The 72,089-nt window shown below is 46.9% G+C and overlaps 1 protein-coding gene across 1 annotated transcript; it reads left to right on the top strand.

Moving 5' to 3' along the window:
• Positions 1-14,413: 14,413 nt before the first annotated feature.
• Positions 14,414-67,169, top strand: ACADVL (acyl-CoA dehydrogenase very long chain). The gene is made up of 20 exons (XM_069215533.1): positions 14,414-14,600; positions 17,533-17,605; positions 25,044-25,118; positions 27,230-27,302; positions 28,889-28,953; positions 29,375-29,509; positions 33,985-34,129; positions 34,844-34,973; positions 37,208-37,333; positions 38,650-38,848; positions 43,211-43,315; positions 43,626-43,712; positions 45,081-45,143; positions 45,561-45,662; positions 51,523-51,620; positions 51,949-52,021; positions 53,437-53,509; positions 58,169-58,241; positions 58,487-58,562; positions 65,991-67,169. The coding sequence occupies exons 1-20, from the start codon at positions 14,536-14,538 to the stop codon at positions 66,126-66,128; spliced, it is 1,974 nt and encodes a 657-aa protein (XP_069071634.1). The 5' UTR covers positions 14,414-14,535; the 3' UTR covers positions 66,129-67,169.
• The last annotated feature ends 4,920 nt before the right edge of the window (positions 67,170-72,089 follow it).

Here is a 72,089-nt window from a genome sequence, read left to right as displayed (position 1 = left end):
TGGTTCTGGAGGGGCAACATGGATGCTGCCCAGGCCCCTGGAACTGACCACCAGCCACGTACGGATGACCACTGGAGATGGCAGCCATGTCTGTGGTGGTGCCACTGGTTCAGGTTGTCACGGGTCCGCTGGCGGGGCTGGCGGCGGTGTCATTAGCAGCGGTGCTTGCGGCGGTCATTGTGGCGGCGGTGCTGGTGGCGGCCTCACTGACTGCGGTGCTGGTGGATGGCTTACTGACCGCGGTGCTGTCGGCGGTGTCAGTAGCAGCGGTGCTGGTGGCGGGCTCACTGACCACGGTGCTGGCGGCGGTGTCAGTAGCGGCGGTGCTGGTGGCGGGCACACTGACTGCGGTGCTGCTGAAGGGCACAGTGTCTGCGGTGCTGGTGAAGGGCTCAGTATCTGGGCTGCTGGTCACGGTGTCTGTGGCGGTGGTGCATGTGGCGGTGCCGGTCTTGTCTGCCGTGCGGGTAGGCGGCAACGTTGACTTGCCTTTCTTCTTCAGGCCCTTCACCACCTTGGATGGTGGCGCAGCTGTCTTGCCACTCCCCACAATTATCTTGCCTGAGCCCTTGGTGGCCGGTGTTTTGACCTTCTCCCTCCAGGTTGTGGGCAACTTTTTCAGTTTTGGTAGTGGGGAATGTCCTTGGCCTCGCTCCTTGGGACACTGGCAGCCCTGTTGCTTGGCGCACTCCAAAATCCAGGTATTGCTGGCACCACTGTGCCCGGTGATGTGGTGGCTGAGGTGCTGGGTTGGGACCTGGAAAGGCGGGCCCTAGGGGATGGACGGGGGGGAGGTGTAGGGAAGAGGTCAGCATTTAAGAGGAAAAGGGCCAGATGTATGAAAAATGTTTGCACTCGCAAAATTAGTCCGTTTGCGAGTGCAAAAAAGTGGTCTGCGATGCATGAAAGGCATTCGCAGACCACAAATAAGAAATCGCTAAAATTGCGATTTCTTGCGTTGCGACCTGGTTTTGCGAGTCGCAATTTGCGATTCGCAAAATTCACATCGCAAGGCGATGCTGCAAAAAATCGCAAATTGCGATTTTTCGCAGAATGGCATTTTGCACATGCAAAATACTATGAAATTAATACAGGTGGTACCCTGGTGCAAATTTAAAAAATGCATTTAAAATGCATTTTTAAATTGAACATGTAAAGCACACATGCCCTTTTGGCATGTGTGCACCTTACATGTCCCCCAAAACATTTTTGGGGTGCAGGAGAGGGGGCCTTAGGCCCCCAGCACCCTGGGCTTTTGCATTTCCAAAATTGCGATTTCTGGTTCAGAAATCACAATTTTGGAAATGCAAAAAATTTGCAGCTATTGGCCAACAGGCCCATAGCTGCGAATGGGGCCGGTATCGCAATTTGCGATTCAGTAATAGCATTTACGTTTTTTAAGAAATCGCTATTACCAAATCGCAAATGTGATACATGGCACTTTGCGAGTCGGAAATAGCGATTTCTTAAAAATTGCAATTTCCGAATCGCAAAGGGCCGTGATGATACATCTGGCCCAAAGTTTTTTAGACACACTGGGACGGGTAGATGGAGGGGGTTTGGGAGCGGAGGAAGAGGTAGTGGTTGTAGGATGTGTTTGTTTGCTGACTTTGGGTGAAGGTGCATGGGCTGGAGGCTGTCTTGAGGTGGATGGCTGTTGGGTGGGTGTGTGACTGCATTTGTGTACTTTGGGAGGAGGGCTCACAGACACACTGGTAGAGGACACAGGGGATGTGTGAATGGTAGTAGGGGTGGTGAGTGTACGTGAGCGGTGTGTGGTGATGGGCGTATTGGTGATGGAGGTAGTGGCTGAAGATGTAGTGCATGCAGGTGTGAGTGGAGACGTGACAGGGAGGGAGGGGGGAGACGTGGAGGAGGGGGACACAGTGGAGGCAGTGGATGTTGGTATGTGTGCATAGGTATGATGCTTGTGTGAGTGCTTGTGGGATGTGTGGTGCTTATGTTTGCCAGAGCCACCCTGGTGTGTTGAGGTGTGTGCCTGCTGGTCTGATGGTGTGCTTGGGATAGGCTGAGGTACTGGGGATTGGGTCTGGGTGGAGGAAGTTGGAGGGGGGAGGCTGAACACAGGGGCAATGGCTGCCATCAGTGCAGAGGCCAGAGCCTGAAATGCTCGCTGGTGGGCTGCCTGGCCAGAATGAATGCCCTCCAGGTATGCATTTGTCTGTTGCAACTGCCTCTCTACGCCCTGGATGGCATTCAGAATGGTAGACTGCCCAACAGTGAGGGATCTCAGGAGGTCAACAGCCTCCTCACTGAGGACAGCAGGGCTGCCTGGGGCAGGGGCTGAGGTGCCTGGGACGAAGGAGATGCCCACCTTCCTGGGTGAGCGGCCACGGGACACACGCTGAGGGGCTGCTGGGAGGGCGGTGCTGGTAGTGGGGGGTGGCGGCTGTACCTGTAGATGCATTGGGCACAGAGGGGCCTGCCACCGCAAGGGAGCTCCCATCAGAGGAAGAGTCGGTGTCGCTGGTCTCAGCTCCTGTCCCCGCCGTGGAGCTCCCCTCGCCCTCCATCCCACTGGTGAATTCAGACTCCATTGTCTGGCCCTCCAGGGCCATGTGGGATGCAGCTCCCTTCTGCTCCGGTGGCACAGCTCCTCCGCCTGATGAGGCTAATGCACACAAGAACAGGGAGACCACAAAAAAGGGGGTGGAGGAAAAAAAGAAGAAAGACATGTTCAGTGCATACAATACTGCTACCATTGGCGGACACTACAGACACAGCGGCCCTCTGCACTACGCCATGCACTTAGAGTTCCCTAATTATTCACCGGGAAATGGGGTACATGGCCTATGCCCGATTGCTGCACACATGGAAGTCACAGGAGCCTGACTAGGTGGAGATGGCTCTTACCACTGGTGGGGATGGGGTGCCACTTAGCCTGCCTCACAAAGGGTCCTTGCCTACAAAGCTCGCCCTAGCCTAGGGGAACCCACTGCCCACCTCCCCCACCCAGACACCTCCAATGCGCGCAGAGTCAGCTGAAGGAGAGTGTACTCACCCCCTTGTGGCTGCTGTGATGCCCTCAAGCGCCCATCCAACTCCGGATACGCCACTGCCAGGATCCGGAACATCAGGGGGGTCATGGTGCGACGGGCACTCCTCCCACGTTGGGAGGCCATCCCCAGCTGGGCCTCCGCCGTCTTCTTGCTCCAGCGGTGAAGGTCCTCCCATCTTTTACGGCAGTGGATGCTCTGTCTGTGGTGGACCCCCAGGGTCCAGACGTCCTTGGCGATGGCACGCCAAATATCCTTCTTCTGGTGGGCGCTGACCTAGAGGAATAGTACAGGGGAAAATGTAAAACTTTTACCGTCCGGACCGTCACAGTCATTGTCCCACGTTCCCACCCTTGCCCTGACGCACATACACTCACTGTCCGATCATGCAGGCCTCAGCTCCCCCCTGTATCTTCCATCCACACTACTCCAAACAGACATTGCCCATACAGCATGCTTACAGTTTACTCACCTGTGTGTCTGGAGGACTGTAGAGTAGCGTGTACTGGGGGAGGACCCCATCCACTAGTTTATCCAACTCCTCCGATGTGAAGGCAGGGGCCCTTTCCTCAGACACATGAGCCATCGTCACTTCCAGACTGAGGTCACAGCAGCACTTGCAGTGTAGGTCCTCTCCTGTCGAAGATCAGGTATCAAGTGAGTGAACAGAGAGAAAATGGCGGTCACGTCAGCGGCGGTGCGCACCGTCACCGCCGGGGTATATCGTCATTGGCTCCTGGAACCCATAGGGCCCAATGTTAACCAATGCAGGATTGCGTTGCGTCTTCGACCGCCTACCGCGACGCTGTGCAACGCCAGCGCAGTTACCTCATATCCCCTTGTCCCACATTACAGATCAGGCAGCCGCCATTTTAGGGGGCCACATGGCATCCATTTTTAATGTGTCACACATATATAGGCCTTGCATATACACAGAGACAGGCACATAGCGTATTGACAAATGTGTGCAAAAGAAATATTGTTTTACTACCTCAGTGTTGGCTGACTCTGCGCTCGCTGCTTTCATCCATAGGGAACGTCCACTGGGGCAGGTGAGGAGATGGCCGCATCCTCCGGTGTACAGACCGCTGGTGGACCTGTCGACAATGGAAGAGAGACATGTAATAGTCACCTACAGACTTGATCGTGCCATAATCCATGAACTGTGTGCCCAGTTGGAGCCAGACCTGATGTCAGCTATCCGCCATCCCATAGGAATCCCCCCCTTTAGTGCAGGTCCTGTCAGTACTCCATTTCCTGGCAAGAGGGTCTTTTCAAACAACAGTGGCCATAGCATCAGTGTAGGAAAGTACCATCTTGCCTGGCATGCTACCCCCATATTTCACTGTATGTATGTTGTTTTAGTCCTTGTGTCACTGGGACCCTGCCAGGCAGGGCCCCAGTGCTCATAGTATGTGCCATGTATGTGTTCCCTGTGTGATGCCTAACTGTCTCACTGAGGCTCTGCTAACCAGAACCTCAGTGGTTATGCTCTCTCTGCTTTCCAAATTTGTCACTAACAGGCTAGTGACTAAATTTACAAATTCACAATGGCATACTGGTACACCCATATAATTCCCTTGTATATGGTACTGAGGTACCCAGGGTATTGGGGTTCCAGGAGATCCCTATGGACTGCAGCATTTCTTTTGCCACCCACAGGGAGCTCTGACAATTCTTACACAGGGCTGCCACTGCAGCCTGCGTGAAATAACGTCCACTAGCACTGCCTGGCACTAGCCAAGGTGCTCCCACATCGTTCAGGGCAAATTCTCTGGACTTTGTGAGTGCGGGGACACCATTACACGTGTGCACTATACATAGGTCACTACCTATGTATAGCATCACAATGGTAACTCTGAACATGGCCATGTAACATGTCTAAGATCATGGAATTGTCAACCCAATACCATTCTGGTATTGAGAGGACAATTCCATGATCCCGCGGGTCTCTAGCACAGAACCCGGGTACTGCCAAACTGCCTTTCTGGGGTTTCACTGCAGCTGCTGCTGCTGCCAACCCCTCAGACAGGTTTCTTCTCTCCTGGGGTCCAGGCAGCCCTGGCCCAGGAAGGCAGAACAAAGGATTTCCTCTGAGAGAGGGTGTTACACCCTCTCTTTGGAAATAGGTGTGAAGGGCTGGGGAGGAGTAGCCTCCCCCAGCCTCTGGAAATGCTTTGATGGGCACAGATGGTGCCCATCTCTGCATAAGCCAGTCTACACCGGTTCAGGGTCCCCCAGCCTTGCTCTGGTGCGAAACTGGACAAAAGGAAAGGGGAGTGACCACTCCCCTGACCAGTACCTCCCAGGGGAGGTGCCCAGAGCTCCTCCAGTGTGTCCCAGACCTCTGCCATCTTGGTAACAGAGGTGTTGGGGGCACACTGGACTGCTCTGAGTGGCCAGTGCCAGCAGGTGACGTCTGATCCTTCTGATAGGCTCTTACCTCTCTTGGTAGCCAATCCTCCTAACTTGGTAGCCAAACCTCCTTTTCTGGCTACTTAGGGTCTCTGCTTTGGGGAATTCTGCAGATAACGAATGCAAGAGCTCACCAGAGTTCCTCTGCATCTCCCTCTTCACCTTCTATCAAGGATCGACCGCTGACTGCTCCAGGACGCCTGCAAAACCACAACAAAGTAGAAAGACGACTACCAGCAACATTGTAGCACCTAATCCTGCCAGCTTTCTCAACTGTTTCCAGGTGGTGCATGCTCTGGGGGTAGCTTGCCTTCACCCTGCACAAGAAGCTTAGAAGAAATCTCCCGTGGGTCGACTGAATCTTCCCCCTGCTAACGCAGGCACCAAAAGACTGCATCACTGGTCCTCTGGGTCCCCTCTCATCCCTGGAACCCAGCAACTCAGTCCAAGTGACTCCCACAGTCCAGTGACTCTTCAGTCCAAGTTTGGTGGAGGTAAGTCCTTGCCTCCCCACGCTAGACTGCAAAGCGGTGTACCGTGTGATTTGCAGTTGCTCCGGCTCCTGTGCACTCTTCCAGGATTTCCTTTGTGCACCACCTAGCCTGGGTGCCCAGCACTCCGTCCTGCAGTGCACAACCTTCTGAGTTGTCCTCCGACGTCGTGGGACCCCCTTTTGTAACTTTGCATGGACTCTGGTTCACTCTTCTTCTAAGTGCCTTTTGGGGTACTTCTGCGGGTGCTGCCGGCTTCTATGAGGGCTCTCTGAGTTGCTGATCGCCCCCTCTGTCTTGTCCTTCAAAAGGCGACATCCTGGTCCTTCCTGGTCCTCAGAGCACCCAAAAACCTCTACCGTGACCCTTGCAGCTAGCAAGGCTTGTTTGTGGTATTTCTGCGTGGGAACACCTCTGCAAGCTTCATCGCGACGTGGGACATCTGTCTTCCAAAGGAGAAGTTCCTAGTCCTCTTCTTTCTTGCAGTACTCCAAGCTTCTTCCATCTGGAGGCAGCTTCCTTGCACCTTCATCCAGGGTTTCCTAGGCTCCTGCCCCCCCTGGACACTGTCGCGACTATTGGACTTGGTCCCCTTGCCTTGCAGGTCCTCAGGTCCGGAAATCCGTTGTCAGTGTACTGCTGGTGTTTGTTCTTCCTGCAGAATCCCCCTATCACGACTATTGTGCTCTTTTGGGGTAGTAGGTGCACTTTACTCCTACTTTTCACAGTCTTGGGGTGGGATATCTTGGACACCCTGACTGTTTTCTTACAGTGCCAGCGACCCTCTACAAGCTCCCATAGGTCTGGGGTCCAACCGTGATTCGCAATCCACTTTTGGAGTATATGGTTTGTGTTGCCCCTATACCTATGCTTGCCTATTGCAACCTATTGTAATTCTACACTGTTTGCATTAGTTTTCTTGCTCTTACTTACCTAATTTTGGTTTGTGTACATATAACTTGTGTATATTACTTACCTTCTTACTGAGGGTACTCACTGAGATACTTGTGGCATATTGTCATAAATATAAAGTACCTTTATTTTTAGTAACTCTGTGTATTGTGTTTTCTTATGATATTGTGCATATGATATAAGTGGTATAGTAGGAGCTTTGCATGTCTCCTAGTTCAGCCTAAGCTGCTTTACCATAGCTACCTTCTATCAGCCTAAGCTGCTAGAAACACCACTTCTACACTAATAAGGGATAACTGGACCTGGCACAAGGTGTAAGTACCTCTGGTACCCACTACAAGCCAGGCCAGCCTCCTACAATCAGGGATGTCCCAGCCTATGTTCTCTAACGTGCTGTCCAGAGTGTTGTCTGCCCTGCTGAAACACATGCGCAGCTACATTGTGTTCCCTCAGGTGGAGGATTTGTCTACAGTGAAAGGTGACTTCTATGCCCTGGGACATATCCCCAACATCATAGGTGCCACTGATGGGACACATGTGGCCTTGGTACCCTCCCGCAGGAGTGAACAGGTGTACAGAAACAGGAAGAGCTACCATTCAATGAATGTGCAGATGGTGTTTTTGGCCGACCAGTACATCTCCCATGTGAATGCCAAGTTTCCAGGCTCAGTGCAAGATGCTTACATTTTGAGGAATAGCAGCATCCCTTATGTGATGGGGCAACTCCAGAGGCACCGTGTGTGGCTAATATGTGAGGACAAGGACCCTATACCCTATGAATAGTTGTCTGGGTCTGGGGTTGTCCCTAAGGGTTAGTGTGTGTCTAACAGTTGTCCCTCGACATTTGCAGGTGACTCTGGGTACCCCAACTTGTCATGGCTACCGACCCCAGTGAGAAATCCCAGGACAAGGGCAGGGGAACGCTACAATGAGGCACATGGGCGAAGTAGGAGGATTATAGAAAGAACCTTCGGCCTCCTGAAGGCCAGGTTCCGGTGCCTCATTATGACAGGTGGTTATCTGTACTACTCACCAAAGAAGGTGTGCCAGATCATCGTGGCCTGCTGTATGCTGCACAACTTGGCTTTGCGACGACAGATGCATTTTCTGCAGGAGGATGGCCCAGAAGGAGGTCTTGTGGCAGCTATGGAGCCTGTGGACAGTGAAGAAGAGGCAGAAGAAGAGGACATAGACAACAGAAACAATGTGATCCAGCAATACTTCCAGTGAGACACAGGTAAGAAGACATCACTGCCTCCTACATCTGATAAAATCGTTAAACCTATCATCTGTCTGTCACTTTCACCCGGTGTATGGACCCTGAATTGTCACTTTGCCTTTCCATTTCACAGATGTGGCTCTCACTGTGTGACCTCTGCTATGTTACCTCATGGGCTAAATCTGTGTGACATAGGTATGTTGACAATAGAATGGCCATTGCTATTTTCCTGAGTTATTGCAAATACACATTTGTGATTCAAGGCTGTTTATTTAACTGCTAAATAGTGGAGGGGGTTGTAAAATGGTCAGGGGTGATGGTGGAGGAATGTCCATAGCAGTGTCCAGGTATTAGTCTCACAGGTGCATTGTCCAAAAGGGCATAGGAAGTGGAGCTAGGGCAGTTTAAGGATGGACAGGGTGGCAAAGTGGGACAGGAGGATGACATTCAGGGTGGTCTCATTTCTTGGCGGGGTCTTGGCATTGTTCTCTGTCGTTGTCCTGGATTTCAGGGACCCCTTGCGGGGTGGTTCTCCATCTGCAGGGGGTGGGGTGCTGGTGTCGTGGTCCTGTGGCGTTGCCTCCTGTCCACTAGCGCTGGCGGAGGTAGTGGGCAGTTCATCGTCCAGGCTAGTGTCAGGGGCCCCTTGTGCCACAGTGTCCCTCCTGGTGTTCACAAGGTCCTTCAGCACCCCTAAAATGGTGCCCAGGGTGGTATTGATGGACTTGAGTTCCTCCCTGAACCCCAAATCCTGTTCCTCCTGCAGCCGCTGGGTCTCCTGAAACTTGGCCAATACCGCTGCCATCGTCTCCTAGGAATGATGGTACGCTCCCATGATGTTGGAGAGGGCCTCCCAGTTCCCCAGTTTTCCTGGGCCTCTGTCCCCTGAACTGTGTGCCCATGCCACTGCCCCCAGGTCCCTGCTGTTCTTGGGTTTGCCTGGGTTCCCTGTAGTGGTGGACACACTGCTGCTTGACGTGTCCTGGGGACAGAGGTATGGGCCCGCTGGGTAGGTGCTGTGCTGGTGTTTCCTGAGGGGGGAGGCTCTGTGGTGTCCTGTGACTGTGTCAGGGGAACCAACTGTCCCGAGGTCCCAGATGGGCCGGGCTGGTCATCTAGATCCAGTTGGACAGAGCTGCTGTCATCACTGTGGGCCTCTTCTGTGTGTGTGTGGGGGGGGGGAGTTGAACATGTCTGGAACCTCCTGTCCGGTGACGTTGGGTAGGGGTCCTGCAGGGGGGTAAAGGCATGATTATTGCATCTGTGTGTGCCATGGTGTGCCATGGTGTGCAATGGGTGGGTGACCCTGTACCCCAGTGCTTACATTCTTATGTAGGACCTTGTGTGATAATTGTTTTGGGGTCTGTGTGGGTATGTGTAGTGGACATACTTTGGTGATGGGTGCCCATGCTTTGTTGTTGCATGCAGGGCTTGGTGTTGGGATGTGTGGTTTGTGATAATAGGACATATGTGAGGAGTTGGAGTGATGGGGGTGAGGGCGAGGGTGGGGGTATGTGTTGGCATGCAGGTAGGGTGGGGGATATGGTAGTTAAAGATTTGACTTACCAGAGTCCATTCCTCCAGCTACTCCAGCGAGGCCTTCAGGATGCAGTATAGCCAAGACCTGCTCCTCCCATGTTGTTAGTTGTGGGGGAGGAGGTGGGGGTCTGCTGCTGAGTCCTCTGAACTGCAATGTGGTGTCTTGAGACCACGGAACGCACCTTCCCCCATAGGTCGTTCCACCTCTTCCTGATGTCATCCTGTGTTCTTGGATGCAGTCCGACTACGTTGACCCTGTCCACGATTCTGCGCCATAGCTCTATCTTCCTAGCAATGGAGGTGTGCTGCACCTGTGATCCGAATAGCTGTGGCTCTGCCCGGATGATTTCCTCCACCATGACCCTGAGCTCCTCCTCAGAAAACCTGGGGTGTCTTCACTGTGCCATGGGGTGGTGTGGGTGATGTGTGAGGTGGTGTCTGTTGTGATGTGTGGGGTTATGTTTTGGGGTGTGTGGTGTTTTGTGTGTGGATGTGTATGAGTGATGGTGTTGTGTGCCTCTGTATGCTGGTGTGGTCTTTGCTTTTCTGTCTCTCTACTTCTTCCAAATTTTTCGTTGTAAGAGTTTGTGGGTAATGTGGGTGTGTGTTTTATATTGTATTGGGTGTGTGGCCGCTGAACACCTGCATTTTCAGATTCGCACCGACCCGAGGACCACCCTCAGAGGATCCCTCGTCTACCGTCCTCCCGGACCTCGCGCCCCTTTCAGCGACACCATCGCCGACTTCATCTCCCCGCACGCCCTCGCCTCACCGGACTACATCCTCCTAGGCGACCTCAACTTCCATCTGGAACAAAACAACGACCCCAACACCACCACCCTGCTCGACAACCTCGCCAACCTCGGCCTCAAACAACTGGTGAACACTGCCACCCACATCGCCGGACACACACTCGACCCTATCTTCTCCGCCAGCAAACACGTCTTCTTCAGCCACGCCTCCGCCCTTCATTGGACCGACCACAGCTGCGTCCACTTCACATTCCGACGCGAGACCCGCCACCTCCGCACTCAACCCATCCCTCGCCGACAGTGGAACAAGATCCCTGAAGAGCAACTGTTCGCCGCACTCGCCACCAACCAACCCACCCTCACCACCGACCCCAACGTCGCAGCCCTCAACCTCACAAACTGGATCTCCAACTGCGCTGACAACCTTGTTCCCCTCAAACGCTCGCAGCGACAGAACAACACCAAGAAACCCCTCTGGTTCTCTGACACCCTCAAAGAATCAAAGAAAACTTGTCGCGCACTTGAGAAAGCCTGGCGCAAGGACCGCACCGCTGACAACATGACCGCCCTCAAGAACGCTACCCGCAAACACCACCACCTGATCCGCACTGCCAAAAGGAATTTTTTCACCGACAGACTGGACAAAAACAGCCACAACAGCAGAGAACTCTTCAGCATCGTCAAGGAGTTCTCCAACCCCAGCGCCAACGCCAACGCCGTCACGCCCTCACAGGATCTATGCGAATCCCTCGCCACTTTCTTCCATCGCAAGATCAGCGACCTCCACGACAGCTTCGGACACCAGACCCAACCTAACACCACCGAACCCACATCCCCGACCATCACCCTCAACAACTGGACCCACATCAGCACGGAAGAAACCAAATCCATCATGAACTCTATCCACTCCGGCGCCCCTTCGGACCCCTGCCCGCACTTCATCTTTAACAAAGCCGACAACATCATCGCCCCGCACCTCCAGACCGTCATCAACTCTTCTTTTTCTTCTGCTACCTTCCCCGAATGCTGGAAACACGCCGAAGTCAACGCCCTACTAAAGAAACCTACGGCTGACCCGAGCGACCTGAAAAACTTCCGCCCCATCTCCCTTCTGCCTTTCCCAGCCAAAGTATTAGAGAAGACCGTCAACAAACAGCTGACCACCTTCCTGGAAGACAACAACCTGCTCGACCCCTCACAGACCGGATTCCGAACCAACCACAGCACTGAAACCGCCCTCATCTCAGTCACAGACGACATCAGAACCCTGATGGACAACGGTGAAACAGTCGCCCTCATTCTTCTTGACCTCTCGGCTGCCTTTGACACCGTCTGTCACCGTACCCTAATCACCCGCCTCCGCTCCACCGGGATCCAAGACCAGGCCCTGGACTGGATCGCCTCCTTCCTCGTAAACCGCTCCCAAAGAGTCTACCTCCCTCCGTTTCGCTCAGAACCCACTGAGATCATCTGCGGCGTACCTCAAGGCTCATCACTCAGCCCGACACTCTTCAATGTCTACATGAGCCCCCTCGCTAACATCGTACGCAAGCACGACATCATCATCACCTCCTACGCCGACGACACCCAACTTATACTCTCCCTCACCAAGGACCCCGCCAGCGCCAAGACCAACCTACAAGAGGGTATGAAGGACGTCGCAGATTGGATGAGGCTCAGCCGCCTAAAGCTGAACTCTGAAAAAACTGAAGTCCTCATCCTCGGCAACACCCCGTCCGCCTGGGACGACTCCTGGTGGCCCACGGCCCTCGGCACCGCACCGACCCCCGCAGACCACGCCCGCAACCTCGGCTTCATCTTGGACCCCCTTCTCACCATGACCAAGCAAGTCAACGCCGTGTCCTCCGCCTGCTTCCTCACCCTCCGCATGCTCCGCAAGATCTTCCGCTGGATCCCCGCCGACACCAGAAAAACCGTGACCCACGCCCTCGTCACGAGCCGCCTGGACTACGGCAACACCCTCTACGCTGGGACCACCGCCAAACTCCAAAATCGCCTGCAACGCATTCAAAACGCCTCAGCCCGCCTCATCCTCGACGTACCCCGCAACAGCCACATCTCCGCACACCTGAGACACCTGCATTGGCTCCCAGTCAGCAAAAGGATCACCTTCCGACTTCTCACCCACGCACACAAAGCCCTCCACGACAAGGGACCGGAATACCTCAACAGACGGCTCAACTTCTACGTCCCCACCCGCCCCCTCCGCTCCTCTGGCCTCGCACTCGCCGCCGTCCCTCGCATCCGACGCTCTACGGCGGGTGGGAGATCTTTCTCCTTCCTGGCGGCCAAGACCTGGAACTCCCTCCCCACCAGCCTCAGGACCACCCAGGACCACTCCGCTTTCCGGAGACTCCTAAAGACCTGGCTGTTCGAGCAGCGATAACCACCCCCTTTGTCCCTAGCGCCTTGAGACCCGCACGGGTGAGTAGCGCGCTTTATAAATGCTAATGATTTGATTTGATTTGATTTGGGAGTGGTATGTGTATGTGTATCAGGTGTGTGTATGTCGAATTGTCCAATGTGGTTGTGTTTTGTAAATGTGTGTGTATTTTGAGCGCGGCGGTATGTACCGCCAATGGTTTACCGCGGTTGAAAGACCGCTGCGTGGATTCGTGGGTCGTGATAGTGTGGATGTATTCCTGTTGGCGTGACAGTGGAGGTTTTGTTATCGCCAGTTTATCACTGACCTTTGGTGTGGCGGACTTGTGTGGGTGTCTGGATTTTGGTGGATTCCGAGCTGTGGGTAGTAATAGCTGTAGCGGAATTCCGCGGCCGCGGCGGTGCGTTGGCGGTCTTCTGTACTGCAGTAAGCGGGATTTACCGCCAATGTTGTAATGAGGGCCTAAATGTTGGTGTTATTTGATCACTCTAAGTTATTTTCACTGATTTATTATTTTACTGATACCAATTTTCATGTTGTCCCTGATGTTATTTGTCAGATAACATGCTGCGATGCCAATAAATACGTTAATATTTTATTTCTAAACATTTCCTGTGCGCTGAATTACCACCTAAACAGGCTGCTCAAAATGATATCTTTCTGTACAGCACCTGAGACTGTGGTTAATTTTCATTACTGCCATTAATAATCATAGTTTGGCAAGAACTATTTTAAACAGAAAATTAATTGTCTTTGATTTTTTTTGTTAACCAAGTGACTCATCAATGGCTGCTAACTGGTCAGTTTTATAATGGCATGACTAGTATTTTAATGTCTCTGCCAGTACAAAAACTAGAAAAATTACCTAAAGCTGGAATGTTTGCCCCTTATCAATGCATACTTTAAACAGTAACTGTTAGAAGAAAGCACTCTAAAATGTGTTCCACATGTGCCCATGTGACCCCAGTCTGACAGTTAAAATAAACGTATTAATAAGTACAGACGATTCTGTGCAAATTTATATTTAAGAAGGATGTCCAGACCTCTGCAGAATACTCAAATGTGAACGTATGCCCGATACTTTCGCTGAAGAGGTGACAACCCCAAGCCTGCACAAAATGTATTTACATCAACTCTTTTCGAACCTTATCACCGTCCAAAAATGTTTTCTTCTCCATTCACTCTAAAGTGCCAAACCTCTTATTAATCTGACCTCACTTGCGAGCCAACAAGTTGACAGGTATGATCCTCGGAGGCTGTAACATGCCTTTCAACACGAACTTGCCCTAGAGGAGGCCGAAGGAGCCTCCACAGGACCGTAAAATCCCGCCAACGGGTGAGGGCGTCATCTTGTCTCGCACAGACTACGTGAAGACTACACCTCCCACAGTGCCTTGCGGTGACATCACATCTTCACAGGGCGAGGACTACACCTCCCAGCGTGCCTCGCTGCGAGATTGATTCTCCACAGGGCGAAGGCTACACCTCCCAGCGTGCCTTCCGGCGGGATAACGTCTCCCACAAGGCGAATACTTCACCTCCCAACGTGCCTTGCGGCAGGATCTAGTCTCCATAGTGCGAAAACTACATCTCCCAGCGTGCCTTGCGGCGAGACGCAGGGGCGCTTCCGGTGACCTTGCTTTGTGTGACAGCGCTGTTGCCATGTGACCCCGAAGTAGGGCGGAGTCAGGAGAGGCCGGGTGCCCGGGCAGGAAGGAGAGAGGCGCCCAGGCGAGATCTGCCCTTCCTACCCTCCAGCAGGCGGGCACATCGGTACTGCTCCAGGATGCAGAGTGCGAGGATGGCCACGGCCCTCTCCCAGAGGGCGATCTGGATCGCAGGGGTGCAGGGGTGAGTAAGAGGGCTCCTCTTGGGTAGGGGTGGTGATTGGGGCTCAGTTTGCAGGTTCTGGCTGTTTAGAGTACGTGTTTGCTCCTGAGAGGTGCCAGAACTCTCCCAGGAAATGTACTGCAGCTTTGCTCAGAAGTGCAGATCCTTTCCCTTTCAAATTAAATAAGCGCAGGTACTCTCCTTTCAAATTAAAGAAGTGCAGGTACTCTCCCTTTCAAATTAGGAAAGCGCAGGTACTCTCCTTTCAAATGAAAGACGTGCAGGTACTCTCCTTTCAAAGTAAGGAAGTGCAGGGAAGTGCAGGTACTCTCCTTTCAAATTAAAGAAGTGCAGGTACTCTTCCTTTCAAATTAGGAAAGTGCAGGTACTCTTCCTTTCAAATTAGGAAAGTGCAGGTACTCTTCCTTTCAAATTAGGAAAGTGCAGGTACTCTCCTTTCAAATTAAAGAAGTGCAGGTACTCTCCTTTCAAATTAAAGAAGTGCAGGGAGGTGCAGGTACTCTCCTTTCAAATTAAAGAAGTGCAGGTACTCTGTACTGTTTCATCAAAAGCACTGATTGTGAGACCTCACGGCAGGAGCAAGGCGAGCTAGGCAGACAGCACTTACTCCTACCCCCTCGGCTAGGGCGAGGAAAACTAACATAGAAAGAGGGAAGAGCAGACAGTCATAAAATAGACCTGTCTGTCTAGTAGTTCAATTATAGCGTCTCATCAGTGGCGATGGTGCTTTAAATATACACAGAACACCTGTATTAAGCATGATTGTAACTTGTATATCTCACAAAACAATGGACGGCTATGTGACACCTTCAGCCAAATTCTGGGACGTTGTAATTTTACTTTTTCCATGACAGGAATTAGCATTTTAACACCATGCCTACGCATTTTATTGGTTTTAAACAACAGGACTGGCTGCATGTGTCTCGCCAGTCAGGGACCACTTGACATCAACGCAGAAAGAAGCAGCAGAGTGAAAGACTGCAAAAGAAAGCATGGTGAGAGGGGGAGAAAGCGGTGCAAGGAGAAGAGAGAAAAGGAAGAAAGAAACCGGGAGAAAGGGAACAGGGAAAAAAGAATGGTGAGAGATACGTGGAAAGAATGGGAATAAGGATCTAGCGATAGGAACAAAGGAAAGAAGTAAAGGGAGATACACAGGAGAAGGAAGACAGTGCAGACACTAGGGAAGAGAAAGGAAAGTAAAGACAAACCAATTTGGAAAGTCTGAGAAAAACACAGTGAAAAAAACGCATGGGGGCACGGCAAAGCAGAAAAAGAAAGGAAGAAGCAGCGAAAGACTGAGGAGAGAGAGATACACTGGGGTGTGAGGAAAAAACTAGCTTTGGAGCAAGAAAAAAATAGAAAACCAGGTGGAAGAGAAACAAAATAAATATAAAGTAGGAGAGGTAGGGCAAGGTAGCGGAAGTAAACTAAAACTAGGAAGACAATTGAGAAAAGAAAGAGAAGAAGGACAACCAGATATCTATTGAACAGAAGAAAAGAAAATATGATGACATTAGGAGAATAAGACTGAGGGATGGACCATCAGATGGAAAAGAACAGGGATTAAAAAAGAGCTGTGTTGCAAAAGGCAGATGTAGGGATCAGAACAAAAACAAGGGGGCAAAGTGCAAGATGGTGGGAGTAGAATAAGACAGTCTCAAAATAGAAGATAGGACAAAAAAGAAGAGATGGAATGGAAAAAGCAGTGAGGTATAGTGAAAAAGACAAATGTGGAATAGAAAAACAAAGAGAACAAGTATTTACAATGCAACAGCTCTAACATTTAGTTGAGTTAGAACTATTGCAGTTGTAATGCAGAACTGGACTTTTTGTGCCACATAAATTGGTCAACCATACGCATAATTTGGATCCTTCTGTCATATAATTCCAGCCCACAGAAAAGATTACAACACATAGTTATAGGTATTTTGTAAGCGAAAATGGTATGGCAAATAAAAGGCCCTAAATCTATACAAATTCAAGCTGACAGCCTAAAACAAATCAAGCCAGCAAATGTAAAGCAAGAATATGTAATGGCAAGCAACAGGCTGAATGCATTCCTAGTTCAGATTTCAGAATGTACCTAAGATGTCTTTAGGCAACCAGACAGTTGCGATGCCTGGTAGGCTGCAGCCTAAAAAAACAAAATAACCTAGCTGATGGTGCACAGTCAGGGACAGGAAGAGTTGGAACAAAGTGTGTAGGATGGAGAACTGTAAATCTCATTTGAAACACAAAAATGCGATAGTAGGGAGGAAGAAATAGACAGGCAAATGTGAAGAGGATGAGAGAGACAGACTGTGAGAAGGACGAGAGAAAAAAACAGAAGAGAACTAGAGAGGCATAATGACTCAAGTGAGAAATCTAGATGTAAGAGAGGGAGAGACGGATGCTGGGCTTGAAAAGCAGGGGCAGATAAATGTAGAGAAAGACAGAAACATAGCAGAGAGGCATACGTAGGTAGGAGACACAGAGACACTGATAGAGAAGGGGGGCGGAGACAAACTGTGAGAGATGCAGATTAGTTGACTTTGGAGGCATTGTGGAGGGGATGGGGACTGAGCCAGTAAGGAAAGATCATGGAAAGGCAAGCATCCTGCAGGCCTTGTACTGAGCGTTCTGGTTGTACATGAACACACCTGCAAGAGAGGAACACTCCAGCTTGCCCGACATGCAGGGTTCTATACTGGTATGACAAGTGCCAACTTCACAGGACTGGGGCAGGCTCTGTTGGGAATTGCCCTAAATGTTGAAATAACAACAAGAGTTGTGATACAACAGTGTTGCTGGAGAGTCAAGGTGTGGACATTCAAAGTCGAGAGCTAAACAGTAACTACAAGCAAACAGGGCTGCCTGCTGGGTGGAAGGCCAGCATGGGTGCAGCATTGCCACCAAGTAATACGTAGCATCTCTTTATTCCCTCCTGTTCCAGTCTCTGCCGGACCCCAGTGATTGCTGCTCTCAGAACGTTGGGACCACGATGCTACTCTGCTCAAGCAGCTCAGGTAAGAAGTTGCAACCTCATATGATCTTGTCTGTTCTAACCAATGTAGGGAGTGCTTCCAAGTACCACATGGACCATTAGTCATTCATTATCAGGAAGAAGTCACTGACGATAATTGTTGACATGCAGGATGGAGGTTTGTCAACAAGTCATCAAAGAAGAGTGAGTTTTATTGGTGGCAAAGCTTTAAAACAAGGTTTAAAAATTACTTACCTGTAACTGGACTTCCCTTTATTAGTATTTTTATTATTCAGCTGTCTGAGGAGTTAGTGTTCTCTCCGGAGATACAAATAGAACTGACATTTTATGGTAGACAGCAGCCGGATCCACGAAATCCAAATCATGAGAAGGTTTTTAACATCTGTTACCCTTGTGAAATTAATGCAAGGCATCTGCTTCGGTGCATTATGCAAACAATTGTCAGAAAAAGTGGAGCCGCTTAAGGGACAGGGTGACCAAGGTAGGTCCAGAAGTGCTTAAACCAGCTGTCCAGGATACCCTGGAGTAAGTCAATGGGGTCCATATATTTTGACTGCGTTTGTTTTATGCAGATATCCTACAAATGAAGCATACATGGGGACCACTTGGTCCGTTTTTCAGGGAGTGGGCAGAGGTTACCATTCGCACGGAATGTCCTCTTCCATGGACCCATCACCAGCAGCTTTGCCCTCCCTGACAAGGAACAATCCTCTAGCCATCTGCCAGTTTTAGAATCCCTCATAAGAGGTCAATCTGGAAGTCTTTATGTAAACACAATAAAATCTGTGGCCGTGCTCTGTGTTCAGGGCAGGTGGGTACGTGGGAAGGAGCTGCTGGCTCCATCCAATCAGTGCTGTTCCACCCTGGCCTTTGATCTCTTTGTGTAAACTGCACCACCCCTCGGGGGATGAAGAGCTAATCCAGTTATAGGTAAAGGGCTGAGCGCAACATCCCTCCGAGCAGACAGGGCACAGGGTGAGATTACAGGTGTCTTCTGCGTGCAGGGAGAGCAGAGGGAGAGACTGCAGGTGTCTCCTGCGTGCAGGGAGACACAGGGTGATACTGCAGGTGTCTCCTGCGTGCAGGGAGACACAGGGTGATACTGCAGGTGTCTCCTGCGTGCAGGGAGAGCACAGGGTGAGACTGCAGGTGTCTCCTGCGTACAGGGACAGACTGCAGGTGTCTCCTGCGTGCAGGGAGAGCACAGGGTGAGATTACCGGTGTCTCCTGCGTGCAGGGAGAGCACAGGATGAGATTACAGGTGTCTCCTGCAGGCAGGCAGGGCACAGGGCGAGATTACAGGTCTCTCCTGCGTGCAGGGAGAGCACAGGGTGAGATTACAGTTTCATTAACAGGGATTACAGGTCTCTCCTGCGTGCAGGGAGAGCACAGGATGAGACTGCAGGTGTCTCCTGTCTGCAGGCAGGGCACAGGGTGAGACTGCGGGTGTCTCCTGCGTGCAGAGAGAGCACAGTGTGAGATTACAGGTGTCTCCTGCGTGCAGGGAGAGCACAGGGCTAGATTACAGGTGTCTCCTGCGTGCAGAGAGAGCACAGTGTGAGAATGCAGGTGTCTCCTGTGTGCAGGGAGAGCACAGGGTGAGATTACAGGTGTCTCCTGCATGCAGGCAGGGCACAGGGTGAGACTGCAGGTGTCTCCTACGTGCAGGGAGAGCACAGGGTGAGATTACAGGTGCCTACTGCGTGCATGGAGAGCACAGGGCTAGATTACAGGTGTCTCCTGCGTGCAGGGAGAGCACAGGGCGAGACTGCATGCGTCTCCTGCGTGCAGGGAGAGCACACGGCTAGATTACAGGTGTCTTCTGCAAGCAGGGAAGGCACAGGGCGAGACTGCAGGTGTCTCCTGCGTGCAGGGAGAGCACAGGGTGTGATTACAGGTGTCTCCTGCGTGCAGGGAGAGCACAGGGTGAGACTGCAGGTGTCTCCTGCGTGCAGGGAGAGCACAGGGTGAGACTGCAGGTGTCTCCTGCGTACAGGGAGAGACTGCTGGTGTCTCCTGCGTGCAGCGAGAGCACAGGGTGTGATTACAGGTGTCTCCTGCGTGCAGGGAGAGTACAGGGTGAGATTGCAGGTGTATCCTGCGTGCAGGGAGAGCACAGGGTGAGACTGCAGGTGTCTCCTGCGTGTAGGGAGAGCACAGGGTGAGACTGCAGGTGTCTCCTGCGTGTAGGGAGAGCACAGGGTGAGACTGCAGGTGTCTCCTGCGTGTAGGGAGAGCACAGGGTGAGATTGCAGGTGTCTCTTGTATGCGGAGAGGACATATGATGCGTTCACGAATGTCTCTTGTATAGAGGGAGAGTACAGAGTGAGTTGATGTGTGTCTCCAGTGTGCAGGGAGAGCACATGCTGTGAGCACAGGACGACTGCCCCTTGCGCCTGTGATTCTGTTCTTTGCAGATGTGAAGGTGACAGCAGGCTCTCATGCGTCCCTTGCTCCTGTGATTTTGTTCTGTGCAGTTGTGAAGGTGACAGCAGGCTCTGTGTCCCTTGCTCCTGTGATTCTGTCCTGCGTAGATGTGAAGGTGACAGTAGGCTCTGTGTCCCTTGCTCCTGTGATTTTGTTCTGTGCAGTTGTGAAGGTGACAGCAGGCTCTGTGTCCCTTGCTCCTGTGATTCTGTCCTGCGTAGATGTGAAGGTGACAGCAGGCTCTGTGTCCCTTGCTCCTGTGATTCTGTCCTGCGTAGATGTGAAGGTGACAGTAGGCTCTGTGTCCCTTGCTCCTGTGATTTTGTTCTGTGCAGTTGTGAAGGTGACAGCAGGCTCTGTGTCCCTTGCTCCTGTGATTCTGTCCTGCGTAGATGTGAAGGTGACAGCAGGCTCTGTGTACCTTGCTCCTGTGATTCTGTCCTACGTAGATGTGAAGGTGACAGCAGGCTCTGTGTCCTTTGCTCCTGTGATTCTGTCCTGCGTAGTTGTGAAGGTGACAGCAGGCTCTGTGTCCCTTGCTCCTGTGATTCTGTTCTGTTCTGGGGATGGGCTGACACAGTGGTACACACTAGGCAGCCGCCTTGGGCCTCCCTGGGGCATTATTCCCTGGAGGTTGTAATGAGCAGCACTCGGAGAACTCCTCCATCAGGGCTCTGCCTGGTGGTTCAGACCTGGCACCGAGGGGTGGGGGGGGGGGGGGGGTATGTGGGTCGTGGGTCTCCAGGTGAAAATATTCCCAAGGGACACACTGAGAGAAATAGCAAAGCGCCTCGAGTGGCGCTTTTGGAAGGGGCCTCCGGATGTCGACGCCTGCACGCCTCCCACCGCTCTGTTCTAAGAGTGTGAAGTTACAGAACCCCCTTATCCCCGTACCCTCATGCCTCCGGTGTGGAGGGGGCCCCCACACCCCATGAGTGACAGCGCGCCCTCCAGCGCAGCGTGCTTCAATGTCCCGGGCTGCATTCCTTAGACCCCCCCCCCCCCCACGTGCGGCTCATTATCAGTGGGTGAAAGGTCTCTGGTGACGTCACACATCGGACCCAAATGTAGGTGAAGGGTCACTGCAGAGACTGCACCACAGCGACAGCTCCACCAGGGCGTGCTGTCTGCGATAAGGGATGGTGCTGAGAGAGTGCACAGATGTCACTGCAGTGACAGCTGCACCAGGGCCCCTCCTGGGAGACAGCACTGCCGAAACAGCCGAATCCGGGGCCTGCTCAGAGACAGCAGGGGCTGGACGGCTAGAACGGTAACATCACTCTGAAGCTGTTCTCTCACTCGAATCCATTCCCCAGAACAAAAATAAGAAGCAATGTCAAAGCCAGTAGATCTGACTTTAAGGTGCCAACACAAGAATGCCCAAGCACGCAGTCTGGTAGTGCCATGTCTCTGCACACTACCCTTGTGAGTGCCTCCTAGGCCTCTGCCCTGTTGCTTTTATTTCCCTACCGTGGCTTCACGCGCCCTGCGGGTGGATCTGCTCGAGGGGTTCACCTCCGAAGGGGGGCATTGCTGAATGCGCCCCCGCTTCTGCAGTGGGGAAAAGGTGAGTAATTTCCTTGAGGACGGCGCGGATCACGCTCAATAAAATCTGCCACATCCGGATGAACTATTTTTGGGGATCCTTTCTCCCTGTTAATGAAACGCCCCCAAGCCGGTCTCCGGGGCTTACCCGGTTGGCTGATACCCAAGTCCTTGGCTGGGGAGGTGGCAAAGGCCTGAAGACCGGGCACCGGTGCGCCTGAGCATTGACTCCACCGCGGCCACAGGGGGCATGGAGTGCAGGGGGGACTTTGAGGGAGTTGCCCAAAGAAGGCCCAAGACTGGGGAGCACCCACATCAAGAGGCAGGAAGGGCGCCCCCTACAGGGCTGTTGGAGAGTGGAAAACTGGTGGGGGAAACCTCGGGGTGCTGACGAGAGAGGCACCTGGGGGTCATCGGCCCAATGCGAGAAAGCCAAATTCAGAAAAAGAGGCAGAAAGGACACGGTCAGTGAGACCGTTGGGGCAAACAGTCCACCAACGCAACCGGGAGCAAGAGACTCTGCAGAAGTGGAGGACGGTGGCACGGCTGAGAGGATAATCACGAAGATCTTCAGGTGGCTCACCATAAGCACTCGCAGAGCCGTCACCCAAGCCCTCACCACCAGCAAGCTTGGTTACGCAACCCGCCTTATGCTGGAGTCAACACTGAACTGACCAGAAGTCTTCAGACCGTACAAAACTCAGCCGCAAGGCCCACACTCAACCTCTCACCCCGCACAAGTCAAAGAGCTCCACGGGCAGCCAATCCACAAATAGGATCACGAAAATATGTCCGACCATATTCACAAATCATGGTAGCTAAAGACATGGGAAGCAAACCAGAGCAGTGCTTTTGCCAGTCAGTATTTACATCAAGGCACAAGAAGCCCAAATTCCACAGGAGAGCAAGGTCCTGCTCTGGGTGGGAGAGCAAGCTGAGTGGCGGGGACACCACAGCATTCGCTGGAGGTTTGAGCGGCATGAATGCTTCTGGGATCTGGCATAAAAATTGAGACACATATGTGCCACATGTGTGGGGGCATCTTGCAGTAGAGTGCCACTACAAAAAGGGAGCAGGGGAGGAAAAGGGAACAAATAAGAAGCAATAACCACACGCCTAGCGATGTAGGATTTGTGGCCAACACAAATCGATTTCACATAGCTAATGCACCCATATGCAGATCACAGCCCAGGGACTTCAGGTTTATCACAACAGAGCAGATACGCTGCTGCTGGAAGGATTTGAAGAAGGTTGGACATTTGAGGGGAAAGTGAACACGTGGAACGCCAAAGACGAGCAGCAGAACACCAGAAAGTTGAGGGGAGATCTTTGGGCAGATTGAAGGCCCATTCGTTTACTCTCCCTTAAAAAGTCAGATCATATCCCCACTGGGGGTGCTACCCAAAAACGACCCAGGCCAATACTGCCTGAATTTGTCACCTATCCGTCCCGGAAGGCGAGTCAGTGAATGACGAACTCAACCAAGAGTTGAGTACTGTTGCTTCCGTATCCATGGACAATGCCATGAGTTTTTCCTAAATTTTCATTTACATTCAGTGTGCTTCACACACTGCAGGTTAGACAGCGTCCAAATGAGAACACATATTTTTAAACAGAAATCTGAACTTTTTTGACTCCCTGCAATTGTGAGAAACAGTTTTCACAACATTTTCAGAAATGTACACCAGTGTTTTTATGCATTGTGTGGCATCCAGAATGTTTAAAGTGGACTCGTGATATACACATCTTTTAACTTCCTAAACTCTGCAAGCCCTATGATGAAGAATATAAAACTGAGATCATAATCTCGAGTTATTGCTCACTTCTCCCTCAAGCAGAGAAACTCTCAGTTTTTCTTGTAATCGCTTTGATTTTGGTATGGACGATAAATCGAACTGACACTAAACTTATATTTCCAAATATCTTCGTGGCATGCAGGAATAAACTCATTTTTGATTTTCACCTATAACAACCTACTTGAAATATTCTGCTCCCATTGTAACATAATTGATAAAGAACTTCTTTCTTGCAAAAGACATAAATTCTGTACAGAAAATGTAGATTGTGCAAAACGTCTGCAGAGAACTAAATCAGAGAATTTTAATCGTCATGATGAAGCATATTTCAGTGGAGGTTTACAGAAAGTTCGGCGCAAGTCATGTGCTCGCGTGGCAGGTTCAAGGTGTTTCAAAATGGGGCAGACGAAGCTACTAAGAAAGTAGGGCACAATGGTAGATTTTCAATGGAATCTAATGTCTGGGACTACAGACAAATATTCCTGAGAATCTTGATCGCATGATGTGCTTGTGAAAAACATCCGATTTATTTCCATTTGGACTTATCAAGGATCCGAGCGGGGGAATGTAGAATTCCGACCAGGGGGGAATGGGAATCGTAGATCCGCACATGTTGCTTGAGGCATGGTGCTTTTACGCCCAACCCACTACCATTACCCAACTGCAGGTTCTTCAAGGTTTGTCCTTAACGTCCTCTGACATGGCCTCACCTTGAAATTGAGATTTTCACACAGAGCCACGGCTTCCTCTTGTAACTTGAGAAAGAAGCTTTCAACCTTCTTGCTGTGCGGCTACAAAGTTATTCCTTCCAGAGTTGTTAACCATGGATGAAATGTTCTAAATATTTGATGGAAGAGTTAATAAATATGTTGCAGGGAGCTTCCAGCCATGCAGAGGGCCATTCATGAGTTACTACAGTATGCATATCAGTGTTCCCCTCCTGCAGTGAGTGTCCAAAGTCAGTCTTGTGCATTGCCAGATCTCTACCGAGAAGGCTGTGTCACTGCTGCGTACGCCCATCTAGTCCCAGATCTCAGAAAAGTCTTGAGCAAAAATTAGAATTCGAAATCTGCCAAGGAAATCTTGCAGGAACAATCATACACCACTGATGCCAAAGTGACTCATGTTTGCACAGCTTGTTCTGTGACTGTGGGCGCAGACTCAGCATCTGGGATTCTATCCGTTCATAGCACGCCAGTTTTACCTTCCACAATGCAAGGCGTGTGGGCACCTGGAGAAGAGAGAGGGGACTTTTCATCGCACCAGGGACATGGCCATAATAAGAAGCGAACATTTGTGTACCTTGTGTGTCAGTGCGTTCTCCTTAGGTTTTGGGATCGGGGCTTTCAGGCTGCATCTTCTTGCGAGGGACAGTGTTGGTGATGGTCGTGTCCTGGCTGCACCGTGCAAGTCGCGTGGGTGATGACCGCAGCGAGTATGCTCTGCTCCAGCGCAGTTACGCTCTCACAGAAGAGGACTTCAAACGTAGGGTGAAACGAAGAGAGGCTTCGTGTGGCTCTGTACCCTACCCCACATTGTCATATAAAGGTGGTGACTGTTCTGAACCTAAAATCTGTTGTTGAAGATGTGACAGAAAGATGTCATGTTGTGAACTGAAACTGTTATTGAGTACTGGGGTGTATTGTGATTTCTTGTGGGCAGAACAGTACATTTCTCTTTTTGTTCGAACAGGCCGTGATTGACAAAGATGGCATTGGCGCGGCATCAGCTTCCCAAACTACTGCAGAGAAGCAGCCACATGCCACGGTAGGTATCACCCTTCTGTACTGTGCCGTGGGTGGCGTGGCCATATTTGGGGTGGGAGAAGATTCAGAGTGTGTACGCTTAGCAGTGGGGATGATGATCAGACTTTGCGAGGACACAAAGAGGTGCTTAAGCATAGGCTAGACCTGGATCAGGGCTTGGAGAAGCAGAGGAGAATGCATAGTCTTGGATCAAGGTACATCCAGCTGGGTGAAGGATTTAAGAAAAGATGGCTGTTTTTTTGGTGTGTGGGTAAGGGCGGGAGTCATTAGAACATGTCCTTATTTTATTTCCCTTATCTCATGGAGGTTGAGTCTAAAGATAGGCTTGGTGACACCAAAGGACTGCCTGCCCTTTATATTGCATCATTTATTCCCAACTTGAATCCATAAAAAATGTTTCCAGTAACTTGCTGTAGTGTTTGAAGTGCATGTGGATCAAACAATGGTGGCTACAGTATGTTAGTATGACCAAACAGAAGAAACGTCTTTGTACCCCTGATTCTGCTTGGGGGGCTGGAAGTTCCAGATCCTGGTACCACTCTAGAGGTGGCCTTCCCTCTTTGATCGAAGGTCTTAGTTGCAGGGATAATCTGCGATATGGGATTTAGGAATAACCTAGAGATTATGGGCGCTTGATTGTCAGGCGAGTTTGGGGCTGGCTTGGTTTGCCAATATTATGCAGACATTCAGAGCCAGTTTGGTTTGCGCACAGCCGATGGCCGCAGGGGCGAGCTAAGCACTGCGTCGCACTCTGAGGAGCACCTACCTTGGTGAATGGTTCTGCTTTTACTTGATGTTGCTTGGGGCTGTTTTTTGTCTTGACAGTGCTGTTGGTTTGTTTACATTCTTTGACTGTTTGAGATTGCTACAAAGGTATGCCGGTCCTTTGCATTCAGTGTAACACAGACAGCAATTGTTGATATTATGACAAAATAGGAAACTAAGGACAGAAAAAGGCTGTGCAGTGAACCACTGATTAAACCTTCCAAGCTGGTCATGGTCACACCATTGAAACAGCGCCACTCTGGTAGCAGACATCTTGCCAATGGTGGCTCTGTTATATAAGGACTGGTGATGTGGTGGGATTATCAGAAGTAATAGTAGGCACTCTGTGTGCCACACTGAGCCGGATTCTTCCAAGCTAGCCCTTCTCTGCAAGGTCCTCCCTGGGTACCTATCCTGCCAACTATAAAATACAAAGTTCTGCTACTGGACATACTCAGCAGGCCGGAAGAAATGGAGGAATTTGAACAACGCTAGAATTTGAGAACAACATTTGAGAATAAAACCTAAATATCTTAAAACGTAAATGAAACTTCCAGGGATGTTTTTGTCATACAGTGTGCCGCCAAGTTAGAGTGTAAGTCTGCAGGCTTGGCCGTCTCCTGGTGACTGACAAGTAGATCGCACAGAGATCTTGGGACACAACCTTCCTTGATATTCACGGTTCTTCGGACACTCTTCATGTTCATTTTGAAACTTTTACCTAGATAGGAAGGCCTCCCCGCCTATACAAACAATTTCTGTGAGTATTGGGTTAACTTGAGCGGCGCTTGACTGAAAATCAGGTACACCTCTGACAACGCTTAGACTTGAAGTCTTCAACGAGGTCTGTTAAAATCAGAGAATTGTATTTCATTAGCCTACGTCTGGCTTTTTAGGCTAGTGACTGAATCCATTCTACAAACCACTTGGAGACAGAGTATTCCAGTCACACGTATGAGCCTTGGAAGTCCTCCCCATGGCTGCTTTTAAAGTTCAGCCTGCTGTGACGTCACAGGATGGCAGAGGGAGCAAAGGAGGAGGAAATACAGTGACAAGATGGGTGAGATGATGCGGTGAAGTGAGCAGTGAGAGTGTAGGAGACCGTAAGCCAAGTGATGGCAGCGAGCACAGTAAGACGTGTAGTAGCGATTATTGAACATGAAGGGATGATGTGATGCCACTGAGGATGGGCACGGTGAAGAAGCATCAGGTGAAGAGCAGACAGAGACTAAAGAAAGGTGGAGAGGAGAGAGAATGGGATGTCATGGACTGTTGGGAAGGAGAAACTGTGGCTCATTGTTGTGCCATCCTTTTATATTTTGTTTTATTCTCTCTTTGCATTTCTAGGAGTCCAAGTCTTTCGCTGTTAGCATGTTCAAAGGTCAGATGTGCATGGAGCAAGTTTTCCCCTACCCTTCAGGTAACACTGGGACGTCTATATGTGTTTTGCGTCTTTATGTAAGTAGAAACCCCTACCTCTTTTTAAGTAAAAACAAAAGAAAAAAGGTGTTCATGTAATGTTAAAGTGAAGCATCTTGGGTCCACCATTCATAGGTGAAACATGGTAAATAGTTTTTTGTTTGTTTGTTTTTAAACAATGAGTTAGGAATGTTCAACTAATTATCGGGGAAGAGGGATAATGGCCCCTACCGATGGGTTTACAAGTAACTTCCTGCTGTATGAGGCAGCAGGATCCCCTTTCCACTGGGAAACACATTTCCCTGTCCAGGGGATAGTTACTCACGTCCTTACGCATTGTATATGGTCTCCTACCATGCAGTAACAGGAGCCCCTACCCACGGCAGATCACAAATGAATATCCGTTGGGGAATAGGATTCTCGGTCGATAAAGTATCCATTCCCCAATCTACGATTCACAGGTTTCCCTCTCTATGGGATAATGTGTTTCCCTCTCTGTGGGATAATGTGTTTCTCTCTCACTGGGATGGCAGGTTTCATCTTCACAGATGGGTGGAGAGTTGCTTGTTCCTCTGTCCATAGTGTCACGGGTCTCCTTTCCATGGAGGTAAGGGGTTACCCTAATCATGGGTTGATATGTTGTCCTGTTTTTGTAGGATGCTGTTCTGTCCATGAGGGAGGTATCATCCCTTATGGCTCTTATGGGGTCCTTTACTTATTAATTAGATGGTCACCCCCACAATGCATGGGATAACGAATCTCCATGTGGTAGCCAGTGCTCCATCCACAGGGTAATTGGTTTAAATATCCATGTTTAAATATCCATTTTTGTTAACCATCAGATTGCACCTTGCTTTAACCACTGGATCTCACCTTCCTTTTTTAGTTGCCATTCTCTTTTTCAGGGCCACCACCCCTTCTCTTTTTTATGGCTGCCGCCCCTTCTCTTTTTCATGGCCACCACCCCTTCTCTTTATCATGGCTGCCGCCCCTTCTCTGTATCATGGCTGCCGCCCCTTCTCTGTATCATGGCTGCCGCCCCTTCTCTGTATCATGGCCGCCACTCCTTCTCTGTATCATGGCCGCCACTCCTTCTCTGTATCATGGCTGCCGCCCCTTCTCTGTATCATGGCTGCCGCCCCTTCTCTGTATCATGGCCGCCACTCCTTCTCTTTATCATGGCATTCGTACAGTCTCTTTTCCATGGCAGTCTCACAGTCTCTTATCCCTCAGGGTAACAGGTTTGCTTTTCTTAGATTCATTTGATCCTCCTATCGATGAGGTGACTAGTTTCCATTATGATATGTCAGATTCTAATATCCTCTGGATGAACAGTTCCTTTTTACTTGTGGTAAAAGGTGGCCTTTCAATGTGCTGAGAGGGGAAAAGGGTACCCTCTCACCCAAGCAATACAGTTCAGTATTTCCATAGTACAATAGAAAATGAACAAGATGTGTTTACGCTGCTGCTATTTCCGGGTAGCTTTGTGCCACAAATGCTCAAACTTGCAGAGGAAAAGGATGCAGTATATTTGCCAGTGAAATGTTCTCCCCAACTTTCTTACTCACTGTTGTTTTCCCACTGCAGTGCTCAATGAGGAACAGGCCCAATTCCTGGCTGAGCTTGTCGGACCCGTCTCCCGGTTCTTTGAGGTAGGAGCCCAACATCTTTATGGGGTTGATTAAACAAAGGTGTACGCGAAACAAGCAGCAGAAGAGGCCATTGGTCACACGAGCGCCAAACGAACCGTGCAGACAATGCACTGACCATTCGTATGTGTCCTGTCAGAAACTCCAAATTAAGACTACTCCCTCTACCTCCTTGTTGGTCATTCAAACCATTGTCCTGTGCAGGCATCTGAGTGATGTCCAAAGATTGCAGTCTCCTATCTGTATTTTGTCACTGGCCCACGGATCACTAATGTCTGTCCATAGAACTGGTATAGGAATAGGAAGAGTAATCTAGAGGTTCACATGATGAGAACTTGTGCTTTGTGTTAATCTAAAAACAGGTTTCCTTTATTAACCAGCCTTCTCGTTCCTTGATCTCAATCTCTTTAATCCACAATCCCAGACTGTGAATAACCCAGCCAAGAATGACGCCCTGGAAATGGTTGAAGATCACACGATGCAAGGCCTGAAGGAGATGGGGGCTTTTGGACTCCAAGTCCCCTCTGATCTGGGAGGGCTGGGCCTAACCAACACACAGGTGAGTTGAAGCTGATACTTAACGATTATACTAACAACACATGATTTTCAGAGAAATTATGCATCAGGCCCTCTAGAAAATTAATTTACAACCCAATCAATGCCTGATACAATCACTGAGGGATGGGACTTAAAGAAGATAACACAATCCTAGGAAGGAATGCATAGATATGATCTAGTTGAAAAAGCACAAACATTTGCAAATGGGATCACAGAGAAAAAAGTTGACAACCAGAGACAAAGGGCAAGAAACACTTCAGCAACCAAGCAGCCGGAAACGAAAGAAGTGCAAAGATACCCAGCATCAACATGACTGCCTGTCAGCCTACAGGCTATACCCCATCACTGACAGAATTTTAAGTAGAGTCCAGAGCGAGGGTCTCCAACCTTTTCTGTAATAATAGTTACTTATGTTCAGTGAAAATCATGCTGAGCTGCTAATATTATTAGTGTTGTTTAGACAAGATTAGCGGCACCCCGTGCAAGACTGCAAGTGGTGATTACCTCAGTGAATCAGGCAGGGTTGCAAGTAGTAATGCAAGGAAGGTTTTATCAATTTGGAATATAGATATGTTTTGGAAATGTAACTTTTTTCTTCAAACATCAGCTAATTAGCTTTGAAATATAATTTCATCTTGAATACACAATTTTAACTTTGGTGTACATATGTTAATTCATGCGAGCCTCTAATTTAGTAGGCTGGACTGCGCCACTTTTATTTAACTGGAGAGCTACCAGTAGCTCTCGAGCTACTTGTTGGAGAGGCCTGCTCCAGAGGGTTTACACCCTGCCTCCTTAAACCCATAGATAAAAAGAACTGTACAGCAATGTCGAATCATTTCTTTCAATGTTTCTGCATGAAGAAGCACTTCCTTACCAAACCTGAACAAGGCCACTGTAAGTGGGGTGTCTGAATTAAAACTCTTACTGGACACTATAAATCTGATCAATACATTTAAAGCTTCAGACTCTTAACCTACATCCTAGACACACAAATGGCAGTTTATCATCTGACATGAATTTAGGGGAGGGCCACTGATTCACTGAACAAGAACTACAGCATCACAATAAAACAACCGGCCAAGAAAGGAGCAGTTGTCATAAAGAACACAGCCGCATATATACCCAGAAAGTTCAGAGCCTGCTTTAAGGTACAAGGTCTTGCTCAAAACTGCAGGGAGAAGCAGTGAAAGGCAATACATAAAGGAACTAGATAGCATATTCTGACCAGGCTCCAGAAAACACAGCATCTACCCCATTCGGCTTGCTCCCAAAGCTACATAGGATAAACAGTCAAGGGGCCTTACCATTGATGCTGAGGGGGAACATCTATGGCTTAAATGAAACAGATACCGAAGCAATTCATGAAAAGGACCCTCAGTTAAATCCTGGACTCTATTGATTTGCTAAACAAACCAAATTATATTGTCGCACTACAAAAAGGAATACTACTTGCAACAATAGATGGGTAGTTAATGTACGTCAGCATGACAAGAATGGGGCTAAAGTCTTAATAATGACATTGGAGGTCAGAACCGTCTTACCGACACTGCAGTCAAGTGCCTATAGTTCATTTTGACTCACAACTGTTACACATTTGGAAAGTGCACACACCTTCAAAAGATCTGTGCTACAAGGGGAACATAAATGGCACTTCAGTTTGTGAACTTAATCATCACTCGGCTGAAGAGCAACTGTCTTGTTGCCCACGACAGCAGACCTTTCCAATACCTCCACTGTAATCATTTGGCCTGCAGGACAAATGGACCTCATGTAGCATTACAGCTTTTGAGGCATTTCACATAATCATTAAACCTCAAACCTGTAAACTCTCCAAAAAGAGTATGTTCCTCGGATACGTCCATCATAATAAAGGGCCACTGGCTACATATCACTGTATGCAGCAAACCAGCAGGCAGAGGCAGCTCACTGAAGAGCGACCACTTTCACAGAAGTGCGCCACATCTATAAACCAAGCCATCATACAACCTGGTAGGTTCATTTACAACCTAATCAATACCTGTTATAGGCTCACAGCGAGGAGTCCTTGAGATCTGACTTCCTAAACTATGGTCACAACCACCATCAGCGGCATTCAGAGAGAACCCACAACCCCTCTGGGAAGTCTCTTGAGATACAAAGTGAAAGAGGCCCAAAACTGGGTCCATAATCTCGTCTAGTACAATCCACAGATAGAAAGTATAGGATCGTTGGGGATTTCCAACCAGTTCTGCAGCAAGATGAACCACTGTAAGAGGTCTGCCCAAGTACCACCCTCCTTATCTGAAAACAGTTATTGTTAGAAGCAAATTACTGGGGAGAATGGAACTTGTCTGAAAACAAGCAGTATTTCACCCGCAGAAACATTCACACTTGATATGAATCTGGGATTCCTTACATCTAGCTGAGCTAAAAAACAAAAAAACAAAACAGAGGTAATTCACATGTGCCTGAAACAATATGATCTATTTAATCAGCAGCTAGTATGAAGGGGACTCCAGCCAAGCACTAGTTAAGTGAATACATTGTTGCCATCGGGGCTACAAGGATTTACAAAGATTCAGCGGTGTGTCCTCTCTTCTTTTGCAATGAACGCACAACATTCAATATCAAAGCGTTGTCGTACTGAAAGGTGACTTCAAGACAGAAAGGGATAGGAAGAGTTATGAATATGTGTTCGTTCAGCACACTGAGGGATGGTGTGAACGGATACCACAGCTTCAAGAGTCGCTGTTCTCACAGATGAACTAATCCCCACCTTTCCGTTCAGAGATAACGAGGCTATGATATTTTAGTTTGGATCCTGTCTTCTCACACTCTAAATTACTTGACTTCACATCTGATTGAATTTCTACTGCTGACCCAGCTTATTGATAGGTGTATTGAGATGGTAGGTGACTAACGCCACCCATGTCCTGCGGACTTAATATAAAACTGACATTTCCATAGCAACCCGGAGGCATTGGCCAGGCTTGTGAGTAAATCTACATAGCTCTGCCCCTAAGTCCCACAGATTTTGGCTTTATACATGACTTGGCTCCACCTCAAAGCCAGTGGCTTAAATAAGCAGGCTGTAGCCAGCCCTGCTGCCCTCTTAGAGGTGTGTCTACTGGTCCTAGCCTTGAGCCTGCCTGGGCACATTTCATTGAAACTAGCTGGATTTTTTACTAACTACATACCACATTGCAGACCTTTCATCAGAGGCATAGGCCCACCATGTGAATAACTGTTCACCCCTACCTTGCACCCCAGAAGCATGCGCCTAACGTGACCGATTGTGCGCAAGCCCCACTGGCCTTCCAGTGACACTGACTTATCATGTCATATATTTACAGCTTTAAAACACAAGAAGATTAAGTAATTTGCCAAGAATTGCATCATTTTGGGTCACGTAACAAAGCCAGGAGTAGAACCCTGGTCCCAATGTCTGCAACCGTGCAGATGAGCCGAGTGTGAAATGCTGGTGTTATCGTTGTTGGGTGTGTGTGAGTGGCTGTGACTTTGAAAGGCGAAGCCTCGAGTGAGTCACAACACACCTTTGTCCTCTGTGAACAATAAGTAGCAGATTACCCTGTGCTGATCTGCATGTATAGTTTTGCTGTTTTTCATGAGTGTTGTCTATAAAAAGATACCTAACCAAAACTGGAATACAAGAGTTGAAGGGGCTTTATGGCTTTCAGCAGAGGCAGAGTTATTTTTCTTTGTCATTGTTACTGTGAGGCAGTCAACAGTCTTCTGTGATGCAAGTTTTGCTCTGCGACGGTAACAACATGGAAGAACCTCTGAGTGCAGTAATAACTGTGTGAATGTGTGTTTATTAGTTCATTTGTAATATGGGGTAATGTAATATGAGTAATTGCAGTATGAGTAATACAAGTTAATCTAATATGAGTAATTAAAAATGAGTCATATTAATAGAAGTAATTGGGCCACCAATCTTAATGTGTGACCACATATGATCACTACAAACACACAGCTCCCCTCCCTCCTGTGAACAGTCTTATCTCTCCCAGCCATAGTCCATGCACGTACTATGACCCACCCAGTATGTAACCAGCCTATCCCGAGGCCTAGCGTGTAACTAGCCTGCCCGACCCAGACACAGTCCATACAGATACTATAGCCTACCGCAATCTGTAACTACTTTGTGTCTGCGGCTTGCTGCACGAACATATCATCGGCTACCCATTAATTGACCCAGTGTGTAACTAGCCTACCACTCATGCATACTGAGCTACAGTTAGCATTGCCCTCTAATGTACACAGGCACAATCCTTACTGTGACCTGTATTAAAATATGACCAATTGCTCTCTCTCCTAGGCATGCTTCAAACACATACCCTGGATCACCTAGGTGGTCACCCTCCTGCTTCTCCCACACATATTGGCAGATCCGACTAGAACAGTGAGTGTGTCTAGCCCCTATATTTGTAAGTGTGAAACGACTACCTTTTTTCCTGTCTCATTTGTTTACAGTACGCCCGACTAGTGGAGATAGTGGGCATGCATGACCTTGGTGTGGGCATCACCTTGGGGGCCCATCAGTCTATTGGCTTCAAGGGCATCCTTCTCTTTGGGAACAAGCAGCAGAAGGAGAAGTACCTTCCCAAGTTGGCCACAGGTGAGGAGGGTATCAGAGTGGATGATGGTGGAAAAAGGGGCCACTGTGGCAAGCCTTCAGAAGAATGACCACTGTGTGTGCGGGTCCATAGAAGGATGGAGATTTGAATATGCTCTGACAAGGGTGATCCTAAAGAGACCACAAATATTCACAGGGGGAGAGTTATCTAGAGCTAAAGGAATGAGTGAACTGTGCACAAGTAAATTGGATCAGGAACAGCAGGAGTGTGGAGATCCTCCCCAGGAAAAGAGGTTGCACAAGAGCCTGCATGACCTGAAAGTCGATAAGAGGAGGGGAAAAGGGAAACGCAGTGCTGGCCTTTATCCACTTGTAGTCTATACGTGTATTGTGTTCATCCTAGAATGGTATGTCTAATGTTGATTGATGTACTGAAATCTATAGAGTGCCCTCAAACCAATTAGTTTGAGCAAACAAAACTACAAAATAAATAATAGCCTCCTCTGGGTGGGAGGAGGAAGCCAGCTTTAGGCAGGAAGGAGAGCCCGTTTTGGGTGGGGAAGGATGATCTTCCTCTAGGTCGAAGAGATGTCCTGTGGTAGGGGAAGATAGCCTGCTGTGGATAGGGAGGGATTTCCTACATGTGGCGGTATATCAAGATTCGTCACCGAGATCCATGAGAGAGTCGAGACAGCAAAAGACATATCTGAGGCACTGAGATTTTTAGGTTGTCACTGTCTTGCTCTACTTCTACAGGAGAGACAATCGCTGCATTCTGCTTGACGGAACCTGCTAGCGGCTCAGATGCTGCCTCCATCAAAACCACTGCGGTAAAGAGCGAATGCGGCAAGTACTACACCATGAATGGAGGGAAGATCTGGATCAGGTGAGAGATTGCCAAAACTCTGCCACTGCAACAGAGTTAGTGTGATCGCAGACTTACATACTTCACAACCTTGAAACCGTAAACATATGCTACAGAACATACTTCAACATCACCTGGCTTGTGAACTTAGGATTGGTGTCTGGGCTGTGTTGAATTTGGATTTAATGTTCTACCTCATTCATTCTTTTAGCAGTTCTGTGCGCAGTTGGTTCAGCACATCTCAACACTTGTGTATGCAGCCATGTCCACGGTACACAGTTGAGTGCTTATTGTCATGTATGCTGAGCTTGCTTATAGCCAGTTGTAAGACGTACATGGTATTGTCTAATGTGTTGCAAGATTGTGTGCTGCTGTTTGAAAGGGAGGCTGAGCGAGGTGATATGCAACTAGGTGATGTACCTGCACTGTTTTGGATTGATGGTTAGTGTTCTGTCTAACATTTCCTGCTAGACGTGTAGATGTTCTGCACACAGATGCACTGGATGCATGGTTGTCACTTGGAATCAGGCCATCTGATAGACAATGCCAGCCACACACACTCAGGTCCATTAGAATCTACTCAGCTAGGTTAAAGTCATCACCCACTACAATGCAGTCAAACGTCAAAGCTTGGTTAGGCCCCCCCCCTCCCCCCTCACTGAATCCCACAAACATGGCAGATTCAGACAAAGATACCCAACACCCAGGACCAGTTGGGTTTCTGACATATGCTGTCTGGCCATCACCTTACCTCCTTTTTTTTTTTTTTTTTTTTTTTTTTTTTTTAGCATAGGGTTGTAGTACACAGGCATACCCCAGAGTGCCCTCCGTAAAACAGGTAATGTAGGGGTGAGTAGTCATTGAATATGAAACCAAGATGGCAATTGCTCACCAGGGACCCTTATGATGATAACTGTGCGTGTTCAGTGCTTTACGCCATCTGCTCTAGAGCACCTTTCTAATTCATAGCTGCCTTTATGAGACTTCTTATTAGTCCTCTCAATTTTGCACCCTTTTTGTGCGCCTCCTACTTTGTCTAGATCAAACTCATTTTTTATAGTTGTTGGGATGAATTGTACGACTCTCTGCTTGCCGTAGGATTCTGTGCAGCACAATATCAATATGGGACCACCGTTTAATTTTCTTTCCTCGTCTTCCACTCTTATCATAGGAAGATTATATGATTACAGTGGAAACAAGCTTAAACAGGCAAGGGGATCGGATTATGTTTGTAACCTGATGAGTGCCGTGGTCTACTGAGGCATGAGCCTGCAAGATCTGTGTAATGCGAGGGATTGGTCTGCTATGTAGGCTAGAGACTGGCATTTATTTGTAACCTGGGGTAGCTCTGCTGTCCAAAGCCTGACTCTAGATATTACAAAATGTCAGTACCGCCTGATTTCTGAACCTTTGAGACCTGGGTTTCGTGAGAGCTAGCTCTGTTGTTTGAGACCTGAGCTTGCATGATCTTTGTAACATGAAGGATAGTTCTTCTTTGTGAAACCCAAACTTGTAATGCCTGTGTTCTTGAGAGAGGGCTCTACTGTATGATTGGCGAACGTTTTGATCTAAGAGTCTAAGGCCAGAAAATCTTTGCAGCTTCAGCAGTAGCTCTACAGTTTCCTGCTCTAGTAAAATCAGAAGAAAGGTTCTACTTTCAAAAGCCTGGGCTCCACTCACAGAAGCCTGAGCTTGAAGAATCTGATAGCTCTGCTGTCTAAAACAGGACTGGCTGGGAAAATGTGATAATTTCCACCCTGTTAAAGGAGAGACTCACTAACAAACTTGAGTGTCTCGGCCTGAGCATGGTATGCACATTTTCTGTGTGCCCCCCTAGCCACTGATGGAAGAAGTTGTGAAAATGATTTCTGTGGAAGTACTTTCACACCTGTTTAGGTGTGATACTTGCATTCACCACAACAGTCCACAGTGGAGGAAGAAAACTGGTGCAGCAGTGATGCCCACTGGGTGGTCAGGGATAATCCAGACTGAGTTCTTGAATGCACATGCAGTTCTTTTCTTAGCCACATAAGGTCACTGCAGTGTCCATTGCTGCAACAAATAGAGCATTAATCAAAGGGCCTTGATTGCTGCAAACTAAGCTGTTTACTAAGTTTGATAAGAATTGGTGGGGGTTTGCTGATGTTGTGCCACCCGCAAACTTTAGTGCATGTAAAGGAAGGGGAACTAGGAAAGCGCAATAACTTTTGAATAAGAACATGCTTGATAGATATATATATATTTTTTCTACATAGCAATGGAGGCTTGGCCGAAATATTTACTGTGTTTGCCAAGACACCAGTGAAGGACGAGACCACTGGCGAGATTAAGGACAAGATCACTGCGTTCATTGTAGAGCGCAGCTTTGGAGGTGTCACAAGGTGAGTGTTGTGTTGCTTCCCCCACTTGCTGCCTGACTCAACATCACCATTCCTTCCTGGGACAAAGGGCGAACCAGTGGGATTCTGCATTATCCATATTAGTTGCTTTCCTATTCGCCAACACTTTTTTCCACTCGTGCTGCCTTTGACTGTATCCCCTCTTCTCGATAGGGCGTACAAACTAGTTGGACTCTACACTCCTATATTTCTCCCTGCAACTAGTAGTGCTTGTTAGAGTGCACACTAGTTTCCCGTGACAATAGTCCTCATGTACATTAAAAACAAAGTACAGTTGAAAGCTCTGCATGCCTGCTGGGCTACTGTAACCAGTAACTGCTGAACTGTCTTCACTTCATAGATTTCTGTGTCCCATGCCTGACACTTGTGACATTTTGCAGCTGCCAAAAACACCTCTTGCTGACTTGTTCTTTTACAAGTGTTGAAACCCAGTGGAAACATAACCTGTATTTATATAGTGTGGCACACCAGGTACTCGGATGGAATTGAGATTCTGAATTAAGCCCTTAATTGTTTAAACATTTTATCCTCCTCTCTCCATCCTGACACTGACAGCCTTCAGTGACCTCTCCTGCATACAAAGCTGTGTGGCGGAGAGGGAGAACACAGTCGTCAACAAGGAAAACTGTCATTGGGTTTTCATCTGGAGGTAAAATGGTTTTTGAGGTAGAGATTTGAAGGTTACTTCTGAACTGATAATGAGTGTACATATTGCCAGCTGAATGAACTAGTCTGATATGCAGCTCATTTGAATTTAGTTAGAACTAACCTATTTTAATCGCTGGGCAAGTGCCTGTCTGAGAGTAAAAGTATCTGTGCTGCTCCCAGAGTATGAATAGCCTATTTTTGCTATAAAATGGATCCTAGTACAGATTTATGATACTGTGTCTAGCAGACTGAGGCTAGTAGTGAGTTGGGCACTATAACTAGGCTGCTCTCTATTATGGTAGCTAGTCTGTTGTGCTCCATCCTGGGATCATTTACTCAGGGTGTAAAGCCTGAAAAATTTAATATTACTTGTAAGTAATTCATTTCAGGTTAAATACTGATGAGCTTTTCACAAAAAGATAGACTAAAGTAGTTCTAAACATGTGTGGGACGTTCAGAGTTTTAATGGCTACTTGAAAGCACCAGAAGGCCAGTAATCTAAAATAGCACAAAGGTTGGACATCTCTGAGACTGCCTCCCACAGTAAACTGGTGTTTCCTCTACATTTGCATGTTTCTTGACCCATTGACTATTCCTAAACCCTTGTTCTCTTTCCCTTGACTTCTTCCCTTCTCTTTGCCATGGCCCAGCGGCCCCCCAGAGAAGAAGATGGGCATCAAGGCCTCCAACACGGCTGAGGTTCACTTTGACAACGTGCGCGTGCCAGCAGAGAACGTGCTGGGAGAAGTGGGCGGTGGCTTCAAGGTGGCCATGAACATCCTGAACAATGGTCGTTTCGGCATGGCAGCCGCGCTTGCCGGCACTATGAAGGGGGCCATTGCCACTGCGGTGAGTCTGAGGAGAGATGAGGGTGGGGCACTATTTATGGAAACAGAGCATGTAAGAATGTGATGCTTATCACTTGTCTTTTTAACAGATCACTTAGTATGTGGTCCATTTCAGTGTCTAGATCTAATCAGTTTGCTTCCTACAGAATATACCTTGCATGCAACACAATTGGCAGATTTACATTGTACCCAACCATTTGGTTTTTCTTTCTTTAAAAGTTTCTGTAGTTGTATACCCGCGACCTTACAGCCACTTCATAACCCTTTTTTACATCTAAAAATTGTATTTCCTTTAGCTGTAATACATGTTCTCTCTGCCAAGAAGATTTGTACAGGTAGTTAAAAGGCTTTGATTGTCTGCTCAACATCTGGCATAGATGGTCTAGGGTGCTAAAATGCTTTATCCTTTAACAAAATGTGAATTTTCAAATTGGAGAATATATTTCTGATCCTTCCCTGAGAGCATTCTCCAATCTGTACAATTTGGGACGGTTTATTTATTTTGATTATCTCGGTTTCAGTCCCCTGTTAGCTTGTGTTGCCTCTATTCTGATTGTACGAAAGTGCACCTTTTTGACATAGTCACCCCCACTTTTTGTCTGGTAATTGAGCAATTTTGACTGAAAGTGCTAACCAGGTCCCCAGTGCCAGATCTCTTTCCCTAAAACGGAGCAATTGTTCCCCAACTGGCAATACCAAGGGCTGCAACATGCATTGTGCCACCCTTAGCCCTCACCTAGCCCATGCAGACTGCCATTGCAGGCTGTGTGCCTTGGTGCAGCTAAAAAGTGAAAACACGACATAGCACACAGCCTGTGTGCCATGTCCCCTAACACTGCGTGCAGTATATGCAAGTCACCCCCATACAGTAGGACTTACAGCCCTAAGGCAAGGTGCATTATGTTACATGTGAAGGCATACGTGCACAAGCAGATATGCCCCTGCTATGTCTTTGTTGATTCTTAGACATAGTGAGTGAACAGGGAAGCCATTTTAAGTACAAGTGCTGGACACTGGTCAATTCGAGTTCCCCAGCTACATGATGGCTTCACTAAAAATATGGATGTTTGGTATCGAACATTTCATATTAATAAAGCCTCACTGATTCCAGTAATGGATTTATTAATACATGCATCCAGAGGGCACCTTAGACCGCCCCCTGAAAACCTACCTGTGTGCAGACTGCAGACATGAGTCTGACCCCCAAGGGTCAGAGCCCTTGCTCTTGGGCAGTGAGAAACAAAGCCTGCTCTCTGAGAGCTGTGTTTACACACCCCACCGAACAGGATGACCCGCAAATCTAGATTCCAAGGCCATGGGCTTCAAGGAAGACCACCACCCTTGATGTGCAGATCTGGATTTGCTCAGAGAAGAGATGCTGGCCCCCAGGGCTCATTTGGCACCTGGACAGGTGGGAAATCTAGTATTCAGAGAGGTGTGTCCATCCGTTAGGTCAGTCCCACCCCTAAGGTACACTGCCTGATGTGGACACAACTTTTAGAAATCTGCCATCTTAGTGTTGGCAGATTTAGGAACTCTGGGACAGGGTTGTGCCCACTTTCCACAGAAAGTGGTCATATAGGGGGTGTAGTGACCCCAGGGGTAAGTAGCCCATCGGCTACTACCCTACAATCCACAATGCGCCCCTAAATGCAGTATTTAGGAGAGCCCCTGGTACCAAAACATCAGATTCCTGCTGACCTACGGAGAAAGACACCAAAGTACCGCAAAGGTAGAAGCACCTGACCTGGACCCCGTCCTGCAGGCCTGTCTGCTGCTTCGGCCAAATTACGCCAAAGTAGTCTTGTCCTGCAGCTGTTGTGCCTCCAAAGCCTGGGGGGACTCCCTGCCTTCAACAAAGATCCAGGAGCTCCAGTGGAGCAGCAGAGTTGTTTCCCTGCATCTTGCAGGCACCCCAAGACAAACTGCGAGAACCTCAGACTGCCAAAAACCCGATACCTGAAAGCACCACTGCACCCATGTCACACAGCCCGAGTTGAAGTGGACCATCAGTGCCAGTGTGGTTCCCCAGCCCTCCAAAGACGAAGCACAACTTGGACTTGTCCACTGTGGACCCCACAACGCCACCTGCAGCCTCTGCACGCAGGCCTCCTCAACTACCAGTGCTCCGATGGAGAAAACCTGACGCCACTAAACACCTCTGCACCTGTTGCCACTGGCCCCTGGAGAAGAGGACCTGAAGTGTTTCCACGTCCCTGGATATCCCAAGATTGGATGCCTCCTGACTGGACCCCCAGTCCTCACCGGCAGCATCTTTTCGCCCAAACTGATCCCCATTGACTGTACTATTCCTCAGCTGCCTGACTGAGCTGGCTGCGCTGTGGGATGTTGGTGCTGCAGGCAGGGCGCCGGGCTGGGACTGCTCTCCACTCACACAGCTCTGAGAGATTGTTACATGGATCACTGATCACAACAATAATTATTGATGTTAATTATTTAGATCAAGCTGAAGTTATGAAAATTAATATTATTACTGCTAACCTCCCTGAGCCTCAGCTTCACTCTCCTCAGGCAGGCTGTATTCCGGTGCTGCGGCTGGCTGGGCAGGGCTCCAAATGGAGTGGTGTACTCTGTCCAGTTGTTATGCAACTGTGGACTTAAATAGTATATTGTTGCATCCTGTAAGTATTTTATTTTGTATTTAACTGAGAGTATGTCTTCATAAGTGCACAGAACTTTAATAAAGTATTGGCTCTGAAAGACTTGTTTAATGTTTAATATCATGGTTACACATTTGTTTTACAGGACAATTAGGTTACACGGGCACTAGGTTAGTGCCCTTAAATGTCTGGTGCTTTTCAGGAGTTTTAAGACCTTCCTACAGTTTCTTGCTGCTCAGATGGGTGTCACACATTTAGTTGTTGACTGTCGCTCATAAGTACACTGAAATTATGAAAATGTCACACATAAGCAATCTGAAACCTTGGCAGCTACGTGCCTTGCTTGGATCAGTCTATATTTTCTTACCCACAATGCCCTTCAAACCTCAGACATTGGCTAACAATACATACTTTCCTTACATTCGGTGACAGAAAGTTCCTAACACCCAATGTTCCCACAAGTCTCCTGATTAAAAACTTCACCTTATTTGTGTTCCTTGTGCTGGCATCAGGAAAGGCTCCAAAACCCAACATGTACAGATCTAATTTTTCCACTCAAAACAGACCCTTTTTGCATTGTGGCTAGCTTTAGATTTTCAGTTGCGGCCTAGGGAAACTTACCAAACACAGACATTTCGGAAAACTAGACCCCCGGAGGAGTCTAGGGTAGGGTGACTCATGTGGACTTATTTAGGTGTTTTTTAAATCTAGAAGCACTTGCAAACCTCATTGCTAAAATGCACCTTTTTCTCACATTTCTGTGAGGGAAAATCCTATAATCTGTGGGGATCTACAAATTTCCAGCCACCCAGCATTCCTAAATGTCTCCTGATAAAAACAGTATCTCATGTGTGAGTGGGCCTTACACTTGTGACACAACAGGACCCAAAAACGCAATATGGAGACATTAACCCTCATTTTATAAATTCCTAATGCCAGTCGCTTTAATTTAAACTGACAGTCTATGTATATCGTGGAAGCTGTCCTTTCTAACTAAGGCACATGCTTTTATCCAGATTAACCATTATTTAACCATTGTTTAATTCTGACAGATGCAGTATAAATTTGTTATGTTTTAAAGTGATAGACCTTGTTTTGTGTGCTTGTCTTGTAAGTTAATTTTTCATCAGTTCACTAGAAACAAAAATCTCCCAGAAGCATGGTTTCTTGTTAATCCATATCTCTAACAAGATCCTGACCATGGCATCCTCATGTTTGATTATTGTGAATTTAATATGCTGACATTGATTTCCCCTGAGAAGTTTCTGGTCCTTGCACACTGTCTCACTCCACAACGTACTCCTAGCAACCCACAGCACACCTTTTAGTAGACCTAGTTACTAAATCTCACTCATTTCACTGACTGTTTCTGCACTGTCCAGCCACTCGTCTCTCAGAAGTGTCTGCTCCTCCCCAGGCATTCAACTGCTATTGTTTTCTTGTGCCTTTCGCCAATTATGTCTCTTGTCCTTCAAACCACACTAAGGGTAATGCTTGTCTCCCTGATAATCACTCTTCTCCTGTCCCACTTTGCCCTCAGTGTCACTGGGGCCCTGTCTTGTGTCATGACCTGGCTTCTACTGTTTATCTTGCCAGCAAGCCTGATGCTTTCTGTGCTCCATTATTCTCTCCCCTCTGGCATCCACAGTCTTAAGGAGATCTTTTTGCTGCCCTCTGTTGTTTCTCTCCTCCTTTCAGTCCAGTCTCAGACCGAGAGTTGTCCTTATGTTTTCTGACTGTAGGCGGACCACGCTGCCAACCGCACTCAGTTTGGGAGCAAGATTCAAACCTTTGGGATAATCCAGGAGAAACTTGCACGCATGGCCATGCTGCATTATGTTACTGAGGTAAGGACAAAGATACCCAAGTGGTAACTCTATGATAGGAAAGAGGAACATTAACTAGAAAAAAAAGAAGCTGATGTGGGGGTGATGGAGACAAAGATGGGAAGGTGTAGCTGATGGGGAAGAAAAGAGGGGAGACTAGGCCAAAATGCTTTATATGCAGATGCGAGTGAGGCTCACAGAGGCCTGATGGGTCTGCGATGTGCAGTGGGTGCCTGAGATGAAATCTGATGCTGCTGCTTCATCTAAAGGAGACATTAGTTGTCCCTTGTGTTTTGGTTTTGAATTAAAGACTCTTTGTTTTCCTCTGCAGTCCATGGCCTACATGGTCAGCGGAAACATGGACACGGGTGCTAAGGACTTTCAGATTGAAGCTGCCATCAGCAAGATATTTGGCTCCGTGAGTATCTCTCTGTAAAAGCACATCAAGGCAGACTGGCATGATCCAGAGCTGCCTCATGCTGTTCATAGAGAGTTGTTTGCTGCAGCACTGGCCCCATGAATTAGAGACCGCATTTGAGAAGACCGCATTTGTGTCTCTCCCTCCCCGCAGCTGAGGAGTCCTTGCTACAGACCTATCTTGTCTAAAAAAGAAACTTCTAGCCCCAGAGCTGCTAACCAGGAATGCACATGCTACAGCACCTGTTTTACTGAATACAAAAGCCCACTACTCAATTGGGTACTCTGCTGCTGCCCTAGTTCATTTAGTGAGTGCGGCTTTAGCCCCATTGAACAAGAAACACCACTGCCTAAGGTACATCAAATGAGTCAGCCACTCCTACATCCCAACTCTCTTTAACAAGAAATGTAACCGCACATCTCCTCCTCTCCTCTTTGCATACCGGACCCCTCCTTAGATCCTTTGCATATTTATACATGGGATCCCAACCTCGAGACCCCTGCCACATAAAACCAGTGATGCCACTTGCACAGCCCTACTCACTGTGAACAAGTAATCCAGAACAGCTACTACAGCCCCCAACTCCTGTATATGGGACTGGTCCTTACATCCGTGGACTCTTCATACAATGGACCCCATCTTTGGGACCTTTCTTCATGAAACAAGGGACTCTACTTAATCTGCCTTGACCTCTGTGAAGGCGGAAATGTAACGCCTACCACTCCTTCTTAATTGAGGCCCCCTCCTTAAATCCATAGCCTCTTCATGCATGGGACCGCACCATTTGGACCCTGTCCCCATGAAACAGGGAACTCCACTTATACAGCCCTAGCCTCTTTGAACAAGAAATGTAACTGGTACCATTCCCCTACCCTTCCTGAGGGAACCCCGCTTACATCTATAGCAATCCATTCGCGGGACCCCATCTCTGGGACTGCAGCCTTGTGAAACACAGGACACCCATAATACAGCTCTAGCCTATGTTACCAAGAAACGTAAATGCTACCACTCGCCTACTTATATGAAGAACAGGACAGCGTCAGTAAAGGCTGCTAGGACTCATTCAAGCAAGTGGCACCACTGCTGCAGCCCTCCCCAGACAGAAACATTGCTGTCATAGTCCCCATCACTCACAGTAGCAGGCACCTTAATTAGGGACAAATAGTAGTGGCTGCAGGAGTGATGGCTGTGGTGAGTAAGCGTGGTGTAGGGGCTAGGGGTGTTGGCTTGAGGGGATGGTGTAGGAACGCTGGCGGCGGGTGATGCGGTACAAGTTTTGGCTCTAGGGATTGTCGGGAGCCAAGTGAAGGGGAAAACACCACTAATGAAATGTCTCTCTTAACCCTCTTGTCTATCTTCTCCCATTAGGAGGCGGCCTGGACTGTCACAGACGAGTGTATTCAGATCATGGGGGGAATGGGGTTCATGAAGGTGAGTAGAACCCCAAAAAGCCACACTCAAAGTCTGGACGGTAAAAGGTTATAATCGTAGAAAGAGCTAAGGGTTACAGACCTCTAGCTAGAGAACAGAATTTATGTAACCACAAGTTGCCTCCTATCCTGGAGTCTGTGGCGGCAGAAAGAGGCTCGTTGATCCACCGCAGACTCTTCGGTGAAGGCTTTGGGTACTCTTGTCTATGTCGTGGGAATTTAAGTAAAGGGACAAACACTAGTCAGCAGATAGTAGTGTGTTCCTTGAGCCAAGGAGTAGGTGTAAGATTGTAATTAGATTTCTGGATTTAGGTGGTGGTCACCACCCATTGCACAGTTTCCCCTCAATTCAGTTCTGAGACCTAAAGGATCGTTCAGGCTATATCATGGCCCCTGAATTAATGTTTTCCCTTTTCAGGACGCCGGCGTTGAAAAAGTTATGAGAGACCTACGAATATTCAGAATATTTGAAGGCACCAATGACATCCTAAGGCTGTTTGTGGCCCTGAATGGTTTCCAGGTGAGCAATATTTCCGTAGGCTTTTCTGTCTCCCTCTTTCCTTAGTAGTCCTCCTCTCCCTCCCTCTTGATTTGCTTCTGGTGAAATACTCCATTTTCAAGACCATCTGAAGATCACGCGTTTCAGGAACTCTCAATAAAAAGGGGAAGAGCAATCGAGAGGGTGAATTGCAAGGCCTGGTAGCAGCCACACTGCTGTATTAAGGGCTGCACTCAGATCAGGGCTACCACTAGCTCATACTGAGCAGCGGGCTGTAACGAGCTATGATCTTCTAACCCCAGCATGGTGGTGCGATGGCCCCACCCATTTGAAGCGTAGGTTCTGCAGGACACACAGGTCACTGTGCAGATTGGGGCCAAAATCAAAGTGGGTGAGGGTGTTTCTAGTAAAGGACCATTTTAAACCACATATTTTATTTGGGCTGGACAGGAGGAGCATTTTGCCATCTATGAAGGTGTGCCACGTCTGTGATTGTAGAAAACAACCTTAGAGTTCGTAAGAAAGCAAAGCTGTCATGAAAAGAAAGGAGGACAAGAATAGTTTGAGTCTCCCAAGAGTGACTGCACAGCAGGTTTTAACAGACAGTGGTTCACTGATTTATTTGTTCTGCTACTTATTTAGAATTCGAGCATTAGCTTATTTTGCCTATCCTTGTCTGTGTCTCCCAATGACAGGCTGTCACATGACAGTGTTGTCAACCTCATTAGCCTTAAAAATTGTTACCATTTGAAATCCACACAGCAACACATGCCTGGGGCAGTTTTGCCTCTGCCCACCTGCTGCAGGGGACTTGCTATGCTTTCAGCAGTATAGGTCTAGGTGTAGGTGTTTGTTCATCTATAAAACTTTGATTTTTGCTCTCCATATGCCATGTCTTCTCCAGTTGTGCAGTACGTTTACAATTTAACACTATTGCAACTGATGCCCAACTTCCTGCAATCTCTTGTGCCCCCGTCACCATTAACTTTACCTTTGTATTCAGTCAGAATGAGACCCTGGCCCTCTAGTGACCCAAACTCTGATCCAGATAGTGTAATAGATCTCACGTGCGGGTTGGAGACTGGCAGACATCACCTCAGTAGTTATGATCTGCTGAGGGAATCTATATCTCCTGTTTGTCACAAAGTCATGGCTCTTTGAGCTCTCGATCCCACTTAGTTTAGATCTGTTCCAGAGGCTTTGACTGCTTGGTAGTTTGATGATGATCTTTAAAGGCATTGATTCTGAACAGTTGCCAAGCAAGTGTTGATTGTCAGTCACGTCTTTTTAAAATGTGCCTTTTCCTCCATTTAGCTCTTGTGCTTTTCATCTACTGTCCCTTTAGCTGAGCTATACCACAACTTCTGTCATTGTGCAGGGAATGTAATGACAGACCTAGATATCCAGTACACGGATCTATCCATTTGTATGTTCTTAATGTTTGAGGAGGTCATGCCTTCTCTTGGCCAAAAACCATATTGATAGTCACAGTATTTTATTAGTTACACTTGTTTGATTTTTAGAAGGCAGAATTGCATCATACTTGTGGCGCGTGCCCGCTTAGTTGAACATATTGTTCTGCAGTTCTGTTTCCTTTGATTATAGCATCTAAATTTAAACCCACTAGGAGTTATGCACCCAGACACTTTTTCAACTCAGGAGAAATGTTGACATGCAGAATACTTTTGGCACTCCTAACATGTCCCCATTAATCTGTCAGATCTAAAAATAGTTCAGAACAATGCCAAGTGTTCCTTTGCCCAGCAATAGATCATTCACTGATTCACATTCTTGACTTATTATTCCCTGTCGTCACACTCCTGGTAATCAGTGTTAACATAGAAGTGTATCTAGCCATAGACTACATCTTTACATTTGACACAAACTTCAGCCACTCAGCTTTTGCTTTTTCCGACAGAGGCTTCCGGCTGCCAGGTTTTCTACTGTATGTTCACTTCTTGAAATCCTCTGGAGTACTATATCTATTTGGAATATTGTTTTCAGTAAGTTATTTTTCAAGCCATTTTAATCTTCAGGAAAATTCGAGACAAAGCGCAGATAATGGAGATGAATCTCTTTACAAGGCTTGTAAAGTCTGTGGGAAAAGGACGTTCTAGGAGGTAGATCCACAGGCCAAATGCCTAAGCTGCCTGCATGCTAGTCACAGGTTTAAAGAAAGAGTCCTAGGCAAAATGTTTTTGAAAAATACTTTGGAGGATAGTTGGGCTGGAGGGGTTACTTCTTAAAGGATTGGCAGAAAATGCCAACAGTCAAAGGAGTGTTAGATACTGTCAGACATAGTCATTCCCTGTGACTCTCAGAGAAAGCCTTTCTCCAAGAATAGAGAAAGACAAACATCTAATTGTGTCTGGAAGTTGCTAAGCTACTTTAGGAAGGAGCCAGATTAGAAGTGCCAATATCAGAAAAGAACCAAGGATTCTATGACATTCTTAACTATACTAAAAAAAACAGGTGAATGGCTACCAGTGTTGGACCAAAGGAACCTCAACGAAGACATCAAACAGCAGAGCTTTCGCTTGATCACGCTCCTGGAAATCTTATCCTTTCTCCGGATCGGAGAATTCTTAATGAACATAACATAATTAGATGCAGAAACCCCTTATTTCAATATGCCGATTCATGCGAGCCTTTGTTCCATTATTCCAGGTCAGCATTACCAGTACATGGGGCTAAAGTCAACTCCTTACATCTTTACAAAATACAAGGCTCCAGTAGCAACTTTTCTAAGAAGAAAAGGCTACGAGGTATCTTATTTAGACAACTGGCTGATAACAGCAGGAGGCAATAGATATGACCAGAAAGTCATTAATAAATCTTTCAAGCCCAGTATTGGCTATCCGCATGAAAAATCAAATCTAATTCCAGCAACAGATTTAGTATTTTGGGGGGCTACGGTTCCCACAAGGGATTACTGTGAACCATCTCTAGAAAGGGGCAACACATTAATGATCCAGGCCTCTTTACTGATAACAGGAGACTGCGTGGTACGAACTGTGGAAGTGATTCTGGACACAATGTCTTCCTGGATCCTGTTGGTTCTTCACGTCATCTCCACATGCGAGTAGTGCAAGAGCAGCTAAACCTGCAATTACAACAAGTAGGTGAAGACTGGGACGATGTTATAATCATACCCCCTCAGGTCCCCTGGCACAAGCTCTGGAGCGGTGTTTGAAGAAGGAAAATGTATACAAAAGTCAATTTCTATTGCTTTTCACGCCTTAGATATACCTAACTAAAGATGCTTCCCTTTGGGATGGGGTGCACACATTGTGGGTATGCATGTCAAAGATCTGTGGTCCTAAAGAGACTTGCTGCTCCACATCAATCACCTAGAGCTGTGAGCAGTCAGACGCTCCTTGTCTTCCTTCCTGCAGTGCAAGATTCCATGCCATGATTGGTACACACAGTACGACCACATGCATTCTGTTCACAAGCATGGTGGGACAAGCTCAGAATTGATGGTTTTTAATCATCAAACGCAGTGTGTATTGCTGTGCAGAACATGTTCCAGGAATTCACAGCTACGGAGCAGAACATCTAAGCTGGCAGCACTTGGAATATCCTGAATGGCAGATAAACAGCAAATAATTAGACTGGGTATTTCAGAGATGGAGCAGTACCCAAAGGGACGTGTTTGTGACGGATCAGATCCTCGCATTCCCCAAGATCACAAGCTGATGGTAGGAGGCTGCTTCACAATAAACTAGACAGGGAAAGTTCTGTACATATACTAACCTATTCCTTTGATAGAGTGTTAAACGAAATCAAGAGAGAACAATGTGAGGGGATCTTGGTACCCCAGTGTGGGCATGTGGGAATTTGCATTTCGAATTATGAACCCTGTCAATACAAACACCAATTGAATTCAAGCCAGACATCCAGCTGCTTTCAGAGAGCAAGGGACGAATGCCTCACACCAATCCACAGTCCCTTTAGTTGAAATCCACGTCCCTTTAGTTGAAATCCACGTCCCTTCAGTTCACAGCATGGCTCATCAGTACTCAGAGTTTGGATATATGTTCATGTCTTACCATTATGAGAACTGTAGGCAGGCTCTGAAATGACCAGTTATCCGCCCACCATTGGGAAGTATGATCTAATCTAAAATGGAAGAGTTTAATTTTATAGGTGAAAAGAGAAAAGCTAAATCCTCTAGAAATGGCTTCAGATTAATTTCTGCTGTACCTCCGAATGAAACTTGTGTTTGGATAGATGTATTGAAGAATTTAAGAGAAAGAATTAGAAATTTTCCTCCAAAGAATAAACTGTCACCGAAATGTGAGCTAACGACTGTTTTCACAGCGATAGTTGGTCCACCATTCAATCCAACTCACAGAGCGTCTATAAACCACCTTTCTTGGGAACCAGCATTCCTGCTAGCTATTATGTCAGATAAGAGAATAAGTTCTATCCTTGAAAAAAATCAAAAACTTGTTTTTTTTTACAAAACAAAGAGACTTCTCATACAAATACAAAATGTGTTCCTAAAGGTCCTTTGGCATTCCATTGAAATGAGAATCTCGCTCTACCTGCATTTTTTTCAAAACCAGAACAGCAGAAGACAGAGCATTGGACTCACCGAGCATTAAAAGGTGGATTAAAGTTTACCTACAAAATACAAATCAATCTGAAAGATTTCCATCAGGTGGATTAGCAGTTTGTAGCATTTGATCCATATATTAAAAGTAGGCCTATAACAAAACACTCTTGTCTAAAGGTTTGTGGCATGCAGTAGGCTATTTCGAGCAATGCTTACAAGTCTTTTTTTATAATATAAGCTTCCTACCCGGCTTATGCAATTTACTTACTGCTTTGGTAATCTTAATTCAAGCATGCAAATCTATGAATGCTCTAATACTGGGGGAGGAAAAAAATGACATAGCCTAAACTACAGTTCTCCATCATCTCTCATAGATTTACATGCTACCCATCCACCTTCCCTTTTTGGAGGCTCCAGTTACATGGTTATTACACATAACCAGCTAGAAAAGCTGGCATTTGAAAGCTTCTGTCTGGGAAAGGTCTGAGGGTGATAGCAGCGGATTTGCGGAAGTTTGGGTTACGCATAAAGATTGTATGTAACCTGTGGCTAGTTCAGTGTTCTTGAGTGTAATGGCACCGACTTTGTTAGCACTGATTACCAGGGGTTCCTATCATCCTATTCTGACAGTGAGGAATAAACTAGGCATGTGACTTGATTAAAGATTGTTCAGTGCTGAACAACTGTAGTTAACTAACATTTTCCTTACTTAATCCCTTTCTCACATCTGCCTGGGATAAAGTGCATGGTCAGTCACTTTGAGATCAGTCGTCTATCACTGACCTGGATTTTCTGCCCAGCTGGCAGTTGTGGAATTACAAAAACATTGTCTGGAGCACAAATGACAGGAACATTATGGCACCCGAGACAAAATGGCATGTTGATACTCTGTGTGTCATAGCTCACCTCAGACTCCTAAAGAGAGAGAGGGGCCTTTACACCATGCATGTCTCCCAGGCTCGTGTTGAGGTTGTGCTTGGGAAGTGAGTAACAAGAAGACAGTTTTTAATGACATTACATTCTGTAAGCCGACCTCTTTTGGCACAGCAAGATCAAGCTTATGGTGCTCCTGCTCTATATTGTGTTAGGAACACATTCTTTAGGGTCTGTTTGTGTGGGATGTGAAAGTCATTGTAGCTGTCCAGTTGTGATGCTGTCTGGGAGGTGCCAGAAATGCCCCATTTTGAAAACTGGATAGTTTTTTCCACACTGGCATTTTTATAGATTCCCCCTCCCTTGCTTGTCCCTCATCGTCTTCTTTCCACTGCTGGCGGTTCTACTGAGAAATCCAAACATAAATGTGATGCTTTCCTTTATTAGAATGCAGGGAACCAGCTGAAGGGGCTGCAGAAAGCATTAAAGAACCCACTGGGGAACGCTGGATTCCTGATGAACGAGGTCAGCAAGCGGGTAAAGCGGTAAGGATGGTTTCTGGTTCATGAAGAAGTTTGGAGGCTGACGAACGAGCACTAGGTAGAGCCCTTATACACAAAATGCTGGAGAAATTGAGGGAGGTGGGAAAGAGCTTCTGGTAATAATTACTCGAGAGATGGCAGGATAGAACGTGAAGTATAATATGCCAGGTACTCCAGTAGAAAAATGTTAATATTTTTCTTGACAATGCTATGGAAGCCATTTGATGACCAGAGCTGCCTACTTGCTTGGTTTCTGGTTGAAATGCAGTTCAGCAGGAGGACTTGGCAATGTATTTTTGTGAAAACTGATGACTTGAAACTCTCTCCACAGGAAAGCAGGATTCAGCACAGGCCTCAGCCTGAAGGGGACAGTCCACCCTGAGCTGGAGAAGAGCGGAGAATTGGTGAGTATTGCATTATTTTTAAGATGTTGCTTATTCATGGACAAGGTGAATGTCTGGAGGGCCACGAAGATTTGGGACAGGAAACAGTCACAAAGAGGAGGTCATCCTCAAGATCCCATGTCAAGTGTTGTTGCTTTTTCCTAGAGTGTCAAGTGCAGGCTTAAAAAGAGAGGACAGATAGGCTGTCACAAAGGGAAAGAACAAAGTGAGATGCAGAGAGTATCCGTCAGTGGATTAGGAAGGCCTGAGGTGGATTTAAGACTACGCTGCCTGGGTTTTCAGTGCATTGATATGTTGTAGCACTGTCCGCAGTCTTCTGAGCAGAGTTTTGAGCTCTGGCACTCATTGTTTTGCAAATTAAGCACTAGCAATGGTGCTGCTGAGGGATGCCCCTAGGGCTGCATCACCGATATCTTCTTCCCTGGTGTTTGTCTACTTATTCAGTATGTCCTCAGCTCCTTCCCATGATAACTGCTGGGCGCACACAAACAGTTTCTGCTACCATTCAAGCATCCAAAGACTGTGGTACAAAAAGCAATGTCAAAATGGGTTGGTATTGTCAGTATCCATCCAAATTCATCTCGAGTCATACCACATATTATATAGCCATGCCTCTTGTTGACATCCACAGTTTGCAATTTTGCCCCAAGTCAACAACATTGTATTTGATCATTACCACCACATGACAGGATTTATGAACAATTTGTGAATGCACAACAGAGAATCCACAAAAGAAACATAAGTACTATTACATTTTAGTAACTTAATTCATATGCCAGCAGTCTGTATTAGTTGAACAACATGTCAAACCCTCCTTTCCAAGTGAGGTTAACCAGAGAGTGAGAGAGATGCATTGTGGGGAACTCATTTATGCATCTGATTAATAATGGTGCTCCTCTCCAGGGCGCACTTTAACGCTTTCATCTTAGCAACTGAGAAAGGACATACCTAGTGCAGTGACCTCTTTTGGCCACCATGTAACTAGAATATAAAATCACAGCTGCATCCAGACTTTAAACTGTATTGTTGAGCGAACAAGACAGGAAGATGGGTAAGCGGTGTCTAGTGCAAGCCTATGTAACAGGTGTGACACCCAGCTACCCACCCCGCCCCCTCTAGAGGTTTATTCATACTTTCTATACAAGTTTACAAAGTATCCACATCACACAGGGGCTTGGTCTATGTTGACTGTCACCCGCGAGCTAAGAAAAGTTTTAGAAACACAAAGATTTAAAGCCCCAATCACTAGATGTTGAAGTTGTGCAAAGCATGTTAGTCTAGAGGAGTTTCAAGCCGCACAAACCATAATTATAGGTGATTAACTGGTTTCTTTGCCTTAGGTAGAAAGAAATAATACTTGCTTGCCTTCCTGCTTCATGCACACACTGACCTTTATCTCCTCCTCTTATCTGCAGACCGTCCAGGCGATCGAGCAGTTCGGAGGAGTTGTGGAGACGATGCTTATGAAGCATGGCAAGAAGATCATTGGTACGTAAACTCACCTATCGAATCTACACCTTACCGTAAATTGTGACAACAAGCCTTCCAACAGTTTCCTCTGCAAGAAAGGGCATGGTCGGCTCTTTGGTGAATTCTTCATCAGATTGATGCAAAAGGGGCCCTGATCTAGCCTATTTTTGGTATGTTTTTGGAGATGTTTTGTGGTGTTGAAGGGGGACTTATTGGTGTGTTGGGCCTATAAATTAGGTTGTTATGGTGTCTCAAAGGGCCCACACCAGTGCCCTATTAGTTCTAGTTCACTGGTTCGTACGCTTTTTGCCTTCTGCGGACCTACACTTAATCATTAAAGAATCTGGGAACCCTGCTGAGTGATTACTGGAAGCCAGAGACCCCACCTAATACATCTTGATGTTTTGAAACGCAAAACATTACACACAAATACAGAAACAAGCTTTCATCAAAAAGATACATACATTATTAAATATTTTACTAAATTTACAAACAAATATAAAAAAATGTTAATTGTAAAGAGAATGCGTTTTTTAAAAGTTTACTGAGGCCACCCTTCGTCCATACTATATCTGTTTGCTGCAGCCTCACTCGCCCCGTGATACCAACTTAATTTTAGCCTTCAATTTCCAGAACATTTGAAAAATTTCCAATTTTACATTTTGCTTCTTTATGTAAACTTTTGTAATCAATTAGTATAATTTATTTTTATAGTCTTCACTGATAGGGATTTGTCTGTGTTTGGGAGCAAGTCATTACGACATGCTCTAATGGCCTTGGAAATGCTGAATGTTTCTATTTTTGTAGGGATATCCTCATAATTGACAAATGGCCGTGTAGAATAATCTCTTCTAAATAATGGCAAACTGCATTTTCTGCATCCGGAGTGTAGCAGAACCCTATTGCCACAGTGGGCGTGTATGTGATAAAGAAGTAATATACTCTCATTCAGATGGAAATTCGATGTTGATTCTCAAAGAAAAGTCGGGTGACTACTCAAAGCCACCTTTCTTCTGTGTAAAACTGTAAAACTTATAAGAGCACAAAACCTCTTGTAAGATCTCACTAAACTTTCAGTGGTGATGGCAGCTAGGAATGCTACCTCCCATCAATAAGAGGGACACTTGGGGCCCTGCAAAAAACCTTTAGACACTGGGATAGTTAACAAAGAAGTCTGTAAGTTGGGTGACTGGAAGGGAGGCAGGATGGCTGCCATGATTTTGTGATCTCCATCCGCATACCTCTTTTCTCTTTGCTGAGCAGAATGGAGTTGTTGAATGTCTGGTGCCCTAAGAACTGCTGCTGGGACCTCCTGGGTATTTTTGTGGCAGCCCATGACAGACAGAGTTGTCTCCTTAGGCCTGTGGTGATGTGATTTCTCTGCACTGCCCCTGAGATCTTGCGCAGTGTGTGCATCAAGCACTAGAAGGCAGAGCTGACAATCAAGCTCTGGAGTCCTCAGAGTGATTTTCTGCCAAGGGATTGGGGTGGCACAGAGATAAATAATAGGATGGGGCATTTGCAAGACAAATTTGCATGTGGTGTAACCACACCTGCAAAGGATTGAGGGGAAGCAATTAAAGAGGGTTTGCCATACATCTTTCTCATTGAACTCAGGGGTGACTTACTTTCTCCAGAACCTACTAAACAGTCTTGCCCCATTGCAGTCTCAGGTACAGCTCTTCAAGTGGAGAACAATACAGGAAGTTCTTGCTTTGCTTTCCAGTGACAAGAGTTTGTTGTCCACTGTAATATTCTGAAGGGTGATTCAGTCAGTGAAGTTGTAGAAAGGGAAAAATCAAAAGACTGTGAAGACCCAGAAATTGTGTCCTTCCTGGAAATGGGAATGTTGCATGTCCTCTGTATAGTTACCAATATGTACCCCTCCGAAGCTGTATCCTCAATTGGAAAAGCAGTGGTTCTTAACCTGTGAAGCCTATTAGGGGGTCCGCGGCTGCTTAGAAAATTAAATAACATTAACAGATTAATAAAGTGTATATAAATAAAGAAGCAAACTGTAAAATTGAAATTTTTTCAATTTTCTGTAAATGTGAAGGAATTTGAAATTGAAAGCTAAAAATTAATTTGGTATTCTTAGGTTAATTCTTGGGACAGTTCAAGTGCATCAAACCGAAATATACTATGGCCGATGAGTTGCCTTTATTTAATTTATTAAAGCTTCAACCTTCCCATTAAAATTGTGATATTTGTATATATGTTTGTCAATATCATCATTTGTGTTTTGTGGTTCAAATTATCAAAATTGTTTAGGCCGGGGTTCCTGGCTTTCGAAAATGACACTGTGGGGAGGTCCCCGGATTTCAATATTTATACTGTGGTGGTCCCCGGGTTCCAGTAATGATTACTTGAAGGTACCACAGAATGAAAAGATTAAGAACCACTGTTCTAAATGTTTCTTGTGGTTCCTGAGGAGTGAGTAGTCTATGTTTTTTAATTTTACTTTGAAGAAAAGGTGATGACCCACTCAATGTTGATATCAAGAGTCTCTTAAGTTCTGTTTGCTTGCAAGTTTTCCTTGAATGCCAGTGGAATGACTTGATACGGACGGTGTGAGAGCGGACTTGATTATGAAAAGTAAGAGGGCGCAAGCTTATTTTACATCTAGCCCTTGATGCTAACCAGGAACCACAGGAATGCCACACCCAGTCTTGTCTTCCTTTTTTCGAACCATCTTGTGAATACAGCATTAAGTATTGTGCTCAGATGGAAGCAACAGCAGCCTAGGATGCTTTTTGTGGACTCGATACCAGCCACAAAGGAGGAGATTTCTGGAATGTTTCCTGCCCCTTAGCTCTTTGTTGTACAGGGTGCTACTTAGACATTTTTTGGTGAAAATTGAACACCCCTTAAGAATGGCTGGAAGACAGGGACACAAGGATATAGATGTTATGTAAATCCTCAGGCTTTTAAAGCCAGGTGAGGAGTACTTCACGCGTAGTGAAGGCACAGTGCTTCTGTGAAGGAAGATGAACAAATGTAGTGTTGCAAGAAAACCACAGTTCAAGATTGCCCACACCGAATATTTGGAAATACGTTTTCTGGTTGAAGATAGGTGAACTAGGAGGTAGGCAGGATCCAGTGATGGGTGATCACGATAGCATAAAGCGGAAAATGAACTCTCAGAGTATTTTCCCTTGGAATTAGAAAGTCACACTGGTTTCGTGAAAGGGACAGTTAAGTATTGTCCTATTAAACTCATGCTGTGCATCAGCTACTTTTTAAAATACTTTTTAAGAATGAAATATAACAAGATTTGCGCTTCTGTTTCTAAAGTGTTATTTTAAAAGTCTAATTGGCGTTTAAAAAGGCAAGTGCTTAAAAGTAATCAATATATGGATCAAAGCAAGAGTGTGCTGCTGGATCCTGCACAGAGGAGCTCCTAGTGACTAATCATGGATATCAGCTTAGAGCCCATCATATAGAAACTCTTGTCACCAGGAACTTTGCAAAGCGATGATAGAGACATTGTCATTGTGAATACCTCTTAACTACTCTCCTAACTGGGATATATTAAAATACATGGCTACCTGGTGGAGCTTCTTTCAAATAAATCTTAACACGAATTGTAGGACCGGTCATTCTTTAACCTACCCAGTACAATGGTAGACCAAGTGCGGTGTCCCCCAACCCCAAGGTCCATGTCTCCTGTGCACCATGATGGTGGGGTCATTTGATATTCCATCCTAGTTCATGCTATGACAGCAAGGCCATGTTTATGTAAGCTCTATGTAACATGAGCAGCATTGACATGCTCTATAGGAAGAAATCTTACGTTGGTACAGTAAATGGATCAGTGTCGTACCAAGCGGGATTTGATTAGAGAGAGATTACGAAGTTGCTGCTCTGTGTAGAAGGGGTGGTTTTGTGGCATGTGAGCCACTTTGAATAAGTCATTTTATTTTGTACTGAGAAGGTGACCAGATTGGTCATGCTTTTGACGTGAAGTCAAACTGAAGCAAGCAGGTGTGAGCAGCCACTGAATTAAGTGCTTGTGGATCTGGTAATTTGGTGTTATTCTTCAGCTAGTGTCATGAATTTCCAGGCATGAGGTAGTCCACCCAGGTTGATTTGCTTGATGCTGAGCCAGAGAAGGCTGGCACTGTGGTCCTGCAGCTGAGCCTTCTGCAATATGCAGTGTAAATTCAGACTCAAGTAATTTTACATGCTGTGGTATTTTCTGAGACCTGTAATTCCATATATCCCATGTGTTCTCTGACCTGTAGCTTGTTGTAGCAACAGTGCAGTATAAATACTGTATTACCATCGCAATCAAGTGCATCCTTGGGACAAACTTCAGAACAGGGCATATTTTCTGATTCTTTCTTATGGCCTAATACTTTAGATGCCATGAAGTATGACGTTGACACACACTGTAGCTCTGCCTAGCGGTTATGAGCCTGAAGCTCTTAAGTAATCTTTGTGCAATGTAGGCAAGTACTCTGCTCCTACATATCCTACTTCTTTATCCTACAGTACTTTCTAGAACTTGTCGTTCTCCATTACAAAGCGTGCGATCTGTGATTCTATTATTGGTGCGGTGCTTTTGCCTCACGCAATTTTTATATTCGTTTGCATCTTGTGACCAGAAATTCTTTATGGAGCCTGCTCTATTCACTGACCTGTAACTGCTGTAACATTGCTTTGTCCTGTTTATAGATGAGCAGTTTGTACTGAGTCGAGTGGCAGACAGCGCTATTGATCTCTATGCCATGGTGGTCGTTCTCTCCAGGTAAGTCTGTGCTGTCCAGCATTGCAGTGATGTTTGTAGGGAAAGTGGGTGGTTAGGTGAGCACTTGAAGAATGGGCTAGAGAACATGTTTCTGAGGTGCTTGAAAGTTGACCTTGGTTGCATGAAGTCTAGATTGAGGTTTGACTGGAGGTTTGGTCGCTAACCCTGTTTGATTGGCAGGAGCATGTGTGATTACTTCTTTGAGGTACATACATAACAGTTAACGCTATCCTTTGATTCTGCAGGGCTTCCCGCTCTCTCAGCCAGGGACATCCAACTGCTGAGCACGAGAAAATGCTGTGCGACACCTGGTGCATAGAGGTGAGGTCTGGGTATTAGCTGTCATTACTGGAGAGTGAACAGTTCACAGGCCTATATGACAGGGTCTTGCATAGATAATCTAGCTTTCATCTGCTGTGTTCTGCTGATAGAGCACACTTGACTCAAAAAAGTCATATGCCTCATTAGCTCCTTCTTGATTATTCTCCATCATCAGGTTACTCTTCACACTCAGCCGCAAGAAAAGAAAATTATAATATGCAGCTCCTTATAAGACCTCTCTTATCCTTTACAGTTTGGCCATGTTTAATTTTTTTTTTTAAACTTTGCGTGAGTTGTTACTAATTCTTCAAACAAGAAATTAGTAATGTCCACTTCTGCACAGCTGGATTAGAGCTCAGGTGCTGCCTTTAGAAACTCCTTGCAGCCCCATCACCTTCCACTCCACTGATAACCCACTATGACCGTGGAAGTACTCGGATGCTGCCCAACAAAGAGTCTTCCTATGTTTTTGGTTTGAAGGAACAAAGGTGAAAAGAACCAAAAGAAATCAACTCTTATGAACTTGTACATGCCATATGAGGCCCGAATTGTGTGTTCGATGGCATGTGTGGCTGTAGATACACATGCTGTGCATAAGCTCGCCATCTAGTGCTGGGTTCGGAGTGGTACAACTTGTTTTCCTTTCAAGTACGTTTTTGAGTCAGGGATCAAGTAACTCCTTCTCTCGGTGAAAATGCACATGGGCATTGAGTCCTTTGTTAGATTGTTTTCTCTCGGGCATCGGGTTCGGACGTGTGTTGCTCTTGCTCCGAGATCTTGGCTCGATACAATCTCAAACAGTTTTCTCTCCGTCTTCCGTTCAGCGATGGTATTGTTTTGATCGCATTTTCTTTCTCATAATCTGTCCTAGGTTGAATTTTTAATCCCAAAACCGACTCCCCCTTCTTCGGGGCGTCCGCGCCCCTCTTCGGACCTACATCCTCCATGTGGCGTCTGGCTATGCAGACCTGATGGAATGGACTCCATTTTCGCTTTTGCCCCCGATGCCATTCCAAATTCCTTCACAGCAATCAACACCAGGGGTGTAATTTGTGTCTCTCCCCGGAACACAACAAACAAACTTGTGATGCATGTCAATTCTTTCGGTCAAAGTAAACGCTTAGAGACCAAAGAGCTCATCGACTGGAAATGGCGTCTCGGACTCCAGAGGACACACCAGACATCTTCTGGGAGGCAAGCACAAGAGGAGGCGGAGCAAGAAGAGGCCTTCTCGATCCAAGACTGCGACTCGGAAGTGCAGTCAGATATCTAAAGCCAGCTGTTGCAGTCGGAGCAGACCATGAGTACAAAGACCCCTGCAGCCCCGGGGGAAAAGAAACTGTTAAAACAACATCTAAAGAGGTCACCAGTCTGCCATTGCCTTCCGGCCATGGTCAGAGCCGAGAAACCATTTCAGATGCCCCACCCTTCAGCTCGTCACCAAAAAAAAAATAACTTTTTATTGACCTCGGGCTCTGGTAGCTCCACCTCGGCACCGACTCGACCTAGTGCACACGATGCTTAGGTACGACCAAAAAACTGCCCTCCTCTGTTTCAGTGCTGATACCACTGCACGGATTAAAAACTTCAAGCTGAAAAGTTAAAAAAAGACTTCTTCCACTCCTGTGCATTCTGGACAGTCTTCGACTACCCCTTCCCTGGTGGAACCATATATTGAAGTTATGGACGCTTGGCAGCGCTATCATATTCAAGTGGGAACAGGCCGTATTAAGAGAAAATTGATTTTTCAAGAGGCACTTGATAACCCTCCACCTCAAAAGAAGCCCACCAATGATAAGACTTCATCTTTTCCACAACCTTCTCCTCAGTCCTCTCCACCAACATCTCCCCCGCCATCTGGATTTACACCAGAAAACTCACCCCCACATGGGACATATGATTTAGGAGACACATTAGATGACCCAGATCCCTGGGACACACATAATCCAGATCTTATTACACCCAGTGCTCTGGATCTCTTCCCAGCTAGACCATCACCACTTGAGGATTCCACCTCATATCAGCAAGTCATAGCTAGGGCAGCAACATTTCATAATGAACAGTTGCAACCTGATCCTATCGAGGAAGACTTTCTATTTGACACTCTTGCCACAGCACATAAAGAGAGTCAGTTCCTTCCCATGCTTCCAGGCATGCTCCGGCATGCTGATGAGATCTTTGATAAGCTAGGAAGAGCACGCATTATCACTCCCCGAGTTGATAAAAAATATAGGGTGTCACCCACAGACCCTCTGTTCATGAAGGTTCAGGTTCCTCCCGACTCTATTGTTAAGTCAGCTGCACGCAAAAGGGCCAATGGTCAATCCGCACGAAACACTCCCCCCTCCTGAGAAGGAAAGCAAAAATGTAGATGCAGCTGGTAAAAGGTTGCAGCTCAGGCAGCCAATCACTGGCGTATTGCTAAAGCACAGGCCTTGCTTGCACAATATGACAGGGCGCATTGGGATGCCATAGAAGAGCTCCTTCAGTATCTCCCTGAGGAGCATCGCAAAAAGGGTTGCAAAATTGTGGCAGAAGGACAAACTTCACTACATTTGTGTCCCTTACAATTCCTGTCCTAAAAGATAGTTTTTATATTGGCTATCAGTTTCCTTAGATGTGTCAGTGAGCTCCAGGCTTTAACCCTGAAAGAACCATTCTTCCAGATTCACAAAGATAAAGTAGTTCTTCGAACTAATCCTAAATTTCTACCAAAAGTAGTTTCCCAATTTCATATCAATCAATCAATAGAACAACCAGTTTTCTTTCCACAACCGCACTGTGGTAGAAAGGGCTCTACACACTCTTGATGTAAAAAGGACTCTTACGTATTATATAGATAGAACCAAAGAGTTCAGGAAAACTAAACAACTTTTTGTGGCCTTTTTAATGCCACATCAAGGAAACCCAGTTTTAAAAGCTGGTATAGCTAGGTGGATAGTCCAGTGTATTCAAACTTGCCATGTTAAAACAAAACGAAACTTACGTCTCACACCTAGAGCACACCCCACTAGAGAGAAGGGTGCTTCAATGGCTTTCACTGGGAACATGCCTAAAGCAGATATTTGTAAAGCAGGTACATGGTCTTCACCGCATATCTTCACAAAACACTATTGTGTCGCCGTACTAGCAGGGCAACAAGCTAATGTTAGCCAAGCTGTACTTATGACACTTTTCCAAATGATTGCAACTCCTGCACACTAGCCACTGCGTTATGGAGGGACTGTTTTTCAGTCTGTGCACAGCATGTGTATCTACAGCCACACATGACATTGATCGGAAAATGTTTCTTACCACTAGACATATGTTCGTGGCATGTAGCGCTGTAGATTCACTTGCGCCCTCCCTCCTACCCAGACGCCTACATAATTACAATGCATGGACATCTTTCTCTTTCACACTATCACAGAGAGGAGGAGTCACTTGGTCCCGTGACTCGAAAACATTCTTTGAAGAAAAACAAGTTATACCACTCCAAACCAAACACTAGATGGCAAGCTTATGCACAGCATATGAATCTACAGCACATCATGCCATGAACAGATGTCTACTGTTTTCCTTTCTTGGGCAACAACTAGTCTCTCATAGTCAGAGTAGTTTTACCAGAAATGCTGTGAGCAACCTTGTGTAGGCACCATCATTAGTAATCATTTAGGAAAAGGAGTAGGTGTTTGGATTTCTGGGCAGACGCATGCTTTGCTTTGGAAGACACTGTGTCTGGCTGTGGTATGTATGTACCGTGCAAACATAACTAAGGCAGCAGAGCACTGTACAGGTATAGAAACTGATGGTAAAACTCCTGATGTTCCTTGGTCAATGTTAGACCTGTCAGCTTTTTGGCGTGTCTCTCCTGTCTTTTTGCCTTCTGACCTCCTGTTTTTATGGTGTACTGGACTCTGTTTTTGCTGGATTATTGTCTGTGCGCACTTTACCACTGCTGATCAGTGTTAAAGTGCAAGCGCTCCCTATGTAAATTGTATTGGTGATTGGGTTATCCATGATTGGCATATTTGATTTACTGGTAAATACCTAGAACAGTGCACTAGAGGTGCCCAAGGCCTGTAAATCAAATGCTACTAACATGGCTCAGACCTGCCACTGCAGTGTCTGTGTGTGCAGTTTTAAGCTGCCAATTCGACCTGGCAAGTGTACCCACTTGCCAGGCCCAAACCTTCCCTTTTGGTACATGTGCGGCACACCTAACGTAGGCCCTAGGTAGCCCCATGGGTAGGGTGCAGTGTATTTAAAAGGTAGGGCATGTACTGGTGTGTTTTACATGTCCTAACAGTGAAATACTGCCGAATTCGGTTTTCACTGTTGCAAAGCCTAGCTCTCTCATAGTTTAACATGGGGGCTGCCTTTAAATAACTTTAAACCGCAGATTCCCTTTGAGGGCAGATAGAAATATGGAGTTTAGGGTCTTTGAACTCTCAATTTAAAAAAACAGCTTTTAGTGAAGTTGTTTTTTGGATTGTGAGTTTGAAAATGCCACTTTTAGAAAGTAGGCATTTTCTTGCTTAAACCATTCTGTGACTCTGCCCTTTTGTGGATTCCCCATATGGGTCAATTTCACAGTTGGGCTGTTTACACCTCTCCTCTAAACAGTGACAGGGTGTAGTCTGCCTATCCTGATGAGCCATCTGAGCTAGATTGGAGGGAGGAGTGGTCGCTTACACCTGAAAGGACTGTGCCTGCACTCACACAATGTAGTCCCCGACCCCCTGGTGTGAGTCTGAGGCCTGGACAAGGAAGGATCTTGCAGACACTTGAGACTTTGCTTTGAAGTTTGCCAACTTCAAAGGCAGAACTGGGTATAAGAAGAAGACCCAAAACCCCAGACTTTTAGAATCTTTCTGGAATGAGGAGGAACCTCTGCCAAGAGGAAGAGCTGGAGGAGGAGTACTGTCTCTTCACTGTGTTGCTTTGCTGGATTGGCCTGCAGTTGCTGCTTCTGCCTTAGAAGAGAGCAAAGGGTGAACTTTGCTGCGTATCCTGCTTGAGACAGATCTCCAGGGGCTTGGAGTAGAGCTTGCCTACTGTTAGAAGTCTGAGGGACACCAAAGACTTCAGTTTCCTCAACCTGCAGCACTGGGAACTGTGTGTTTTGTGCTGTCCAAGAGGAAAAACCTCTGCGACGCCACTAACAATGCCGCTGGCCTGCACTGTGACCTGCCGACGCCGCACGTAGCTGCACTGCCCCGCTTCGCACTGTGACCCTGGTCACACCGATGCCGTCATCGGACAACTTCACAGAGCCACTGCTCACACCGGGACCTGTGGGCCCCGCACTCCGGCATCGCCTTGCTCACACCGAAGCCTGGACATCCCCCGACGACGACTACGCTCCTGCTGACACCGATGCCGCTACCTGCACCGTAGCCTGTGGACATCGCTCGTGAGGAGCACGAAGCACCTTCCGGTCCCACACCGCAGCCCCGGCCCACCAGCACCATCAGCTCCAGTGTCGTCACCAGGCAACCCTGCCTGCACCGTGGCCTGTGGACATCGCTTGTGCGGAGCACGACGCACCGTCCTGTCCCACACCGCAGCCCCGACCCACCAGCACCATCAACTCCAGTGTCGTCACCAGGCAACCCTGCCTGCACCGTGGCCTGTGGACACCGCTCATGAGGGTCACAAAGCACCGTCGGCTTGGGCCTACCGACAACAGTGTTTCAGGAACGATGATGCCGCTGCCTGTATCGTGACCTGGTGACACCGCACGTCGCACCGCCCCGCTTCACAGCACAGCCCTGGTCTCACCAATGCCGCTGGATGCTGTAGCTGAGCCGCTGCTTGCACCATGACCTGTGGGCACCGCATGTCGCATAGTCCCGCTTCACACTGCAGGCCCGATGCCATCCACGCCAGCGCTCCTGACTTCATCAGCCCAGAGTTCGATCTGCAACGCATGTGACTTCAAGGGTCTGATAACTCCTGCACCGACTTCAGAACAGACACTGCGACGCCGCTCTCCAGAGCTCACCGCAAGGATCACGACGCTCTGCAATTCCAAAGGTACTATTTGCGGGTCTTCCCGACACCGTAGCTGGTTCGTGACGCTACAGCCGGCCTGAACGGTTGGTTTTGTTGATCACTACGCCTTGTTAGCCCCAGGTGAAGCTATTGACTTCAAGGAACTGTATTTTTGAGTAAATCTTGTAGAATTCATATTTTTATTTCTGTATGTTGGATTTTTTTATCGTATTTGGGCTTGTTTTATATAGATAAATATTAGCTATTTTTCTAAAACTGGTGTGGTGTCCTTTTGTAGTGCTTTCACTTATTACTTTGTGTTATGTGCAAATGCTTTACACATTGCTTCTGAGATAAGCCTGACTTCTCGTCCAAGCTACCAAGGTTGTGAGCAGGGGTTATCTGAGCGGGTATCTCCCTTATCCTGACTAGGGTGAGGGTCCCTACTTGGACAGGGTGCAAACCGACTGCCAACTAGAGACGCCATTTCTAACAGTCAGCATTCAAAGCCGGTTCCTGGAACCAGCTTTGTGGCAGTGCCCCTCACTACACACCACCAGTCATGCCTTCCCAACCAGCATGTCTGATGCTTAGAGACCCAGCTCTTTTCCCCTAGCTCTACCCTAAACCTCTCCAAAACACAGGGTGTAGCAAACCTGTGCATTACTAGTTAGAAAACCAGTACAGACTTCTTATACTAGGTTAAAAGTCTATTTAGTTGAAGCCGGGGGGGGAGTGATTAAATGAATTAATTAATCAGACTGTTGTTCTAAGCAAATGATGTACCAGACAGTTTTAGTCATTTGCCAATACGGTGGACTGCTGCTAACTTGTAGAAAAAGAGGAGAGGATAAAAGACAGTGGCTCCAAAGAGCCAGTTTCTCTTTGATGGCCTCCTAGGGTTGCCATGAGACGTTACTCAAAGTAAGGAAGGCTTGTCTCCTTAGCGCCTCTGGTCTTTCCCTTATCCTTGGCTCAATTTGGCCAGCTAAGCCCACCCCTTCCAGCTTTGGTGCATTCTCCTGGTTTGCAGTCTTGGGGCCATATGTACGAACACATTTTTCCATTGAGACAGAATGGGAAAAACCCTTTGCTACATCTGGCCCTACGTGACAGGGGCCCTTCCGGTTCTGCTCTTGTTCCTGTGGTTAATCCCTGCCAAATGCAACAGGGCTACTTGGGTTTTGGAGAAAAGAAAACTGCTCTCCGTTGAACTCTGAATGCACCCTTTTCAGAAACAGCAAACTTGTAGGGTGTATGTGAATACCAATCACACACCTGGTTGTGCAGCTTCTCTCTGCCTCCCACCCTTTTATATCTGTTTAGTAGCACTAATTAGTCATGAAATGTTTGCACAAATGGCAAGGTGGTCATGTGTGTGAGTTTAGAAAATGGGCTTGTATGATCTTTGCAGCAACTAACAAATGTCTCTCTCCATTCCTTCCTGTTCAGGCTTATGGACGTATCCAAGAAAACCTGCAGTTGCTGAACACAGACACCTCCCAGCAAGTCTTCAAGAATATGCGAATGATATCTAAGGCATTGGTGGAGAATGGAGGGGTGGTCTCCCCCAACCCACTGGGATTTTAGACGTTGCAACACGCTCACCAATCTGTGCCTGAGCTGCGGATGGGTGCGCACAACCACTGCCTGGAACGCTACAAGATTGTTACCACTCTCAAGCAACAACGCTTCCTACTGGCGGGGCATCCAAGAAACGGACATCAGGTGGGGGGGGGAGCCAGAGCGCCACATCCAAAAGCTGAATTGCCTTACAGAATTCCTCCTCTAAGCCTTAAATGTTCAGGACATTACATAAAAAACTCCTATCCATTGCAGTGTGTTACCTTTCATTCATTCTGACTGGACAAGCATGATGTGCTCATTGTGTTCTACAACTCGCCTTATTTTCTACACGCATGGAATGATTCGCTCATCCCATGGGGCATGGATTCAGAGGACATTTGATGATTAATGTTTGGACTGAATCTCCAACCAGGCAATTCATGAGATGAGCAGTTCCCTCATTAGGCCAGAAATGTGGATTACCCCTCTTTGGCTGCAGGATGTAACATTAGACACCATGGGAAGTATGGATCCAGCAACTAAAGAGCTGTAGCCCTTTACATTGCTTGTGATTAGAAACGTCTTGCTGCCCGGGCAGAACTGTGTCATTTTTGGTTCTTGGGCTGTAAAGAGATACCTTTCACTCAGATAAGACTGGTGGGGTGGCTTTGGAAAAACTTGCCTCTATAGGTGGGTTAACAGCATGCTTTCTAAACACAAAAACTGGTTCCAGATGTGAGAAGATCCTTGCTCTCATGTAGTCGAAGAAATGTGCAAAGACAAAAATGCATTATTATAGCAACAAAAATGAGTTATTATAAGTGTATCCAAAAACATTTGGCGCATGCAGTGTCAAAGCACACACGCGTCCCTGGGGGCCGTGAACTGTTGAAGCGGCGAGAAAGGGCTGTCATGCCACGGCTGAGGCAGAGACGTGCCCTCAGCATTCTGGGAGTGGGTGGATGGGATAGACTGTTGTATGCCACAGCCACTAATGTGTTTGTCTAACTGTTGTGCTTGGACTTGATGGCCTTTCAATAAATATCTTGATTTCTCTTCTGCTTATGCACTTGTTAAAATTGAATCATCAACAGTACAACTTCACCAGAGAACCAATGCAGGGCCACATTGTAACAATGGCCCTGACAGAATTAACTCTTTCAGCACAACTATTTGCTGTAACACCAGTACCAGAGCACTGACATAACACCCATATGAGGCATTATGAGAAGAGTCATTCACACTGAACCCCAGCCACTAAATCGGATACTTTATAATCAGCACAAAGCTATTCTGCAACAGAAAGTGACAAACGTGGCTGTCATCTGAATGTACAGTAACACTAATTCAGGAATACACCACGTTTAACCATTGAGAGACCAACTCTCAGTTTTTTTTTTCCTTTTACTGTAGCATCAAAGTTGGGCTCTTATGTACTGTGTTAGCCTTTAGATGTCTGAACCACATCGCACTAAGCGTTTAACACAACTACAACACAAGGCCACACTAAAACGGCAATGGGAAGGCAACCGCATTAATCAAGTCATGCACCCGTAACGCTATAGAGGAAAGGCATTGGCAGACTGAATTGCACCCACCATTCCAAATGCAGTAACACCAGCCAAATGCCTTACTTGGACGTGTGTGCCCCCATCTGCTAAACCAAGTACAACAATGCCAACCTCGGGATGTGCTGTGACAGCCACTGGTCAACAGAACCCCATTTACTGCAACACCACCACCAAGCCACACTGCTAGCCCTCCTTACTCCTGTCTAATGGTCCAACCCGGCTGCGGGAGCCGGGGCATTTAAAGCCAACTAGCCCGCATGCATGCTGTGCCCACGAGCATCTGCCATTTTCTACTGCTGTTCGAGTGGGAGGTACTTTGCACAGTGTGCAGTTTTTACCTGCTCAGTATTTCTTTGATTGGACTATATTCTTTCTATTGAAACTTCTCCCTCTGCATTTCACATTTAGGGCCAGGTTAAAACATTGCAGCTCGCACTAGACCTAATAATCCTACAGTGGCCCATACTGTTCATGATTGTGATGGCCGTCATGGCATGCTGGGCTTTTGTACAGTGATGTATGCTCCCGCAGGGGACAATGAAAGAGTTTTAGGACAATAGAAATGTTAGGAAGTGCACTGAGGCACAGGGTAAAGGTACATCATGTTCTCCTCTTTAATGTTGCTTCGTAACCCTCGAAGCTACCGCTGGTCATTGAGGTGGAGTCCTGAAAAAGGTTTGTGTCCTTCCATTTTTAGATTTGTTACAAAGGAGCATTACAGAAAAGGCTTACCAGGTCTCAAATGAGTGTATTCTAACTTTTCTGGGTAGTACTTCTAACTGTATATTCCTCACCTGCTGAATACTCCCAAACGCCAGACTGGATCCAGAGAATTTCTTTTCAGCAATTACCTTGCGTGTGGGTAGGTGCCATCAAGCAGCTCGACAGCGACTCCATATCATCCCAGAAGTGATGCCCGGATCTATATAATCACCACCTCTGCCCACTGGCATCAGTTACTTTTTTCCTGCACTTACTGACTCAGATCCGGAGTTCGGCTCTCACTTTGTCATTGTATTACAACTTTCTGCAGTGTGAAAGGGACATGTCCCCACTAAAACAACAGGTTATAAGCCCTGCAAGGGCTTCCACACACAAATGTCTGTAACTGATCCTCAGTAGGTATGTATCTGGTGTCTGTATCTTCTCACAACTCCAAGTCTTCAGAAGACTGGCCCAGGATGAATCCAAAGATGATCAGAGAATTTGAAGCCAAACTCTGTGTCATGGAGCATCACCAGAAAGCGAAGAAAACCCTTTCCTGTTCAAAGTTGAGAGAACGCAGTCCTGTTACTGCCCTCAAGGTCGTTCTTGCGTCGGGTCATCTTCCCGCTCCAGATCTTCAGGTAAGTCAAAGAGTTAAAGAAGAGACAAAAACAAGCTGAACCAAGGCTCTTCCGTGTCCCGCCGCTCATTCTGAGAAGTCTTGTAGATGCCAAGGTGCTACTCGGTTTTGTTGCGGGTGCCTAGCAAGGACTTGTCCAGGTGTGTCCCAAATTCCTAGGGCCATTGGCGATGCTGCAACTGGTGAAAGCCTTAACAGGGGCTATGAGGCATATTTTTTGGCACCCTTCTGGTTCCTTCTGTGTGCCCTCGAGACTCATGGATCAAATTAGGCCTGTAGTCAGATTACTGCTAGTGGATCCATCCCTGTCGCCATCTATGCCTCTTGACCCTGCAGGGAGGGCTGGCTGATTCCACTGGCCACGCCCATTCCGACTCTGCGCCACAATCCACCGAGAGACGCGCATGTGTTGATATCTGCCCTGCTGATGGAGGTAGAAGCTAATGTGCTTTCTGATTAAGAACAATACACGATCTCTGCCAAAGATGCGTCCTTCACCAATTTTGCCTCAACCAATACATCCACTTTGTGATTCATACAGAATTCTGCCATTGCCTCAGAACAGGTATTCACTTCACAATTTCTGTGTCTCAGAACATAGCCAGCATGGCAAAAAAGATAACCAAAATGATGACGACATGACGGTGAGGGAATTAAAGGATAAAATAGATTACTTGACAAGTGAAATAGCTGGGTTAAAACACCTTGCGGGTAAACTTAAGACACACTTGAAGTACCACAATGATTCACCCCCAAGTAGACTAATCCATCACACCCTCTAACTTAAAACCCTTTAATCATGCATAGATTTATATGTCCATTTGGAGATGAGTCAAATCCGCAGGACACAGTTCGGTGGCAGGAGAGTAGCAATGTACTACGTGGTACCCAGATGACTAGTCGTAACAGGGGGTTATTAGATATAGATGCTCGACGTGCACTGCAGGCTCCTTGCAAAGTGCCTCACTCAATGCCCTAGGCCACTCACAATCCAGATGGGAAATCGAAATACATAATATCCACATAAAAGGGCTAAATATGCCCAAGGATACAATAGTAGCAAGCAACAATACAGGGATTACAGAAGAATAGCCAGGGGTCACAATTGTTTATAATGAATGTCCCCAAGCTGAATCAGGAGAGTGAGGACTCAAAAATAAGATTATCCGTTGGATTGTGCACAAGTGACTTTGTCTATCGGTCGTTCGCTCTGACATAGTGAGAGCCGAGCGGATGGTCGATGGCCATGTGGGGGTATCCATACTATTGTACTCTGGGTTAAAGATGAAGCTATAGTGGATGGTCTGATTTTTATGGAGTTAATATCTAGCTCTTTTACAAAATCAGTAATTCTATTTAAACTTTAATGCATGAATTGAGGAAAGTACATTATCTAGGAATCAGCACGCCTAGGTCAGTCGGGAAAGCCGCAACTACCCACCCCACAGTCAACCATCTGTAATAGAGACTAGGGATCAAGAGGACAGCCTGGTTCAAACTAGGGGAGATATTAGAATCACAAATGTTAACGGGGTTATACCTTAGTCTGGGCAGAAGGAAGTGCGGATATGTATAGATTCCAACGGTACAGAGTTTGCCCTGGAAATAACCGAGCTGGAATCTATTCGGTTGGTCTCATGGAATGTAGGGGCCTGAAACATAAGTAAAGGGACCCAGGCTGGCATGAATATAGTGAAGGATTTCAATTTTGTCCTTATCAAGAAACTTTGTTAATGGATCCACCCTATAAACTAGGATATAAGACGTATTTTATTAATGGTATCCTCTTGTTGCAATGCAGACCTTCAGCGGGGCTAGTACGGTGGATAAAACTCTCGTTAAATGCCGCAATAACTGTGCACCCGGTAGGTTCGCTAGATATCCAAGGAGTAAGATTGAGCCTGCATAATAGGGATGTTCTGCATGTTTTCAATGTATATATAAGACTGCAAAGGAGTAATCAGGAATCAAAAATTGTAGAAATTTTGGATAATTTTCTCAAAACTATAGCAGGCAAAGAGTCAATTATTATAGGGGTGAATTGTACTTATGAACCAATAATGGGTTTGGATTTGGTTATGGAATATGAGGCCAAGGCTAGAGGAATCCCATTACTAACAGCATGCTCGACGGTCCCTTGTACAGTTGCTGCTACGCAACCGATGCGTCTCACATTAGAACGTAGCCCGCAAGCATGTAATGGTAGAGTGAGCCACGTTAATACTAATTTGTATGGCTTTGGGGGGGGCTACGCCCAATCCAGAATAGACCACATTTTATGTAGTTTAACGATATGGGAGAGACTAAAGGCCTTTAATAGTGACCCAAGAGAAGATAGTGATCACTTCCCGCTGTGCTTGACTCTAGCAGAAAGTGACACTGAAATATGAACAAGCACGAATAAAGTATATAAGAAAACGATAATAAGGAATAATCGCCGGACAGTAAGATGACGGGCCATATTGAATAATGAAGAAGTTTAACCAATAACAATTTTGTAGAGGTAGTGAGTCCTTATGTGTATCACAGTTTCACTATATCTCATTATAAGACATCCACCGGTCCCTCGTTGTTGCCCTTAAGCTGCACTTCAGAAAGACATTTGTTTGTTAAAAAAAAGGCTAACCTGCCAAGAGAACCTTCCAGTCTATCCCCTTGTATTCGAAGGAATGCAAAGCAGCAAAGACATTATTACTTGGATCTCTAAATAAAGGAGACATACTAGAGGTGCGGGAGGCAAGGGCAAAGTACCCCAAAAAACTTATGCAAGGTAGAAAACAATTGGGTAGAATGGAATTGGGAGGATTCGCTTGGAACAGCAAAGCATGGGGAAACCTTTACGTTTTGGAAAATAATTGCTCATGGGAGTAAAAATACATCAATTTGCACTGAACTTCATCTGGATCCTGGAAGTTGGACTGGACATTTTGCAGCGTTATATTCCGAGCCTACAGGGTAAAGCCTAGGAAAACAGGGCTATTCCGTCTATCCCCTGGGGAGAAATGCAATGCCCAGTAACTATGTTAGCATTGAGGAAACACTGGAGGCTGTAGAGGCTATTAAACCAGG

The sequence above is a fragment of the Pleurodeles waltl genome, chromosome 12, assembly GCF_031143425.1.
Source record: "Pleurodeles waltl isolate 20211129_DDA chromosome 12, aPleWal1.hap1.20221129, whole genome shotgun sequence".
In the NCBI taxonomy this organism is placed as follows: domain Eukaryota; kingdom Metazoa; phylum Chordata; class Amphibia; order Caudata; family Salamandridae; genus Pleurodeles; species Pleurodeles waltl.
This window is presented reverse-complemented; position numbering and strand designations above follow the sequence as displayed.

Coding starts and splice junctions, on each gene's coding strand:
- ACADVL (XM_069215533.1), top strand. CDS start 14,536: ATGCAGAGTGCGAGGATGGCCACGGCCCTCTCCCAGAGGGCGATCTGG. Junction 29,510..33,984: donor TGGGCCTAACCAACACACAG/GTGAGTTGAAGC, acceptor ATTTGTTTACAG/TACGCCCGACTAGTGGAGAT. Junction 34,130..34,843: donor CCTTCCCAAGTTGGCCACAG/GTGAGGAGGGTA, acceptor CTACTTCTACAG/GAGAGACAATCGCTGCATTC.